Genomic DNA, 66687 nt, shown 5'->3' with positions numbered 1-66687 from the left:
CAAGCGGATGTCATCCATATAATCAAATCAACATGGCCTAATATCGAGACGATTATTCTTACCGAAACAGGTCCGAAAATGTTTTGTTATAGACCCATCCAGGTGCTTCCGTCGGTACAGACTGCACAGCTGTCTGGTCGGCAAGGAACTTCTCCTCAGCAACCGACTCCTCCGGTATGTGTCGAGCATAAGAATGGAACTTCTGTAAAGGACTTGAGAATCGAAAGAATCCTAAGTTGTGTTAGGATTATGTTATGTTATGTTATGTTATATGTTATATTTTATATGTTGTATGTTATATGTTATACGTTATATGGTATATGTTATGTTATATGGTATATGTTATATGTTGTATGTTATATGTTATACGGTATATGTTATGTTATATGGTATATGTTATATGGTATATGTTATGTTATGTTATGTTATATGGTATATGTTATGTTATGTTATGTTTTGTTATGATATGTTATGTTATATGGTATATGTTATGTTATGTTATATGGTATATGTTATATTATGTTATATGGTATATGTTATGTTATGTTATGTTATGTTATGTTATGTTATGTTATGTTATGTTATGTTATGTTATGTTATATTATATGTTATGTTATGTTATATGGTATATGTTATGTTAGGTTATGTTATGTTATGTTATATGGTATATGTCATGTTATGTTATGCTATGCTATGCTATGCTATGTCATGTCATGTCATGTCATGTCATGTCATGCTATGCTATGCTATGCTATGCTATGCTATGCTTTGCTATGCTATGCTATGCTATGCTATGCTATGCTATGCTATGCTATGCTATGCTATGCTATGTTATGTTACGTTACGTTACGTTACGTTACGTTACGTTACGTTACGTTATGTTATGTTATGTTATGTTATGTTATGTTATGTTATGTTATGTTATGTTATGTTATGTTATGTTATGTTATGTGTTTCTCGCACACACCTTGTTTCCATAGATTTCGGATTTTCCACTGATGAATTCGTCGGTCCTCCTGATGTAGATATATTACTGCTTAGTCCGGCATCATTGTAGTCACTGTCTGCTTCTTCGACCTCAATGGAGGACCTAGGAAAGCGACACTTAATTCTATTTCTAGACACAGATTTCTTATGTTTCTATCCGTCATCTGTGAAGCTGGGTTCAGGATAAAAGGTTTCGTCAGAGTAAACACATAATAGAAACTAGAAACCAACTTTGATTAATTCTATCGTAGACTTAAGATGTCGTGACTTTTACCCCCTCATTTTAAAAGTAAAACAAATTCAGCGCCCTATACGCCTGGTTTTAAATTTACGAACTTTAATCTACTTGTAAAAAAAATAGATTAATGTTTTTTGATCACCCCCCTCCCCCCTAAAAAAACAAGCGATCAAACACAGTTCCAGGACTAAGATTGTGATGTTAAGTCCTGCCAGGCTTCGGCAGGCGGCTGAACAGAGTAGAAATCGGCCAAATAGATAGATAACATGCCAGGGGAGTTGGTCCGCTAGAGAGTACAGTTTGCCGCGCTAGGGTACAGTACTCTGTAGCGGACCAACTCCATCGGCATGTTATCTCTCTATTTGGCCGATTTCTACTCTTTCCAGCCACCTTCCGAAGCCTGGTAGAGGCTATGTGATGTTGCCCACCTGTTAGTATGCATATAAAGGCGAGATTCTGGTGGTTTCCACGGCAAGTGATCACCAGGGATCACGTGTTCAGATGTGTAATACAGCACAATAAGAACTGATGATACAGTAACCAACAGCAGGGCGAAATATCGATGATGATGATTAGTCATTTTGTTTCGTCACCAGGGAAGACACTAGTACATGTGAAGAACACTGCAGAAAAACAGAAAAATTAAAGTTCTTAATGTTGGAATCACTCAGAATTTAGCCACCAATATGACTTATATGGTCGGAAAGAGAAAACCATTATGTATTATTAAGAAAAGTATAAAGAAAATCCTAACACTGAGATTATCATAATAGCCCGTCGCTCGAGGCATAACGACAGCACCCCCAGATTCCCAGAACGCATACAACGCATATCTAGGTCAAACCGAAGCACCGCGCTCAGGGCGGAAGGACACCCGGAAGGAAGCCTCGGGCCCGAAATCAATTTTCACCCAAAACACGCCACTTCTTACACTTTCCACCCAGGTTAGTAGTGAATACCATTCTGCAGCAGATTATGAGAAATGTAAACTCAAACATGAACCATCGGAACCCCTTCATCACTTTTTTCCGGGCACTACCCCCCTGTCGTGGAAGTTGGTGTGTGCATAGCCAACGACCTTGGTATTGCAGTGTGTCATGACTACCAAACAGTGTTCGTACCCTTACATACAAGTACTGCATACAGTCAGTGACACAAATATGCTTACAAGTTTAAGCTTGGCTACTTCCTATACGTCTTTTGTAAGGGATTAATGCTCACAAGAAACAGCAAAATGATGACAATAATTCAATGAACAAGAAAGGGTTACATTAAGGCAATATTTCATTCGAAGAAAGAGAGTAGTGATCGAAACATACGTGAGTGGTCTCCTATATAGCTACGGTCTCACGTACAACAGAGAGTTGTCCTTTTCAGACGTTGTTTTCAACTGTGCAGCTCCAAGTTACATAACTGACTATCTTTGACCTAGAACAATGCGTCGTCCTCGTTCCAACTGACTATCAAAAGCTGTTCGCCAAATCTATGTCGCCCTTACGTTTACTGTTACATTCCAGACTGACGTGAATGTGTTCTATAGAAAACGTGCATATACGTCTTTTCTGTTAAAACCGACAAAATCATATTCTACAATCTTACCTCTCAGGTAACGTCAGACTCGTCAGAGATACATGAAATTGTCAACAAGACTTACATAACTACTTGTCCTCGGGGCGTTACACCTCGCGACCTTCAGTACCTGCCGGTGCCCGCGTCAAAAGTTGTTGGACGAGGTGTGATTACCTTCGCCAAGAAGGTTATGTTTTCAGTAGCGTTTGTCCGTCTTTTGTCTGTCTGTGAACAGCATAACTCAAGAAGCTTAGTATGCATTGTCATGAAACGTGGTAGGTAGGTAGGTCTTGATAAGACCTAGAAATGATTAGATTTTGGGCCCCCTGGCGGCTTTTGTTGGTACTGCAGCAGAACTTCCGGTTTTAATATCTCGCGATTTGGACATGCCAGGGTCACGAATTTTGGTTGGTAGATAGTTCTTGGGGTGAGGAAGAAGTGACATAAGCTTGGGCCCCCTAGCGCCTTGTTTTGGAAATGCAGGAGCATTTGTTCAAAAATTTTCGAAGGATGATAACTCAAGAACCGGTGGACGGATTGTCATGATTTTTGGTATGTAGGTATCTGAAGTGATGCTTGACACAACCAAATGACAATTATGCTAATCAGGAGCTAATTTGCATACTTAATGGGCAAATTCTATAAATCTGTTTTGTTCATAATAGGACTATGAAACACTTGTGACATGTAATTAAGAACGAAAAAAGCATCTGAGGATATAGATTATGTAAATGAAGACCTACTTTGCATAATTAATGAAATTTTTTTATACTTTTATAGTTGTAACTTCTTAAGTGAAGGCGAACATCAATAAACATAATTTATTCATGACCTCATTTGCATAATTTATGAGAAAGTGCTATAATAGCTTTTTTGTTAAGATAAGGTTGTCATTGATGGAGAATATGACCAACTGATATAATCCATGGTAATGAGGCTCTTATTGTCAAAATCAATGATTAAAATTGTACAATTCTTCAACCGCAAGGTACCAGTATGCGTGATGACATCGACCTTTACGCCTCCAGGTCCCTTCACTGCTAGCCGCTGCCAAGTTCAAGGCGCCATGATGGCAGCAGTTAGGTTTTGATAAGGCCACAGCAAGTAACTTTTATGGATGACATCCTCCGCAGACTCCAAATCTAATGCGAGTGGGTGAAAGAATACAAGGTTCCTACATTTTGACTCAATCATTGTACAAATGGTTTTGATTCAGTAGGAACATTGCATATACACAGCCACCATCACATATCACTGCATCAAAGTAAGAAACAAAACATTAAATCAGAGTATTTTCTTGTCTCCTCTCTTCATAGTTATCTGCCATCTACCTTCCGGCATGGCAACAGACATCATATCATTATCCAATAAATTATTGTTGCACCCAGAATTACATTGGAAGCCTTTCAGAGGCGATAAATATCATTGTCAAGGGCTACGTGACTACATGGCATTCGTATCGAAAATAAAAAAATGCATATTGTGATTGTATGTGATAAGAGTTGATTTCGTATGTCTACTATCAAGGTAATGTCAGGACCTATACATGCAGGTTATTCGATTTTGATATGTACTACTTAATGGTTTCAATGTGATTATTATGAGTCTTACGCTTACATAAAAGAGAGAAGTTGAATTTTTTAAGTGATACTTGTTTTTTTGTATTTGTCAACTGTATCTGTTCATCATGTTTGTTATGACCGGTGCTTAGCCCAGTGTAGCAAAATGTGTAATAAAGGTTGTCATCCATGTAATGGAAAGGGTGGTGATTTTCCAGTTTTGTTTTTAGATTAGAATGTTTGTTTTCAATGATGTTGATTCTCAACATTTTAGGGTAATGTTTAGCACTTGCCATTTCGGAACGGGTGTGGTAATCAAACAGATATTAATGCCAGAGGATTACCCCCTGTTGTAGTGATTGCACAACTGTGTGGCCTAAGGACTATCGAACCGGAGATTGGCGCCGCCGTATGCACCACCTGGTGCGGGGAGGAAGTAAACTAGCTTATTTAAACTTTCATATCCATATTGAGCACGGTCACTGTATTATATACCACGACATTTTGTCACCCTTGAAGTCGAACTAGCAACCAGTGTACTGCTCGTCCTCGTGTCGTTCACGTCCCTCGCCATCTTTCAATTCTACCAAATGATGTTGTCCAAATCCCTCCCAGTGCTGAGACCACCTCGGGTGAACACACTATAACTTTAGGGTGGAGGAATGTGCATCTAGCATTTTATTTATTTTCCGTCATTTTTATACAGGGTGGCCCATTAATGCTGAGGTCACAATTCCCACACGGGGCCCGACCGGGCAGCGTTTGGGAGCGAAAAGTATGATATACTAGTAAAAGACAACAAAACACAGAAAAGTTTTTAATGATAATCATGCACATGGGCACTATTTCTGAATATCCTTGACATGAATTGTTAATTTTTCGTTCATACAAACATCCCGGCCGGGCCCCGGTTTGGAAATGTGACCTAAGCATAAGTGATTACACTTCTCTTCAATGGGGCCCTGTTTTACACAACAAACAGCAGTCACATACAAACAGTAAAATTGGGATACAGTAAATAATGATAATGCATATGGCAATAGTAATAAAGAAAAACAGTAACTAACCAATAACATTAATAAATAATGATAATAAAAAATACAAACTGTCAAGTCCAGTCTTTGCCCAGTCCAAATTGTTTATATGGAGGGGTCAGAGGTCAGGCCCATTTTTACATCTCATTTGAAAAGTGGACATGGACGGGCAGGTCTTTATACCATGTGACAACCTGTTCCAGAGGATAGGGCCTCTATAGGAGAACTTGCGCTTGCCACATTCAAGGCGCACTAACGGAAGTTTCAAGCAGGTTGTTTCAAGTTCATGCCCAAGTTCAAAGGTCAAACCACACGCTTCGTGATCACATACCGACTCGAGCATAATGGCGGGTAAATATATATCTAACCTTGGTTCTTTCACATCAGGCAAACTATTAGGCAAATAAGTGCACACTAGCTACAGTGTAGTGCTTTAGGACATACATTTGTATTTGTACATAGTGATGTTACATTGTACGTGTTTTAGGATTTAGTGTTTTACGCATTGTAAACCACATGTGTGTGGTTACGTGTGCATTACGTCCTTTGGGCATGAATGTGCAACAAACATTATACAGTATTGTGAATTTGTGAACTACATAAGGAATCACGCCATATTACACATCAACTGAAACAGTCCGCTGATTCGTTGATCACACCGCCACAGGAATGGCTCAGGTCGGGACGCTGGTGAGATATTCCCTGCCTCGGTACTTGGCAGGCTTTCGAGTCTTTGTGGACTCGTTTGAGGTGAGCAGGGAAAGGTACTATATTTCCTTCGGAGCCATGGTCCCGGACTCTGTCCTGTGTGAGCCGAGGGGCGACCTGCGTGTGTTGGGGATATACCCCCGTCACATTGCGCGTAAATCGATCGGCCGACTAGTTGGCGAGCTCTAAACGACATTTACGGCCGTAGTACGCCCGATGTTCCGTCGAGCATCGCGCGAATTTTCGGGATCGCCGGCGATTTTTTTGGAGTCGGCCGAAGCTCGCTGACACGCGAAACGTGTTCTTAACATCAGCGACTAGTCGCCGGCGATTTTTGAGGTCGCAGAGCTCGTTTCCAGCTCGCGCGTACCTCGCCCATAGCTCGTCCCTGTGCGGCCGAGAGTCGACCGATATTCGGACGTACATCCCACGAGTCTCGGCCGTATTTCGTCTTTGAAAATCGGGCGACGGTCGCTGAATACGGTCGACCCTCGCGCGAGCTTCGCGAAATGTTCGGACGACCCTCTTTCGTACCTCGCCCGACTTGCGCAAAGTTTTTAAACTCGTGCGTGCTTCGAGCGAGCTTCGTGCCAGTGTCGGACGAAGGTTCTACGAGCCTCGGCCGAGCTCCTGTGAAGTTATTATTTATTCAGCACCTGTGACATTTATTTGAGATTGCATTGACAGTATACTGTGTAAAGTTTGCAGAAGCAACGTCCCATTGATTGTTAACGTTATATTTACGAGAAAGGATAAAAATAGACAAAATCGTCCTTTTTGTCCTTTTGTTTAATAAACAAAATCACTTTAAAAAGATGATGAGGTTTTAACTATATAAGGCCAAATGCCCAGATTTTGACCTCAGCTTATTGAACGCACATGAAATTCTTTACTCTTGTCCCTTTAGGAGGTGCGTGCCCTTATTTCAGATGGCTGTATAATAAATTGACGTTTACACTTGTTCATTCTGGAATGGAGTTGACTTTTTTCTTAGGGTGCCCACAAGAACGTCATGTGATAGATATTACTTCCTAGTTGAAGTTTTATATTGCATGAGTCTTTTTACCTCTGTCTACTTTGTTGACATTGAATGGCTTGTTTACCGGAAGATTCATACTATTTTAGACAGAAGTATACAGGCAAAGTTTTAGAACAATATATGTTATTAGCTTTGTTCAGGTGCGCGTGTATAACAAGATTTTGAATCGTGCGAGCATCGATAGATCGTCGACCGTAACTCGGGCGACGTACGCCCGTGTGTCGAGCGAGCTTCGGCCGACTCCTGTCTGGTTAAAAAGGTGGTCGTTGTGTTAACCAGACGGTAGTGTAAATTTGTGGCTCTTGTGGTAGTATTTGAGTTGAATCTTTCACAGAATTCCTGTTTATATTTCTATTTTATTCTGCCAGTCCGCTCCATTACTTTGCTAAAAAAATAATACGACAGGTCAAACATAAAAATTGGCCAAACTTTTCATTTTTAGGTGGATACACTGGCCTTGCTTCATCTGCTTGCCATGTTATAGGGACTTCATTATCATAGATGTTTTCCCAAGCGATCGCCCGAGCCTCGCACAATGTGACGGCGACGATTTTCAAGCAAAAAATACGCGCGATCGTCGGTCGATCTCAAAATCGGCCGATCTTTCGGCGATTGACAAATACGGCCGAAGCTCGTCGACAATGTGACGGGGGTATATTGGATCAGGTGAGACCGCCATGTTGTGGTTGTGACCATCCAGTCTTTCTTTGATACACATGCATCTACATATAAAGTCAATCTTTACACTGATAATGCTTTTTTCTCTCCAGGAGACATTGACAGCGCCATTCTAAAGAAGCTCCTACATACAGCGCCACAACAGTGTGTACAACAGGGTCGTGGAACCGTCGGGAGACATGATCGGGCGATACAAGGTATGAAAAATATGTGGTCCATGGACAGGACTTTTTATACTCCAAATTTAATTCTGTTTTCCAGTTTTTTTGTGCACGCTTACGGAAACAAAATATTGTTTCAACAAACCGTTATAAATAGCTGAAAGAATTCTAACGCAACTAACTTGATTAGTTACACAGACACGGATACCTGAGTACAAAACCCGCGCTGCTGTGCTGCTAAGTCAAAAGTACATAAAGGTGCCCCTCGTCTTGTGCACCACAGTTCACGAAAAACGTACTTTCGAAGAGCAAACATTTTGTGATTTCATGTACGTAACTGCGAGATATTAAGAAAACCTCGCGTCATTATAAACCATGTAGACCCTGGTGTGTGAAGACAGGAGCCTCGGTGTTGTGAAGTGTGACTTCCGCCAGCAGACGACAGAAGAGTACTTTCAGACAAAAGGTGACACAAAGTTTCATCTGGTCCATTGGATCCACGTTCTGTATACTGTGGAAGACATACACGCCACCTTGCGGAACTTGTGGGAACAAGTCGCAGACGGCGGGTACATGATGGTCGCCTTGGACCCAGGTGAGCTAGAAAAAACCTTTTTAAGGACAAGAACTACCAGATGTATGCATCGATGAAGGTTAGAGATCCAGGTAATACGATACGCCAAAAAGTCACTGACGAAAGCTAGTGGATACTAGGTGAAACGTCTGACCGTTTCCAAAACCGTATCCAGTTGCTTGAGTAACTGCTTTTTGGCGTACCAGAGGTATACTTCTGTAATTCTTTATTACCTCCATGAAATGGAAGGTATTGTTTTTGGCGCGTCTGTGTGCGTGTGTGTGTGTGTGTGTGTGTGTGTGTGTGTATGTGTGTTTGTGTTTCCGCATTTTTGTACCTTTATAAGTCCATAACGCCTTCATGGATTGTGGTGATATTTGGTATGCTGGTAGGTCTTAGAAGGGCGAAGGTCAAGGTCAAATATGGGCCTCCTGGTGGATGGCCTTGGTACTGCAGCAGCACTTCCGGTTTAAGGTTGAGTCAGGGCATGGCTGAGAGGAATCTCCTTTATACTTGCCAGGCAGGGTAACAGATGTGGCTATGCCCAGCGAGGCAGCGCGCTCCCTCAGGGGAATAGGTGACCTATTTCAGGGCAAATGTGGCAGTGCCACTGTATGGCTGTGTGTTTGAAAACAAACAACCTGTGTTATTACCTCCATGAAAATGGAGGTATTGTTTTTGTTGCGTCTGTCTGTCTGTCTGTCTGTCTGTGTGATGACCTTGGTACTGCAGCAGAACTTCCGGTTTTTGTATCTTTTGTCCTGAATATGCTATGGTCTTGATTTTTTGGTGGCAGATAGATTGTCCTGTCTAGTAAATGGTGTGGGTTTGGTCCCCCTAGCAGCTTGTTCTGGAACTACAGGGGACTTTCGGGCGAAATCTTTAAAAGCCAATAAGTCCAGATAGAAACAATGTATTTTCATCATTTTTGGTAGGTAGGTAGCTGAGAGAGAGATGTACATAATTAACTGCAAATTATGCAAATGAGGACTTAATTTGCATAATTAATGAGGAAATTCTATAATTACAGTGTTTTGCATTATAGTACTTTCATACATGTAATGTACTAGTATGTAATCTATGGCAGATGGAACATCACCAGATACCAATTATGCAAATGATGACCTAATTTGCATAATTAATGCGAAAATTCTATGACTCCTTAGTGGTAAATGATGGGAATTTCATACTTGGTACATGTGTAAGTTAATCAAAAGTGAACATCACGATGCATTTATTATGTTAATGTGGAGGTAATTTGCATAATTAAAGAAGAAATTAACATTTACATGTCAAGCCCATATTTCATGGAGGTATGAGATCTCGGAACTCTTGTTTTATTTTGTTTCGCCTTTTTGCCGCGGGAATTTCTACTGCGTTGCATTTGCGACGCATTAAAAAGCATTTCAAAGTAACTAAATGTATAGATTAATCTAAACTTGGCTTTTATGTAATTTTGATCAGCAGTCATCATCATCATCAATCGATCAACAATATGGCCAATAACGACTTAGAAACAACCAAGAGTCGTGGTTACTGAGCTAAAATAATAAATTGGGATCACTAAAACGGGAGTCTAAAATGTGTTATTCACATATTTACAGATAAAAGTGAGCTTGGAAAGCTGTATCACAAGTTGTGGGATAAGATTGGTCAGGGTGACCGTTTGAAGACGGCCTTTCGTACATCCAGTGACGTCAAACAGTGGCTTGACGCAATGGCCATCAGTTACGTCACTGCGGAGGATGAAATCAAGATTAACATCACGGAGTGTTTTAAGGAGGACTCGGAGGCGGGCAAGTCGCTTCTCGAGTTCTTGACGCACACGCCTTTCATATACAAGGAGCCAGTAATTCGGTCGACTGTCTTAGAGCACATCAGCTGCGAGTCGTTGGTGGTTGACGAAAAGATCGTGTTCAAATTAGTCGACGAAATAATTATTGCCTTCAAAATGGATTCAGGAAAAGGTGATCACAGCAGTGTGTCATTTTAAACACCCAGTAGCTAGTTGAGAAACAAACATTTATTTTTGGTGTGTATTTGAGTTGACCAACTCACAATGTTGAAAGAATATCATCATCATCAGAATATATGTCTGACAAAATATGCCACTGTACTACAATGTAACATTTGCAGATACTATATATGAGGAAAGAGATTGAAGGCAGGGACTGAGAAAAATGTGTCTTACTACTTATCTTTCTATGGATTTGGTCTCAACTGTTTGTTTACACGTTTTTCAATATCTTTGCAGATACATGTTCTTTTCTTTTTCAAATCTTAACATCAAAGTCGCCAAGAGAGAGAAAACTATGCAAAGGTAAACACTTGATTTCAAGTATTATGCTAGGATATATTTGTATCTAAGAATAATTTGACACTGATTCCCGACACTTATCTAATCATATCATATAATCTTCTTCATTTCATTTTTGTTTTAAGGAATAGCTCACAGTTGTCGACTTCAATATCTTTTTATTATACATTCCTTACATATTATACATGTTATACATAGATTTTATATTGCAAAAAGAGGTTATGTAAAGTGCGATTTTGGACATGACAGGATCATCTTAAGAAATAAGGCTACCCTAGCTTTTCCTCATACATTATGAAAATAAAGTCATGACTCGAATACATTATGTTAGTTGGTGTGTACCTTCACTGAATTTCCAATTACAGCAAGTATTTAATTTTCAGCAGTTACCACTTTAAAATTGTAAAATTTTGCATTAATTTTGCAAATTAGACCTTTATTTACATCAACATCTGCCAATGTCGTTCTCAATTACATATGTTAGAAGTGTTTCATATAGCCCTAATGTCAAATAAAACAGTTTTATAGAATTTCCTTATTATTTACGTAAATTAGATGCTGATTTGAATAGTTATAATTTAGTTATTCCAAGCATCACTTCAGCTTTTTAGATATCAAAAATCATGACAATCCGTCAACGAGATTTTTTAATTATCCTCTCTTAAATATTTTAATTCAAACCCAGAGCAGTTCCAGAACAAGCTGCTAAGGGCCCAAACTCACTTGACTTCTTTTGGACAAAAAAAGCTACCTACCACCCCAAATTCATGACCCTAGCATGTCCAGGTCGCGAGATATTTAAATCGGATCTTGCGCTGCAGTACCAAGGGAAGCCACTAGGGGGCCCAAAATCTAACCATTTCCAGTTTTCATCACACCCTACCAACGCACCAAGTATGAAACTAATCAATCCAGGCGTTCTTGATTTACTAGTATCTTGTTGACTAACAGACAGACGTACAAACAGACGAAACTGAAAATATCGGCCCAGGAGTGAGTCCTTCTGCTATATGACAACGAGCCGCCTTGCTCGGTGTTGACGGCGACATAACGCCCGGCCAGTCGTGCACTCTGCATGCGCAGCAGATGTAGGATACTCTCCAAGCAGAGGTTGTGGGGGAACGATCGTTAAATTTTTATATATGGCCTTTTTTTTGTCCTGACCCCCAATAACCCGTCGGTGGCCGCGAAGCTTCTTTGTCTAATGGATACTGCCTGGCCAATCTGATACTGTCTTTTTGCCACCGAGAGGGATCTGCTTGGAGATTAGATGGAGGACAGTTCAGCACTAAGGACAGCACGGGCCTGCGCACATCTTTTATAAAAATTCAGAGTGAACCCAGAGTTTCTATCGTAAAACCGACGATGCGACGCTTTAGGCCGCAATCATCATCATCATCCGCTGTGTTCTGCGTCTACAGTCGTGTGAAAATTTTAGGCCGCAAACTACACTAGAAACGCCGGTATTTAAATTAAACCAAGGGCTGACTCTTCATTTTTTTTTTGTCCCATCTCAGAATGTCCTGTAGTAGTAGCCTACTAATTAAAAGTAGATTGAAAATAATCTTGCTTCGATTGAGATGAACATAATGTGAACGAAATGTACTCGAATAGAGCGAAGAGACACAGGATTGTGTACCATCAAGATGCGTCCCCAATTTTCGAAAAATGGCGTTTCAGGGGGACAGGGGACGGTCAAGATTTCCAAATTTTACCCAGGAACATGCCCCTGATCCCCCTTGTGTATTGAGCTGAGATAAATGGCCCTATGGGGCAAGTGGAAGAAGTTTGTGAATATGATGTACTCGAATGGCGACTACTGAACTGGAAGCTTAGCTAGAAAGTTCCCTGTACCAGCAAAAATCTATCTATGCAGAAAATGTGACATTTTCCAGGGAGCATGCCCCGGACCCCCCGTGCCGTGGTTCGCCGGGTAGACCGTAAAAAGGGTCGATAGGGTGAAAATTATTCCAATTACAATCACCCAACCAACCCCCAACCCCCAAATTCACTGACTTTCCTACCGCTGCCTCTGATTTTAGTTACAGTGACTGTCCAAGAAGCAAGAAACTGATTTGCATTCGCCGCGTTCAGGGGCGTCATTGTTTACCTGCGAAGTCTCGCGATAAGACAACTTCTGTGCGAGAAAAGGCGAGAGTTGGAGTTGCTTTCTACATCTGGACACGAGATTTGGATCCAGGAGGTAAGAATTCTGTTTTAATTCCCTATTCCACTCATATTAGGGTCACAGGAAGATTATTAGTGGAACAATGAAGGTTTTGTGGACCCATAGTTCATATAATTGCGCCACAAACGACCACAAACCGGGATAATTTTCCCTTGTGTCTAACCCGGAAGTAAGAATCAGTAACGTTGTACATGTGTATCTGATTCTGAAAATGGTTGTCAAACTGCTTTGAACAGACCTACATATCGTCACGTTAAAGCTAACGTTGTTTTCTGGTTGTGTACGCTTGTTTGTATGGATATAACTAGTATATGGGCGTATCTACTGAGTGTCTTTTTTTAATACTGTGTATTTGTGCATGGATGTTTGTTGCATGTGTGCCGTGTCTGTGTTTAGGCCCCACCATCTTAATTTTTTGGATGACATCCTCTGAAGACCCCCAAACTAGTGCGCGCGGGCAAAAAAAATAAAAATCCGGCCAAAAATAAAAATACTACTAAACCACAGGAATACAAAACTGGTATTGTGAATTTGCGGCAGTACATGCCGACGTATACGACAGGCCGGCACATGCTGGCTTTTTGCGGAATTTATGAATCGGCACTGTACGTATGTACTGAGTTCTTGACTCGTGGACCTTCGGCAGTCTGGATGCCATCCTCCAGAGTTACCTTGGGCTCCGTATTGTCGCTAACTATCATCATCGGGACTACCAAGGCCTAGAGCCAGGCCAGAGCCTCGGAGGACGTGTATTTTTTTTTTTTTTTTTTTGAGAACAGGCGAAAATTAATGCGCGTGCGGATGTGCGGATGTCATCCATAAATTTAAGTCGGTGTGGCCTTACACTAAAATGTTCATGGCTTTCAACAGCTCAACACATAAAGTGGTATTACTACAGGCAAACTTGCCCAATCAACCACCTCGGTGTCTATAATTATTTATAAGCAGACTACTACTACTAGTACCATCTGGTCATGATTATCGACGTTGGGGGGGGGGTATGTGAGGGGGGATGCTGACCGCTTTTTCAGTCCCAATCCCCCCCCTCCCCCAAACACATATAGAAGCATCGTGGGACTTGCCTGCCACAAGCCAACCATGACATTATCTCTATGAAGCAAGTTTGAACTGTAATATCCAACACAACAAATTGGACTCACCCAATTCATTTTCGACTGTACGGCTCCAGTCTTTGTCAAGGAAGGAGCAATCCACTGCTTCCGTGACGTCACGCAGATAACACACGTGACTCTGTAAGCAGTGGATCATAGGTTGCAGAAAGTCTGTGGCGCCCCCCGCCAAGGGACGGCTGCAACGCTGCAGACGGCCTCCCCAATCCCCCACACAAAGAAGTCCGGCCCCGAGCCTAAGACCGTCCCCCCATCCAGAGAGACCGAATGTCCAGGCGACTCCACATGCACATGCTGCGAGACCCCCGAAGCGGCCGAGGCGCCGAGCCAGGCTGTCCGTGCTCCAATAACCCAGTACCGAGAGACCCTCTAGTCTCTGCAGCCATCCCTTGACGGGGGCGGGGGGCGCCACAGACTTTCTGCAATCTGTGGTCTACTGCTCACAGAGTCACGTGTGTTATCTGCGTGATGTCACGGAAGTGGTGGATTGCTCATTCCTTGACAAAGACTGGAGTTGTACAGTCGAAAATTTGGGTGAGTCCAATTTTATTGTGTTGGATATTAAAGCTCAAACTTGCTTCATAATGATTTCTACCAACACATGTACAGATGAACTTTTAAGATATGACATTTTCTCCTTAATGCCTAAGAAAACCACCATATATGTCTTGACTGACAAAACAGGTTTTCCTTCAGTCCCCTGTGTTTGACTATTGTAACGTTACATGTTACTGTACTACAGGATGGAGGATCATCACAGACAGATCCTGATAGAAAACCGAGTCAGGTTAGCCAAGGACATGAAGCCCAAATTTTTGTACCCCATCCTGGTGGAGAAGAAGGTCTTCAATGATGACATGATAGAGGAGATAGAGGTAAGCCTAGAAGGTGCATTAATTCATGGCACGCCGCCGTATACACCACTGAGGCCTGGGAAAAAAAATGTTGTGTTTCCTGTTTCCCTACCGATCCTAGAAAAACCCGCCGACCCTAGCCCCTTTTTTGGTGAATCTATCCAGGTACATACTAGGCCTGACACAGTGTTCAGGATAAAGGAATTTTTTTTTTGACAACCACAAAAAACTTTCCCGCCTTGCTTACATCTACATTCGTTACATGTAGGGTCGAGAAACAAAATGAAGCTCTGAGGAAGGTGTCCGATGGACACCAATGTGGTGTCGGTTGGCATTGTGGTAGCATTCGACTGATATAAAATGGCAAGTTCAGACATACACCCCGAGTTGCTATAACCACGCTGCGCTCACTTGGTGGCTTAATCCAGTGGTTATAGCAACTGCCAAGGCTTTATCACACCATATTCACACTATTATTATATTGTTTTAAAGAATTAACTGGTATATTTTGTCATAGGTTTTCTACTCTTGATACATTGATCAAACTTTCAGCTTATTGGTTTGGTGCTAAAAACTAAATGTGTTTTATGTTTGACCACTCCTTTTAGTAAGTTTTAGTTGTTGCAATGTCCAAACTGCTGAGATTTGACCAGTGTAATGCCTTATTAAGAGTTTCTATTGTTTCTATCATGTCCAGGCTGCTGGGACCAGGTTTGACCAGTGTAATGCCTTGTTAAGAGACCTCCCAGGAAGAGGAAAACATGCGTTCCAGAGTTTTGTAGAAGCTCTAGATGAAGCGGAACAGACGGACCTTGCAGACCTTCTGCGGAGTGGTCTAAAGGGAACAGGGAGCAGAGAACCAATCACAGTTCCTCAACAACCATCAGGTGAGGAATGCAGACTTGTTACCTGGTGACTGAATATATTTTGTAGAAATTCATGACCTCTGACCTCTCAGACATCTAGTACATAATTGTTTTTTTTGGTTAACTGTATGATGTAATATTAATTGAGGTAATAATTGATGCTTAATGTGTAAATTACTATGTTGATAGATAAGTTTTCTTGACAGCAGTTAAACGTGTAATACTATGTAAATAATAGTTAATGTGTTTTATGTAAAGGACTCCAAGAAGAATAGTGATGTATTGTCACTAATGGGAGCTTCCTAAATAAACAAACAAACAATTTGAAACTGAAAGGTGTCTTTAAACCCCCATGCAAACACTGGTCAACAAAATGAAGAAGAATATATATCCCACTCGGATTAGAATTAGTTAGACTCGGCTTAGAACAGTTGTGGAAAAAAGGGATGTCCCTTGGAGAAATTCTGAATGCCTATACAAACTCAATTTGCATTTTCTGTATTATGTAATATTTGTAAAATGACAAACATGTATCCAGGCCCCTACTCTCCTAATTCAAACTCACAGGACCAAGCTGTGGCACAATTTTAGTATCCAAGATCTGTTTTTCCTTTGCTTGTTGCTTCTACAGTTTTCCCTGACCCAACACTTTCTAAACTGACACTTAGGCCACACCAATTTAATTTCTTGGTTAACGGATTCGCCCGCTTCATTATGGGTTCACCACAAAGTGGTGGTGAACCCATATTGCTTTTTTATGGGTTCACCACACCACGAAGTGGTGGTGAACCCATATTGCTTTTTCTGATGTTTCTTCTCCTCCTTCTCCTTCTCCTCCTTCTCCTGCCATTTTTTAAATGGATTCAGCTTCTTCATTTTAGGGCCCAAGGTCCTGAAATTTGGTATGGAGGTACAGTGGGCAAATACCCCTAGGCGTTTTTTAAATTATTGTGATACAGGCTTTTAGAATGGTTTTATTTGAGTTTTTTGGCTGTGTTATAGCAAATGTATTACTGTGTTAGTGTGCCTTGTTTACCACGTTTGGGCATGAGTCATCACAATGGAATGCAGGGCATCAACCAATAGGCATGCAGCTTTCCTCTATACTTCTTGCTGATTGGCTGTTGGGATTTAACTTGATTAACACCTGCATAGAGCATTTCCACCTGCACAGAGCATTTCTTGCTGATTGGCTGTTGGGATTTAACTTGATTAACACCTGCACAGAGCATTTCCATACTGACAGTATGTCTTTATTCAAGTGTTTTGGTAGGTATTTCAAGCTTTTCTGCTCCAGCATTGGAATGCGGGGCATGTAACGTTTTTTTTTTTTTAGTAAAATCAACAGTTTGCATTATGCAAATTAAAAATCCTAACCAATAAAGTAGGGAATAGCTATCCAACTGTTGTTTTAGTTGTATGTTACTTCATATTATAGTTATATCAATGTAAATCATTGTTTTCCCTTGTGTTTCTCATTCTTTCCCTGCCATGTCGTAAAATGTGGTGAACCCATCGCTATATTTGCTCCAAAGCAAATATTGGCCTTTCTAGTCTGATGTTTCTTCTTCTTCTCCTCCTTCTCCTGCCATTTTTTAAATGGATTCAGTTTCTTCATTTTAGGGCCTAAGGTCCTGAAATTTGGTATGGAGGTACAGTGGGCAAATACCCCTAGGCGTTTTTTAAATTTTTGTGATACAGGCTTTTAGAATGGTTTTATTTGAGTTTTTTGGCTGTGTTATAGCAAATGTATTACTGTGTTAGTGTGCCGTGTTTACCACGTCTGGGCATGAGTCATCACAATGGAATGCAGGGCATCAACCAATAGGCATGCAGCTTTCCTCTATACTTCTTGCTGATTGGCTGTTGGGATTTAACTTGATTAACACCTGCACAGAGCATTTCCACCTGCACAGAGCATTTCTTGCTGATTGGCTGTTGGGATTTAACTTGATTAACACCTGCACAGAGCATTTCCATACTGACAGTATGTCTTTATTCAAGCGTTTTGGTAGGTATTTCAAGCTTTTCTGCTCCAGCATTGGAATGCGGGGCATGAACGTTTTTTTATTTATTTTGAAAATCAACAGTTTGCATTATGCAATTAAAAATCCTAACCAATAAAGTAGGGAATAGCTATCCAACTGTTGTTTTAGTTGTATGTTACTTCATATTATAGTTATATCAATGTAAATCATTGTTATATTTCAGTCCATACCATGGTATGGATGAAATATATTGTGTTCTCTCATGTTTCTTCTTCTCCTCCTGCCAAACAGTCAGAGGGATTCAACTCCGCCATCATTCAGCCAAATGACTTGAAATTTGGCATGGAGGTAGAGTGGGCCAATACCCCCAGGCGTTTTTTTCAATTTTTTGATACATGCCTTTGAAAAATTTTTAAGAAGGTTTTTTGGGGCATTTTTCGCCAAAAAATGGATTTTTGGATCCTGAGCCCTGGTTTTACAACCAAATGATCTGAAATTCGGTATAAGGGTACCTTGAACATGTGTCTACAGAATAGCAGTCATGTATTTGGCATACACCACTTCCAAATGACTCATTTGGGGGTCTTTAATGGCTATTTTCAGCAAAAAAAGGGCCAAAAGTGCTGTACCCGTTCCATGTTCTATCTAAAGAATGGCCGGTTCCATCCATGGAACACGTGTTCCATTGCGGGTTACCTGAGGTCACATTGCACCTAAGTGGTGCGTAATGACCCACACATTCAATTTTATGTGCCTAAGACCTTCAAAATGTATCAAATCTCATCATTGTTAGTTTTTGCGTACCTGTAATAAGATTAGTAAAGCTTTCGAGATTCAAAGTACTTGTTGTTGCATCTTTGTTCTCATATTATATAGCTACTATTTAATTCATTTATTTGAGAACCTTTGCCAGTTTTGCACTGGGGTTAGTTTGGAATAGTCCACTTTTCCATGGGAGGGAGATGGACTGAAATATGCTGTATTTGCTCCCAAGCAAATGTCGGCCTTTCTAGTTTTCCCTTGTGTTTCTCATTCTTTCCCTGCCATGTCGTAAAATGTGGTGAACCCATCGCTGTATTTGCTCCAAAGCAAATATTGGCCTTTCTAGTTTTTTTTCTGATTTGCAAATAAAAAAAAAAATTCAGAATCAACTGCAAACTGCTCATATTTAGCCCTGAACAGTTGAAAACAGTCCTTTTCTTCCTGCTAGTTGTTACAGTTATTCCATCTTTCAATGCAATGGTATCATTAAAAGTTCAAAATTCATTGTTTAAATTTTGAACCAGCCTGGTGTGTTGACTTCATGGCTCCTATCGTACCATTTTGGGCCATAATAGGATGCCTAGGCCTGTTTTAATTTTTATTTCTTTCTTTCGCCAGCCCGTTCCATTATTTTTCTAGAAAAATCCGTTAACCAAGAAATTAAATTGGTGTGGCCTTAGCAAAAATTCATGACTTCTTTTCCAAGTTTTCTTTTTTCACCAACATGTTTCCAACAAGTCAGCTTTCTCCATCAGGATGTAGTGACCTGTTACTGAATAATAATTCATATGACAATCTGATGTAGCAATGATGTCTGTTGTTTTCTTTGTCAGACAAACTAGATGCATATCCCTCAAGAGGACCACAGCCAAGTGACCCAACAAGGGTAAGCAACACATCCAACCATCACAAAATGTGCTCATTAACTATACTCGGTTGGGTTAAGGCGGCCTAGGATTATGGGAAAGTAGTATTCTATACATATGCCTGTAACTTTTGATAGCTTGGTCACACCGCGATGAAACTTCACACAATTTTAGTTGTACATAAAACGCATTGAATAAAAGGTACTTCTGTCAGTTTTCTACACTTGGATTTGGGGTTAGAAATACACATTTTGGCTAAAAAAATAACCGTTTATTTCATGAATTTACGCGCAGGCGGTAATAACACCATCCATCGTTATATTTTACAAGATGAAAGCCAACCTCATACAGGTTATTTCTGTCCGAGGCTACTTTGTTTAAAATGGGTATTTGTTTTAGTTTTGGGTCAAAATCACAAGAAACAGCCATTTTTGGCATTTTTGGTTTGAAAAATCGCCCCAGTAAGAAAACATCCAAATATATGCAAAATAGCCTCGGACAAATTTAATTAGAAAGTGATAATACGTAATGGATTACTTTAAAGATCAATTATGTTGTTTTCAGTTGTGCGTAAAGCCGTTTAAGTCATACTCCGTGAATAAAATGCGTAACAATGCGGGTTTACAGGGTAAACATACAAATGACCGCCGGTAACCCAGAATTCGAACACTCGTTCTACGCGAACATGGTGGAACATGATTCGGGTTCGAAACATGTCTGTGGCCATCGTGCAGGCACACGCCCGAACTCGAACATGAATATCAGCCTAGGCCGCCTTAACTCAACCGAGTAACCCCTTTAATGCTTGTTTAAAGGTTCTGTTTTGGCACTCTTTATTAAGTTACTTTAAGTGAATGTTATGTATGCTTTTCAAATGAATATTACATTTAAGCTACCTTTATATTTGTCTGTATAGCTATATAAATAGTGAGTGGCACTCATTTAAGCAGCTTTTAAGCCATTTAAAGTAAGAATGATGAAAGTGAAGGCTTAGCTTAAATTGTAATGTTTAAGGTACATATAAGCACTGTAAAGTGTCCTTCTGTGTGTGTACTATGAAACTTTTGGTCCACAAAGAGATTTTAGTAAATGTGAATTCAGAATGTGATTGTTGGCTTCTAAGCTAATATACAGGCTTTACATCACTTGATGTCCTGCAAATACTAACCCCACAACTTATAAGAATCCTGGAGATTCTCTTTTTCTGGCCATCTCTGTAACTTTCTATTGTAGTTAAGAGAGGGTTCAAAGCCAAAAACACTTCTGAGGAAATCTGTCAGATATTGTTGACATTTCCTGCCATTTCTTAGCACATTCACATCATCATCTCATACTTTAAGCATTTGAAATAGCCCCCAAAACAAGCTACTAGTATGTAAATAGAGTCCCTTTATTTTTTGCTAGCACCAATGCATTATTAGGTATAACCAGCCTATGATACAAAACAAGCAACAGTGCATTTTCCTCACTGATATTAGTATGCTACAATGTATAGGATAGGATTGGTTCAACTTAGTACCAGAAAATTGACTTTGAAAATCCTGTTGTACTGCCTTTAACGTATTATATTTATATTTTACTACTAAGGAAAATACTTGATCTAATTACAGGTGTACACAATGACTGCTCAACCTCGAGGCATAGCTCTAATCATCAACAACAAGACCTTCAGCGGCAGACTGAACACTAGAACAGGCACAGATGTGGACTGTAGCAACCTCACAAGACTCTTCACTTTCCTCAACTTTGATGTGAAAGTGGAACCCAACAAATCAGTAGCGGTAAGTTTGCGTAACAACATGGGAACATCTCAGTGAGATTGGTGTAATGTTTTTCATCATTTATCTGGTCGTGAGAGTTTCACAGATGCTCGTGCCTCTTTTCCGCCAGCCCTCCCTATCCTCCATGGCCCTTGGCAGGTCTTCCGGTCTGCAGCCCGCATCCTCACATAGTTGGTGTATGTAGGTTGTGCAGGGTCTGCCTACACTGGCATTCCCATGTTTGGGTGCCAAGAGAAGGACGTCACTAACAATCTCTTCCTTACTCCTCCAAGACTGTCCAGGAAAACAGAGTCTCCTCTCACGGATGACTTGAGATATGACTTTAGTAATGTTTTTAACAACTAATCATTGAATGGAAAAGAGGACCAAGGACATAAACAATCGTATATTGTAGCATATTCATTGTTCAAAGCATTGTGTATGTTAAAATGCTTGGTTGGTTAGTGAATTGTTGTTTGGGTCAGATTTTTTTTTTATTATTTATTTCATGGTTCACCACAAAACAATGCTATTATGACACCACTCAAAATGTTTTGTGTTACTGTACAGCCAGTGAGGTTTGTTGACTTTAGACTTGAAAAGTTTAAGGTTCATATGGGAAACAATCACATGGTAGCTTATTCCATAGTGATGTTCTAGGAAAGAAGCTTTCAGCATGGAAATTCCTCCTATACAGTAAGAGGTAGTGAATGGAGGAAGAAAGGATGCCTTCCATGTAGATGGAAAGTTGTAATAAACAAATAAGTAAAATTTGTCTCCACATTTAAGCCAATTGTTGTCAGATTGAAAACCTTTTTCAGCATACCCGCACTTACTGGTGCTCTGGTGAACAAGACAAAATTTACTGTTACAAATCAGAGTTTGTAAGTTTTTGACTTTCACAGATACACAATATTAACATACAAGTATTTAAACTTATTTCAGGAAATCCGTCACCTGTTACAGCATTATTCTCAAGTGGACCACGGCAGCTATGACTGTTTCATCCTGACCATCCTCAGTCATGGAGTAGAAGGGCAGATCTACGGCACAGATGGACAACTCCTGCCAGTCAAGGAAATAACTGCCTTCTTCAACAACCGTTACTGCAAGACTTTAGTCGGCAAACCAAAGCTGTTCTTCCTGCAAGCTTGCAGAGGAGGTATGGCCATCTGATATGTATTTCTGTCAAATCCATGAAGATTTCATTGAAGAGGTTCATCAGTTACATAGAATTAACAGCTAGTAGAAATTCTTCGATCAGTGACTGTATTTTTGTAAGGTTGATTACGTACCTCCAAATTTTTGGTGTCGACTGTACACCTTGATCACAGAATGACCTAGTCTCGCAAAAACATGAGACTAGGTCGAGACTTGTGTACATCATAGACCAGGAATCCCGGAAGGCACATACTAGAAAGATTAAGGAAGTGGTACACATCCAGTTGGAACGTGCCGGGATGAATCGAAATGAAGGTTGGGAGCTGCCCAAGTCCTACCTACCCCTACTCCACAAGGAGGCGGGGGAGGTCAGAAGATCCACACAAGTCTCGACCTAGTCTCGTGTTCTCGCGAGACTAGGTCATTCCGTGATCAAGGTGTACAGTCCACACCGAAAATCTGGAGGTACATGTACGTGATCTACCTCACAAAAATACAGCTACTGATCAAAGAATTTCTACTAACTATGAAGATTTCAACATTCAGTAGTAGAGGGATAAATCTCTTTGAGTACTATAGCAGACAATTGAGATCTCATCATAAACGACAAGACCAAAAGAGAGCTGGGAGAGCTCTGTCCCCATTAGAAGAGACTCCAAAGAGAACTGCTGTAGATTCCTTCTTGACACCTAAGGTAGAACAATAGATATGGGGATTAGTGTCTAACCCTAACAATAACATAAAAACAACAACATAGCAGCCATGTTTTCACAGGTGATTTTGAAAGAGACTTTTTAAACAATGGAAAATTATGTAAGAAATTTACAGTTTCAAAAAAGAGACTTGTAAGAGTATATGCAAGAGATCTGAATTTAGGAGAACAATGCCTAATCCAAAGAGATCTGCTGTTTTCTCAGTTGTCCGCTAGAGTACTCAAAGAGTTTTATCCCTCTACTAGTGATTATCACCCTCTTTTTGTTCTGTTCGTGGTGAGAATTTGTGATTCTGAATGATAAGTTAAGTACTAGTGTGCCCTGTTAAAGGACATTTTGTCATGTGGAATGAGGTCGTACTAATATAGCCACCATCTATAGATAATAGTACGGACTGGGAACTCTACATGATACTGTACGTTGTATGTCATTTTCCCTATCACACATTCAGAACCTTCCCCCAAACACTAGCTTGAAACAAGGTTGGCTGAAGCCCCTTTCACACATTTTAAAAATCTTTTCTCCGAACACCAACCAATCTAGGTTGGCAGAAGCCCCTATCACACATTCAGAACCTTCCCCCGAACACTAGCTTGAACCAAGGTTGGCTGAAGCCCCTTTCACATTTTAAGAACCTTCCCCCGAACACCAGCCAACCAAGGTTGGTATCCCGTCACACATTCAGAACCTTAATAGAAATACAAATCAAATCGACTTTGAGTTAAAAATGAGCCAAATTTGATCCCTAAACATGCCCCAAACACTGCTGATCATGACCTACTCTTGAACACCAGCCAACCATGTCCAACCTCCTGTTCACACTCTAATCTTCAAACATTTTGAAACATCAACTGGTGCAGCTAACAGTAGCCAAGCTTGCGGAACACCAGCCAAACACTACCGATCTTACTTCTGACTTACCCTAAACATAGCTAAACATGGCCTCATGAACATTGCTGGACTTCCCCACCCATGTTTAGCTATGTGTGACATGGACTTCAGGAACACACAGATGAGAACCTTCCCTGTTAAAATAAACAGACTATGGAAAAAGAAAGAATGGCATAATCTATAGACTATACAGCCACATGAGTCATGACATGATTTTATATTAGAAATGATTGACAATGGACAAGGCAAAGGGGCAACTATTGTCACACATAAGACAAAGTGCATAGGGAATTTTCATTTGCATCTGTCTGTGTTTGTGTATCTGACATTGTATGTATGGATCAGATTTTTTTTTGTTGAAAAATTCTGAGTGAGTGCAGTGAGTGAGTAAGTCAGTCAGTGAATGAGTGAGAGTGAGTGAGTGAGAGTGATTAAGTGAAAGTGAGGGTGGGTGAGTGATGAGTGAGTGAGTGAGTGAGTGAGTGAGTGAGGGGTGAGTGAGTGAGTGGGTGAGTGAGTGAGTGGGTAAGTTAGTGAGAGAGTGAGTGAGGGGTGAGTGAGTGAGACTGATTGAGTGAGTGAGTGAATAAGTGAGTGAGTGAGTGAGTGAGTGAGTGAGTGAGTGAGTGAGTGAGTGAGTGAGTGAGTGTGTGAGTGAGTGAGTGAGTGAGTGAGTGAGTGAGCAAGTGAGTGAGTAAGTGAGTGGGTGAGTGAGTGATCCCAGGTTAAAAACGTCACATTTTTGTTTTATCAGACAAAATAGACCGTGGTACAGATCAGACGGATGCAGACTCTGCGGAACCCCCATTCACACCCACAGAAGAAGAGTTGTTAGGACAGATGTTGGAAGAGTCCATTGGCCTGGAGGAGACAGACGCTATGAGGGACACCCTGCCTACAGAGTCAGACATGCTGCTGGCTTATGCCACTGTCCCAGGTACATATAGGATTGATAATAATGTGCTAACAAGTTATTTTCAGTTTCTTTATCAACTTTATCAACATCTTGATCATGATCAACAAAGAAATGTTAAGTGTGTCTGAGTGTGTTTAGATATCTGTATCTGTATAGCCAGTATAACCGCCCTTCGGCATAACACACCAGCTTCTGTGTATCTGTATAGCCGGTATAACTGCCCTTCCGCATAACACACCAGCTTCTGTATCTGTATAGCCGGTATAACCACCCTTCCGCATAACACACTAGCTTCTGTATCTGTATATATATATATAGCCGGTATAACCGCCCTTCGGCATAACACACCAGCTTCTGTATCTGTATAGCCGGTATAACTGCCCTTCCGCATAACACACCAGGTTCTGTATCTGTATAGCCGGTATAACCGCCCTTCGGCGTAACATACCAGCTTTGCAGGCAGGTGCATGGCGCTGCGGCAGCTACATCACACCAAACGACTAATGTTACACCTAATCCTGGAAACATCTAACTCTAAACATTGTTTAAAGCTATCAAAGGATAATGCCACTACTGTACTAGGTGACAGTGAGTTCTACTCTGCGATACATCTAGGAAAGAACATTTTTGAACACCTCAATCCATGGTTGATGAACTCTGGTACTTGAAGGCATGACTATTTCTTGTTCTTTTCTGGGCTGGTACTTAGTAGTTTCACTCGGCAATTAATGCACAAAATTGCAAATTTTCACGTACGATAATCCCATAGAAAAAAATTTCTGGCAGAAATGACTGATGCTGGCAGAAAGATCCAAACCTTGACTATACCTGAGTAAATTATGTAGAAAATTCTAGTGCTGGAATTTTCAAACCGTCCACAGCACGAGGGGTGGCAAATCCACTCCTAGAAAGGCACAGAGCAAAATCTAGATCAAACAGATGGATTGCACTTAGCGCAGAGGATTACCCTGAAGTAAGGTTCGGTGCAAAAAGAAATTTTCACTCCAAAATCATCATTTCTTACACTCTTCAGCCTTGTTAATGTTTAATGATATTTCGTGGCAGTTTATGAGAAATATCACCTCAAACTTGGAGCCTCAAAACTATTTCGTCACTTTTTTTACCACGGACTACCATGGACACCGGTCGCGAAAAAACTGGGGTGTGCACCGTTTATGAAAGAGAATCTTATTATAATTTCCTCTGCCTGTACAGGTTTCGTGTCTTGGAGAAACAGCCAGGATGGCAGCTGGTTTGTACAAGCCTTGACTGAAGTCCTGCACCAGTACGCACCAGTGGAGGACCTGTTGTCTATGTTAACCATGGTCAGTGCGTGGTACAAATAATTTTTCTCAGTGGTATGCAATATTGCATGACATTGTGTCAAAATTTTGTTCTGCAATTGCACTGCAGTTACTTTCTGCAAATAAACAATCGTTTCTGCTTGTAGAAGTTTTTCTATAGCTGCTGCAATGTTACAGTCAAAATTTGATGTAAACGTATTTGGGATGTTTGTTCAGGTGAATGACAAGGTGGCCACCAGGTTCCAGTCAGCTGGGAAGAACAAACAGATGCCAGCACCTGTCACTATGCTGAGGAGGAAACTGTTCTTCAACCCAGGACAGTAACAGCAGTGCTATGTGACAGGATGGTAACAGCAGTGCTGTGTGACAGGACAGTAACAGCAGTCCTGTGTGACAGGACAGTAAAAGCAGTGCTGTGTGACAGGGCAGTAACAGCAGTGCTGACGGGACAGTAACAGCAGTGCTGTGTGATGGGACAGTAACAGCATTGCTGTGTGACAGGACAGTAAAAGCAGTACTGTGTAATAGGACAGTAACAGCAGCACTACACAGCCTCCAGTGTGCTGTCATCATGCACAGGGACAGATTGTATCGGCATAATTGCACTGGAAATTTTAAATGAAATTGAAAATTAAGGAGAATAGTCTATCATGAAAGTTCATCTCTGTTGCTAGTTACATGTTTGAAGTTAAAACTTTTGATCTAACAGTTTGTAATTTTCTAACCTAGAGCTTTCAACCAGCACCTCTGGTCTTCCTCTGTAGACTGACCCAGTGAGGCGTGTTACGTAGCTTCTTTTAAGTGTGACTAGTGGAAAGCTGTTGGATCAAAAGTTTTAAATAAAAAAAGGAACAGTTAAAAAGCACAACTGTTGCATGTATGGACAATTTTTCAACAGGTCGTTAAGTCTCCAAGCAGAAATTTAGGTGACTTTATGAGGCTTTCTTTTTTGCTGGTATCTTTTCTTTGCCAGTACATACAATGTATAGATGTCGTATTGGATACTGCCCTGCCAATTTGATACTGTCTTGCAAATTTGATACTGTATTGAAGCCACCCAATGATCTGCTTGGAGATTAGGTTATAAATTGCTGAACAACAATTTTATTTGTACAGATAATGTCCATATCCATGGAAATATGGTGTAGTTGTGAAAATTGCCACTTTAATGTAATGCAGGGCTGGAAATACTCAGGGTGCGCCAAAAATCATATCCAGTTGCTTGAGTAGCTATTTTTAGTTAAAAACAAAGCAGTTAAATGGTCAGAAGTTTTAAACAGTTTCAGAATGGTTCCAAACAATTCTCCAGTGTCAATGCCAAAAGGTACATGATGCTACTTAAAATACCTGACCATTTCCAAAGTCATATCAAGTTGTTTGAGTTACTCAATTTTTTTTTTACTTGTCGTATTACCTGGATGTCTAAATTTTAACGACGCATATTCACCTTAGTGCAGGTAAAATTGGAGCTGTGCAGGTATTTCTGATGTCTACCTGCACCTAACCTGCACTGGTCCATGTACTGGGTATATGCAGGTTAGTGCAGGTAAAATTGGAGCTGTGCAGGTATTTCTGATGTCTACCTGCACCCAACCTGTACTGGTCCATATACTGGGTATATGCAGGTTAGTGCAGGTAAAATTGTATCTGTATCTATAGGTATTTCTGATGTCCACCTGCAACTGTGTACAGGGTTTATAATGGACATTGAAACTTTGAAACTTTATTTGAGTCCACCGCTAGTCTTCCTGGCATTCATTCATACATACAATTATACATATATACATACGTAGTTGACAAAGTCACAAAACAACATCTTGCATGTATAGTGTGTTTTAATAGATTTTTATTTGCAGGATTGACTGTTACCACCTATGAGGAATAAATCCAAGAGATATAAAGGCAATGGTTTCTTAAATATTTTAGTATCATCCATATTATATTGCCGGGCATATATACTTCTCTGGAGTCTGAGTGGTGTTACTTGCACTAGTTCAGGTATGCAGAAGTATTTCAAGGCCTCTAACGTCATGGTCGACATTTAGTTTAATTTCCACTTTATTGTTGTTACAATACTGTAATACTTAAACGTTACTGTTGTTTAAAATACAAGACATGCAAACTTGACTTTTTCGGCCAAAAGAAAACTTGTCGTAGCTAATAGTTTACTATACATGCTGTAAAAGACTACTTGGTGATATAGTTTTTTTTTTTCTTGTATTTCCCGAAATTGATGCCAGCAAAACTTAAATGAACAGACAAGACGAGACAAGATGTATTTCAACTTTTTCAGCTTTTCCACAAACTCTATTTAATATATAGCTCAGTGGAACATAGATTGTAAGTCAATTGACAATATGAGTAAATTGTTGAGGATGCGAACAATCTTCATTCAGTTTACATGACATTTTGTACTTGATTCTAGTTTAAACTCTTTTTTACAATGCAAAGGAACAAAATTACAATGTTCCTATACTTCCTCTAACATTTGAAACAAACGTTTTGTAGTCATGCAAAATTCAGCTTACCTTAGAATTTTTATTTCATTTTCTTGCATAAATGTTTTTAACCTATTGAAAGAGACATATGGGCTATCACCTGGTCAATATAGTTAAGGTAACCCAAGATATATTTGTATATTATTTTGTGGCGTTCTTTTGTATCGGCCTGTATGGAGGGAAGGGTATTGGATGGATGGATATCCGATGGATGGATGGATGGATGGATGGATGGATGAATGGATGGATATCCGATAGATGGGTGGGTGGATAGATGGATGAATGAATGAATGAATGAATGGATGGTTGGATGGATGGATGGATGGATGGATGAATGGATGGATATCCGATAGATGGGTGGATGGATGGATGGATGGATGAATGAATGAATGGATGGTTGGATGGATGGATGGATGGATGGATGAATGGATGGATATCCGATGAATGGATGGATATCCGATGGATGGATGGATATCCGATGGATTGATGGGTGGGTGGATGGATGGATGGTTGGATGGATGGATGGTTGGATTGATGAATGAATGGATATCCGATGGATGGGTGAGTGAATGGATGGGTGGATTGATGGGTGGATGGATGGATGGGTGGGTGGATGGATGGATATCCGATGGATGGATGGGTGGGCGGGTGGATGGATGGATGGTTGGATGGATGGATGGGTGGGTGGATGGATGGATGGATGGGTGGGTGGATGGATGGATGGATGGATGGTTGGATGGATGGATGGATGGGTGGATGGATGGATGGATGGATGGATGGGTTTTGTGTATGGTTTGGTGGATAGGTGGGTGGATGGATGGATGGATGGTTGGTTTGTTGGATTAGTGAATGAATAGATGGATGGATGGATGGATGGACAGATAGAATTTGAAGGCATTTAATCACCAAAACAACAGGATTTTACGCCATAAAACCGTTACAATTAGCTATAGTCATCACTTCTTTAAAATATGAACAGAACAAGAAAGGTAACATTGGCAAAACAAATACGTAACTTTCACATTCGCATATGTTTTGCTATGTATTTCACTCAACGTTCTTTTCGACATAGAGGATAATGTTTTAGGTACTTTGCTTACATCAGCTGTCACATCTTGTCACCTTTGAGACAAATCAGGTCACATAAGTCCGTGTTACACATTCACGGATTTGGCCATGGTTATAAGTAGGGTCTGTAGAATTTTAAATGTTTTTATTTATTCCAACTTGTAATCAGAATACGTGATGATGGCACAGTCAAGCTTTTCAACTTATATTAATGCCGCCACCAACACAGGGGACAATACAATACTCATTTGCACATGAGCGAAGTGAGGAAAGTCGTGTAAAGGGCCTTTCCCAAGGGCACAAGATTGGTGGCATGTCAGGACTTGAACCCGGGACCTCTTGGTTCTGAGTCGAGTACTCTGCCGCTACGCCACACGACCCCACAAATGTTTAAATCGGGAGGTTGGACCATGGTTGGCTGGCATTCGTGGGGAGGTCGTGAATGTGTGACAGGGGCTTTAAACACTCCAATACATGATGATCGGAACAGATGCCGTGGTGATGATAAGATACACGACAAGACATAGCCTGTCCAGGACGTTAGCCAGCAGGGTGTAGTCGGACACTTCCGCCTCCGTCTTCACGCTGGTCAGACCTTCGGCCATCATCCTTACCGTCTTGGTCAGTTCGTCCACACTGGAGACCAGGCGAACAGATCCCGCAGCTTCGGCGGACACAGTAGCTGTAGGAGGCTTGGATGGCTTGCCGATGATCTTGGGGTCTTGGCGCTCTTCTTCAGCGGTGCTTTCTCCATCGCCCGCCGCGGTGTCGTCGTCCTGAATGCCGCTGTTGGTGTTCTCGTGGACAGCGCGCTTGGCCAGGCTTTCCTCGTCAGTACCGGAAGCCGTGCTGGTTTGCTTCTGTGTGAGATCTCCTAGGAGAAGCATCCTTTACAAATGATATAATATACAGAATAAAGTTGAGCCCGCTGAGTGTGCAAGAGTCGGCAAAGCAACTTTACCACTATGGCATTCGTACACTGCTCTGCAAGCAGAGGTTTAGGCGTTAGCTTAATTTTGGACGTACTTTTTGGAGTTTTTAACTGGCTTTGTTCATAGTACTGGTATCTTTTTTTTTTCTTTTTTTACTTCGGTGGCAAATAGTAACTGCCTGGCAAATAGATACCATTTGGCCAATTTGATACTGTCTTTGCAGCCACCAAAGCATCTGATTAAAGATGACTTGTACATCTGCCATCTGCAGTTCGTAAGAAACCTGCAGTATTAAACAAAGCTACAGTCAAAGGATTGCTTTATAAGAAGTGATTATCAATATCTGGGGTTTCCGTTACAAAGAATACTCAGTACGTAGCCATGCAGGGGAGAAAAATAACACTCATTGCCAGAGAGAGGCGCCCCTCTTTGTTTTATAATAAGGTCACACTGATTTAAGTTTATTAATGACATCTTCTCGCGCATTGATGTTCGTAAAAAAGCACCACCAGGAGGTTCTGGCTTGGGTGCCTCCGTAGTCCATACATACATGTATGGTAGCTAGCGACAATATGGTGCCGGTGGTAACTACGGAGGATGGCACCTCAGACCTCAGTACAGCGCCGAATCATAAATACGGCAAAGACCAGCATGTTCCGGCCTATTGTAAAGTCGCTACGTACTATTGCAAATTCGCAGCTTTGTATTCCTGTGGTTTAACCTGACCTGTGGTTTAGCAGCATTTTCGTTTTTGCTGGAGTTTTTTCATTCGCCCGCGCGCAGTACTTCGGGGGTCTTCAGAGGATATCATGCATACTTTAGTCAGTGTGGTCTAGGCGATTATGAAAATCCCCCCACGAACACAACTTCTCAGTCTCTCCCTAGAAAAGAATATTCAGTACCAAGCCATATAGCGGAGAAAGATAACCCTCGTTGCCGGAGACAGGCGCCCCTCTTTGTCGTGAATGCTGATGATGCCCATCGTGGCGAAGAGGAAAAGTCCCATCACGCCCATGCACACGATGATCAGCGTGGCTGAAAAATTGAAGACGAGAAATCTTAAATTACTAAACTTAAACTCTCTTCTATAATTGCTGGTTAATACCATAGCCAATACAGTTTTGTGTGTCAAAAGACTTTCTCTGCAGGAAAAAGATTCAAACTATGTTTAATTTGACCATTTGTGCCTGATTTGAAAGTACATTTGGTATCCATCCCAGAAAGGGAGCTAACTTTTGTTGACGAGGCTGAAGAAAAGTTCTAAACGGGAACTATGCGGCTCCAGATGTCTTACTGAGGGACGGCTGCGTGTGCGAGATGTCGGTTAGCTTGAGGAATGAATCCCCTATACTTAACTTTTGCTGATGAATCGTTTCAAGTTAGGGCATGTTGATTTGATTATATGGATGACATCCGCGCGCGCATGAATTTTCGGCCGTTTCCAAAAAAAAAAGTTTTCAAGCATACTGTAAATCGTGTAAAACAGTTGCTAAATGAGCAAAAATATACTAGTACCATAACTTGCAAGGAAAACATTTAGAAACGACACCAATGTCGTAGAATGCCAAAATCAAAGGAAAAAAAGACAACAATGTAAAGAAATGAATTCGAAGAGTAGATTATTTGCCATAACATATTCTGTGCTATTTGTTCAACCTTCATGACCACGTAGATTTCATAGTGAAAGCAATTTTTTTTTGCAAAACTTTTTTTTTATTCGCACGCGCGCATCAGTTTTGGGGTTCCCAGAGGATGTCATCCATATCATCAAATCAACATGGCCTTACATGCATATCAAACCTTTCACACATTTAAGCTATATCTTTGTTTAATAATTCTGGTACGACGCTATATTTACAAGGTTTACATAATTCTAATAATGCAGATAAAACTTCAATCAGGTTAACCAATAAATCTAACGGGAAAGTCTTTAAATTCTCTTTAAATATTTGATTCTAACATATCTGATGCTGACAGTAACTACAAATATGCCATACGGTAAGTATGTAAATGCTTGGAAAGTAATTGTCGTGCAGTTAATTCATTAAACATCTACAGCTCCACTGTTCCCGTCCATTCTACCCACAAGTATCCAACTAGATTTTCCAATTCTTGCAGTTTCAAACTGCCTAAACCAAAAACAAACAGCAAAAAGCGAACATCTCTCTACCGCGCCATTAATCTATGAAACACCCTGCCACCCAGTATAAAAAAAAACACTGACCAGTCTGCGTCAATTCAAAAAGGCCATCCACCAGTTGTACATGAGTTAAGTTGTATATATCAAGTCATGATCGTTTTGTTTACCCTGTATATAATTTGTAATGATTATGTATGTTCATTCTATTTTAATTTTGATGTCAGTATGCTTGTATGTTTTATTGTTTTGAACCCTGGAAGATTAGTCACTGACTAAAGGATATCGAAATAAACGAAACGAAGTTGATTCGGTGTGCGTTTCGTTCTACCCTAGTGTATGTAATAACAACTGCGAATAGAAATCTGCATATCAAAATCACAAATTGTGCATCTCAAACTTTTGTGCTTGGCTCCATCAAGAATGTACCAAGTATAAATTATCAAATCTAAACCTCCTAGTCAATACACATTACTTAATGTGCTATGGCGCTATATTTGCACGGTTGATAACTGTAAGCTGAATTGTAATGATGCAGATAGAATTTAATTCAAGCTAACTATTTTAACGGGAAAGTCTTCAGATTCACTTTAAATATCTGAAGCTCACATTTTAACGGGAAAGTCTTCAAATACCCTTTAAATATCTGATGCTGATAGTAAATACATACAAATATGGCATACAGTAAGCCTGTACATGCTTGGTAAGTAATTGTCTCTCAGTTAATTTTCCTTCGTGCCACCGTAGTGTATACGTATGTCACGACACCTGTTGGGTTTTGGAAGGGTTTCGGTTACATATTATGAAATATCTCGGAGGCGAAACTGTGTTTAGCACGCATGTGATACATGTGATTGACGAAGAGCTCTGCTGTGGTGAAGCAAGACAACGAAACTTTAACTCCAACACCGGAAACCGGTAAACCACTTAACTTTAGCACAATTCTGAAACAATAATAAAACAAAAATTGTCCACAGACTATAGATGTTTTCATGGTCATTGCTCTGCAGAACTCACCCAACTAGTTCCACCACTCAGATCTTTTAAGTGTTCCACTAGCTTCTCCACTAGCTCACACAACTTCACCGTCCAAATTCCTTTTTCGAAATCTTTTTACAGTGACAGTTTCTTTCTCCGTACGGCTAAGCTTTGGAATTCCCTCCCTGACAAATAAATCAAACATTCACCGACATCTCTTGACATAGCCATGTTTCTCTCATATTTATAGTTCAATGCCGTATAGGCCTCGCATTGAACCACTCCATTAAAAATAAGACTAGTATACTCACCGAAAAACGGCAGCGATCCCTTGACGGGAAGCACATCTGTAACAAACACGAGAGACACGACCATGGACAGCTGGATGGTCACTCCGAACGAGATCCGGTCTCCCTTGTCTATGGGCATGATGAAGGTGATGGTCATCAGTACGATCAGGATGAGACAGGGTCCGACAGTCGTGGCGATGTGGAACGTCGGGATGCGCGACAGATGGAGGGAGAGGCAGGCTTCCCTCGTGTCCTCCGCGAAAACCTGGTCACTCCGGTACCATTCTCCCTCCGGCGCCACGGGGATAACAGAGTCACACGGGTGGCTTTGTTCATCCGATGTCGAGCTTTTCTCGTGGCATTCTGTAGTTGTTAATAAAATAATATACACTCCGTATTATTACAGTCTCTATATAGACGGTAAACTAAAACGCGTTGCGTCTATGACAGTACGTGCGAGAGATTGGTGAGACTGAAAGATCTGCTCAATCCATGCTGGTCATTGCAGAAAGATTTGAAAGGTTCCGGTTTCATTCAGACAATTGCAATAGTGGTACGTGCTTGGTTGTAAAGAAATGCATCATCAACAGTTCTCCTAAATGTCTAGAGGAGCTCGAGGATAGCGATTGCTGCCTCAGCATTTGGTAGGCTCAGAAAAACAGTTTAGAATCGAAGGAATATTATTCCCAATTCCTACATATGCATGTGAAACATGGACCCTGAAAAAATCAGACGAACTTCTGTTATCCTTTGAAATGAAATGCTTAAGAGTGATACTCTGCATCACCCTGCGGGACCGCATCCTAAATGCAGAAATCCGGTCATGACTTGGGGCAGAACAAACCATCACTGACAGGATACGCACCAGAAGGCTCAGATAGTTTGGGCATGTGATGCGAAGACCAGCAAATACCTTAGTTTACAAGGCATACCACCAGGAGTTCAAAAACCCCAGACCCCGGGGAAGACCACCCAAGAGGTAAAAAGACCAGATTCAGAGTGACACAGGACTTACCCTAGGAAAAGCAGAGACTATTACCCTTGATAGAGCTGGCTGGAAGTACCTGACGGAGGGGAGCAAGGGGCCAGTATACCTGGCCTGTGCATATAGGCAGGTAGGCAAATATCTTGAAACCTTACGAATGGTTTGCTCGACTGCCGAAGTTGCGGAGAAACAGACACGACAATCCATGGTGTCGGCAGGAAACAGGAAGGGATCAGCATCACACACGCTGGTGGTCAGAGTTTCCACTCTCCAGTGCACCAGGCCGCTGCTGCTCACTACGACCGGCACGTTCTTAGGCAGGCCTTGGTAGAGTGGATTAGCACTGGAAGGAAACAAAATAAACGATTTTGGTATTCTGCCAAACATCGTCTCTGCATGTTTTGCATGTTGTGCTATATTGTCCTTTTATATCCCCTATGGGCTTAAGTGTAGTTTACGGCCGCAAACGTCGTTTTTTCATCCCGACAACATTACTGTGCGTTGACGATATAATACAGCTCCCGATGTCGTCTGCTTGCTCTCGGCCGTCTTATAATTGCTTCGGGGCTGTAGACTGCATTGGACTTTAAAATGCGTCGGACCTTACAACTGCGTCGGGGGTTACAAACGCGTCGGGCCTGATAACTGCGTCGGACCTTATAACTGCGTCGGGGCTTATAAACGCGTCGGGCTTTTAAACGCGTCGGGGCTTACAAACGCGTCGGAGGTCTTTCAATGCGTCGGAGGTTTTTCAATGCGTCGGAGCTTAGACTGCGACGAGGATTAAGTCCTTATCTAAACCTGCGACGGGGATTAAGTCCTTATCTAAACCTGCGACGGGGATTAAGTCCTTATCTAAACCTGTGTTTAATTGTGACAGTAGATAGTATTAGGATATCGTTGCCTTGGCTTCAACTCGTGAAGCTTCTTCTCTAAATGTTTAACATTTTTAGGAGAACCTTAAAAGCGCTTGCATGTATATATATATCCGGGTTGTTGAAATATGTATCCACATTTTTTTTATAAAAAAAAACACTTATACAACTACAAATATAAAAGTACAGACTAAGTGGCAGTAAAACCTATAGCTTCAGTGCACATTGAACTGGTAGCAATTCGCTTCAATACACAGTGAGATGGTAGCAATTCACTTCAATTCAGTATCAGTACAAAAGTGAGCCAGTAACACATTGATTAAACAGTGGGCCAGAAAACCTGGCTTCAGTACATAGTAAACCTGGCTTCAGTACATAGTAAACCTGGCTTCAGTACATAGTAAACCTGGCTTCAGTACATAGTAAACCTGGCTTCAGTACACGTTGAACATGCAGCACATAGCTTCGCTGTGCATGTACGTATCCACTTACTTTCTCTTGAGAGTAAATGCTGGAGTCCAAATATTGCTGCCGAGAACGCTCAGCGTCTCGACGCCACCGAAATACCTCGGGGTCCATTTCAGCCGGCTGTCGTACCATGTCTGGGAAAGATAAAGTACGAACGTTTTGTGCAAAGGGCCTCTAGCAGGGAAACTGTCCACTAATTACAATCCTAGTGAACGCAAGTAGTAAACGCTTTTACCAGAAAGGTACTGGCCGAACTGAATCACGGTTTTGTTCATTCCATAACAACGCTCGAAATGAGTTGACTACTAAAACTTAGTATCCCAATTTCTCTAAAATTACAGACCAAGAAAAAACTATTCTTCTCAAAACCCACAAATTTTGGAAAAGGTGGGGCATTACGTCTTCCGTGGTTTACAGAAGAAAAGTCAAACCCTTTAGACATAGTTTTAGTCATGTTCTAGACAGCTACCTCATCAGACTTTAGTTATTTTATACTCTATTTCATTGTTATTTAATGTGTTGTAATTATGCAATTAGCCTCCGGGCACGAATTTGCACTAAACTTTTCATCAGCACCCCCCCCCACTGGTTCCATGAAAGCTTGCCACAGCGACAGAGAATTATAAACTTCACTTGTACTGATTTTCAGATTCATAACGTTAATCATAACAAGTCTTGTTATTTGTTTATTTGTTTATTTACCATTTGCACGTATATCTAAAAAATTACACAATCAAATTATAACAATCAAAGAATATGCGGGGTACGCCAGAAACCTGAGTGGCTTTTTAAAAGGCCTACCCCAAACAAAGGTAACTTATGACAAAACGTATTTGAATTAAACATCAAAATTAAACAATGAAATAATTGATTAATTAAGCAAAATCAAGACGCAGAAATAATAACAGAAGTGGGTAAACTAACTAAAAAGAAATTAAACAAAAGTCTTATACATATAATTCAGGTAACTGTTACAAAGTACACTGATTAGATAATTAACATAAAAATTAACGATTAAAACAAGAGATTGAAAATAACAAGGAAAACAAGCAAGCAATGTAATTAAATCTTCTGGCTTGGAGATTGTGTAACACTTGGCTACTAACGGAAAGGTTAAAAAGTGCAAAATACTTCTTGTATGTCTTTCGAAACTTACAAAATCGATGATCAGAAAAGCAACGAGCTGCTCCTTCTTTTCATCCTGAAAGAGAAAAAAAAGAAAAAAAATTATTATGCATTATTATGTAGCCTCTACATTTTTTATACTGAATTTCCTAAGTAACGAAAAAGGATCTCTCAAAATGTTGCATTGCAGAGACAGAACTTACCAAGTCGACGATTTGTTCCAGCTTGCCCGTGAAGTTGATGACGACATTTTCAGGTGCCAGGCTGGCACTGTAGACCGCCAGCAGCTCGTTTTGCAGATTTTGTTTATAATGTACTAAAATGGGATGATAGATTTGTAAGTTATTTCGTTGTTAAGATCAAAATATTTCCTTTGAACATGAACTATTAACACGTATGTTCCGACTGTTTCTAACAACGTGAGCAAAATAGTCATATATTCAAAATAGCATAGAAAAACATAACAACCATTTTTGTTTATCATGAAAGTTCATCTGTGTTGGCAGTAATCATAGTAAAACATTGAACTTTATCCCAACACAAGTTTACTCGCATATAATAATATATAATAATTTTGCTAGTACTGATGATAGATAAAAAAATGATTATAAAAACTTTTATAACTAGAAAGGCCAATATTTGCTTTGGAGCAAATACAGCGATGGGTTCACCACATTTTACGACATGGCAGGGAAAGAATGAGAAACACAAGGGAAAACAATGATTTACATTGATATAACTATAATATGAAGTAACATACAACTAAAACAACAGTTGGATAGCTATTCCCTACTTTATTGGTTAGGATTTTTAATTGCATAATGCAAACTGTTGATTTAAAAAAAAAAAAAACGTTCATGCCCCGCATTCCAATGCTGGAGCAGAAAAGCTTGAAATACCTACCAAAACACTTGAATAAAGACATACTGTCAGTATGGAAATGCTCTGTGCAGGTGTTATTAACAATCACATAAACTATGAAGCCATACATTGAATAAGCTATACATATAATATGATTATCATAACCTTTATTTTTAAAATCATGCCAGTGAGCTAATTGCATGTACAGAGTGAAAGAAAGTAAAGTAAAGCAGTAGAATTTCTGTACTAGCTATGATAGTACTTCATATGATTCGTCCTCATCGTCATCATTCAATGTGGTCTATCTCTTGCTACTAGTGACTGGTAATACCTCTGTAGATTCTTCACACTGGCAGAGTACCGTACTCCTTCTCTCTTGTCAGCTCAATACTTTTGTGACAACATCAAAGTGATTTTAGTTTGTATGTTGGAAAAATACAAAAGACTAACATTCTAAGTTATTGACATTCTTGAGTAAGAACAATCAGTTTTTGAATGTTAAAAGCAAAACAACGAAAATAAAAAAAAATGTTGAAATTGTTAAAATGCAGAATTGTTAAAATTGTTAAAACTGATAAAATTGTTAAAAATGATAAAATTGTTAAAAATGTTAAATTGCTAAAAATATTAATGTCCGATGCACTGGGGTTCGAACTTGCAATGCCTGGGATTGCCGCCTTGCGCGTTTCCAACCGAGCTAACTCGGTGCGATACACATCACTCACTGCATTGTATGTCATAAAAAGTAAACAGCATGGCGGTATCGATCGCTTCAAGGCACCAAGACTTTCAACTATTAACTACGGGGTTTCCTTCTTTATCAGGTTTGCTTTTGAACCACCTTGATGTTACTTAACTATCAACCCTACAATTTTGGTGATACTTCGGAGATCGATAACAGAACCTAGATAATACTAGTTGGTAAAGATTGCGGAAAATTGTTGATACCGTGGCGCGCGCACCGACGATACACATTACGTACCGCGTAACTTTTTTGTTTACACGCCGGGCGCAGGTCATTGACCTCCAACTTGCGTTGTTCCAACAGAGAAGAGCAAAATGTCTGGCTCCCGCAGAACGTACCGCACTCTCCCGCTGGACGTACCGCACTCTCCCGCAGAACGTACCGCACTCTCCCGCTGGACGTACCGCACTCTCCCGCAGAACGTACCGCACTCTCCCGCTGGTCGTACCGCACTCTCCCGCAGAACGTACCGCACTCTCCCGGAGGACGTCCCGCACTCTCCCGAGGGAAGTCCCGCACAGCGTCCTGCACTCTCCCGCAGAACGTCCCTCGAAAATCGATGCGTATTTCGTGGCCTGTGCTGTACCTACCAAAACACTTGAGTTCATACTGTCAAAATGGAATGGCTTTGAACAGGTGTTAATTGAGTTAATCCAATCAAATCCAACAGCCAATCAGCAAGAAGAATAGATTGGTCTGCGTCAGGTTCATGCTTGCATGCCCATATATGGACATACCGCCGAATTCCTTTCTTATTACGTCACGCGCGCGCGCCCCCACAGTACTTTCCTATGGGGACCGCTAAAAAAGCAAATAAAACGATTGTAAAAGCTTGTATCACAAAAATTTAAAAAACGCCTAGGGGTATTTGCCCACTGTACCTCCATACCAAATTTCAGGACCTTAGGCCCTAAAATGAAGAAGCTGAATCCATTTAAAAAATGGCAGGAGGAGGAGAAGAAGAAGAAGAAGAAACATCAGAAAAAGCAATATGGTTTCACCACACCACTTCGTGGTGTGGTGAACCCATAAAAATTGTGTCTAATTTTAGTGTTCTTAATCTAACCTTACCAACTAATCAAGTTTTTATTAGTTTTTTTTTCCTTTTTTGAATGTTTTAAAACTTTTGATAGTTACTTTTGTTTATTTAGAACACCTTTTAGATGTTTTAGAACCTTGTCAGTTACCTTTAATTTGTTTATTTAGAACTCTCCTTAGAACACTGACTGTTTTTGTTTATTTAGAACTTATTTCTCTTTCGTAAATTCCTCTGTAAACATTCACTTGTACTGATGAAAGGTATTGGACGATACCTGAAACGTCTACAATTATAAATCCAATCCAGTTTGGAAAGAGTAAACTACTCTCTTATTATATTACCACCCTGGATGAGTAACCTTCACCAACTACTCCAGTATAGTTTGCAAGATGGGGAAAATAAATATAATCCAAAATCTGCGTGGTATTCAAAGGTATTGGAAGTTCTCACCTGAACAAACGGGTTTCTCATATTCCCAAATTCCTTCTTCGCTCCCTTCCAGGCACCTGACTTCCCTGGGAGAGCCGTACTCCAGCGTGTAGCCAGTGTTGCAGGTGTACGTGACTCTTTCGTCGACGAAGTAGAACCTTTTACTTGGTGTTCTCTGGCCGTAGTTGGGAGGACCTCTGTCCCAGCAGCCTACAAAATCTAGGATAGTGATAAAAGACTTGTAAACGCAACGGCAAAATCAGCATATTCATTGAATTCAAAAACAGGCAAAAGAACATGTAGGTGTGGACGAGATTTTTAACCACAGTTTCTTTTATAATTGACTTTGATGATAAAGAATGTTTCAAGTTTTAAAGTTTATTTATTGAACCAGGGTATACGTATCTTTGATCTGCGGATCTGTTTTTTTTAATATCTCTAGGCAGACATATTTAAAGATGCAGTCAATACATGTAAACAACAACACAATAATACGCAAACCATGTTACAAGTACATGCACTTGTAACATGGTATGTGTATTATTACATGTACAGACCCATAGACCAAATCAAAGGGATCACAGTATATGGACTTTTAGTTCAGTAAGTTTCCAGTTCCAGTCTTACAGTCTCCAGTCCTCTACAAACTTTTTTAAATGCTGACACTGATGTAAGTCGGCGTTCCACGTACAGTACTCGCTCTTTGAAATGTAACAAATGCAAACATATTTGCATGCTGAAGAAACAATGTCATTGTAAACTAGAGCTCGGAGATCTCATGCCTTCGTCAGAGGGACATTCTCAAGATAACTGCAGTGACGTACAGACCCACCACGAAGCCCAAACTTGCACTTGACTTTGGCCTCAACAACGGTAATCTGCCTGCCAAAAATCATGGACGTCGAACCATGCCTTTAACCCTAAACAGTACACCTGGGGTCCGCGCGGACCCCAGCACTATATATTATGTAGTATCTTTTTTGTTTCTAAAGATTTTTTTTCTGAAATTTTAGGTAATTGTCACCCACAAAGTTGTCTCTCAATACAGTGCAGAAAACTCCGTTTCTACCATTTATGAAAAAATTTATATTTGATTTTATTTTGGGGTCCGCGCGGACCCCAGCCGGCTTTCGATCATAATGGATACATTGGCGTTCTTATACATTACCTTATTTCCGTTTTTATATGTTTTTATGCACTCATCTTATGTCTACCAAGTTTTCAGAGAATGGTGTAGTAATAGAATTAAATTTTGATAACTTTGGGGTAATTATGACGTCATATGACGTCAGAGCTAATAATATAGTCCGCCATATTGGATTTTGACCAATGACGTCATCAAATTAGCATATTCTATGCATATTAAATGATTTAACTTATACTTAATTATGTAAGATGTTATTAATGTTGGAAAAGAAGTGTAATTTAATATAAAACTCTAAAATTTTTATGTTTAAACCAAAATTACTTCTATTTTGAAAAATAGAAACCGTTGCCATGGCAACACAAAAAAACATCAACTTACTAGTATCAAACTAATATGAACTTTTTTCCAGAGACATTTTAGGAAAGGTCTCCAAATTTGATACTTCTAGCGCAAGCCGTTTAGCCGCTATCTGAGATCAAAGTTGGGCCTCAAAAGCCCCTTCAGTCTGAAATGGGTTTAAAAATCGGGTATTTCTTCTTGTCTTCTTTTCTTCACCAAAAAATAGAAAAAGTTCAAAATGTATGATATTTGTTTGTAATGTGGACACAGAGGTTCCCACATCAGTTTGCAAAACAATTGAGCTGGTAGCATGTTGATAATTTCTAAAAATTAGCAAAAAAACTGCTCTGGGGTCCGCGCGGACCCCAGGTGTACAGATTAATCAGTTCGGGAGGGTGTACTGTTGAGGGTTAAGAGTTATTCCGCTAAATCCACAGTCACCCTCAATACGGCGAGACATTTCCATAGTTTTTCTGACGAAGACAACAAAACAACGTACTGCACGGAATGACGTCACATTCCTCCTGGCTACCGTCTTCAGTCAGACAGAAAGGCCGGTTGAGACCGGTGGGGTTGCGGCAGTAGTTGTTGTCCAGGTTAGCCCAGGAGTACCCGGCCGTGTAGAAACCAGCTTGACCGGCTGACCACTCAATACAAGCTGCACCGGACGCAGTCGTACTCCATGTCCCACGGTAGTTCATGCCAGTTCCATGGTAGCAAACTGGGGATAAGAATTTTAATAATATGCTTTGCTCTGTAGGAAAGGAAGATTAAAAAACCATGCTTTACATTTTTAAGAATGAACAAAGCACATCATTGCTGAATAAATGCGCCATACATAGGAAGAAAACATCCATATTTCGTCGCGACAAGTGACATAAAAAGTTATTAATAAGCACAATGTTTCTGTATCTGCATAGCTGGTATAACCACCTTTCGGCGTAACACACCAGCTTCGCAGGCACGCAGCGCGGCGGCAGCTGGCTATATTACACCGATCGACTTATTACACCTAACCCTTGAACTTCGAACTCTAGACAATGTTTAAAGCTATCTAATGACAATGCCCCTACTGTACTTAGTGACAGCGAGTTCCACTCTGCGATACTTCTAGAAAAGAAATAATTTTTTAACACCTCAATCCTTAGTTGATAACTCTGGTACTTGAAGGCATGGCTATTTCTTGTTCTTGTTTGTAATATACAATGTATGTACTAGGCAACTCAAACATCCGAAAGTAAGAAAACATCAATCTTTCACGATAAAAAATAAACAAACCACTGATCCGCACCTTCTGTTCGCGTCACGGCGAGTTCTGTGTTCCAACAGCTGTCTTGTGATGACGGAAACACGTCACACGGCGGCAGCAGACCTTTCACCAGGTCATCAGCCATACTCAGCACTTCCTCACACCACGAACGGCATGGGAGCATTACTTTGCCCCTAGGCCACAAAAGTTTAATTTCTTAGTTAATGGAATTTTCTAGAAAAATAATGGAGCGGGTGGGAAAAATAAAAACAGGCCTAGGCATTCTGATTTTTTTTTTTGCAAATCAGAAAAAATGAAGAGGGCGAATCCGTTAACCAAGAAATTAAATTGGTGTGGCCATAGGAAAAGACTTTCATAACAAAACACTATAAAAAATGTACGAAAATGCAAACAAAAATGTGTGGAGACCATCATCCTAAGAGGGAGATGAAAACGGAGAGGACATGTACATGACAAGAACAGCACAATTATACTGGACTCCTGTAGGTAGAAGAGAAAACAAAGACGCCCTTAAGATCCACTGACGAAAAACATTTTCAAAATATCTGAGGAGCTTTAACCATACTTAAAGACAGCATTAAGAGAACAGACCAGGGCAGACGGAACTGGAAAACTTCTTTGTACAGACATTTTTTTTTATCTATCTAGTCTCTTAGCTTACCACAACATTGAAGAAAATAGAAACATGATTATACTCTTGAATGCATTAATGTCTGATGACCTATATATATTTCATGCTGAAAAATAAAAAAAAAGAATTGGCAATTATTTTTATTTTTCAGAAAGAATTTGGTAACCATAGTTACTGAGTAAGAGATCATTGCCATAGTTCTCATCTATTATTGTAGCTGCTATACTTCTTGATTTGATTTACTGGTTTGTGTTACTTAGCTTCTTTATTAGTTAATTTTGCTATAATTGTGTTTTAACTGTATAATGGGAACTTATTTACGATTTGTTGATATTTGCCTTGATTTTCATGTAAGTATTTCGATTAATCAATTAACCCGGTTAACCCGTATTATGATTGTTTTGTTATGTTTAAGAAGAAGGACTTGTACAAGCCTTTGAGGCTTCATCTTCTCCTGCACAGTGTTTTTCATTTAATTTACTTCACGTTGTATCTTGTTTATTGTACGAAATAAATAAATAAATAAAATACTTCAATAGACAAACACATTGGCTACTCACAGGCACGGAGTCGATATGCTGGAGGACGGACCCAAAGCACACTGGGACATGCTCTCCTCAGGTAAATTGCATCGTGGGAAAATGACAGAAGATACAAATTTTCGAAACTCCGGGTGGTGTTTCCCTGAGATGTTGTAGGAACTGTTGAGAAGTTCCATGACCGGGGAGTTCTGGATCTCGTCGAAAGTCGTCTGGTTCAGCGGATTCGGTAAGATCGTGAGTCGACCGTCCAGCGGAAAAACCTCCGGGATTTGTAGGCACTCTGAAAATTTTCAGCAAATTGCTTATTATTATATGTTAACCTCCAGCTTAACTAGGAATAAAATGGTCTTACCGTGGTTCCTATAATGTACTATAAATCATACCGGCGCAAAATCTCAATTGGTAGAGTGCTAGCTTTGTAACATGGGGGTAGTGAGTTCAAACCCCAGCCGGGTCATACCAAAGACTTAAAAAATGTACACACTTCTATCTCTGCTTAGCAGTCAGCACATATGAGAAAGAGTGTGGGAAGGTCAAACACACAGCACTACCAGCGGACCAGCCCCCTGCTGTAGTGCATTGCACAACTGTGTGTCGCCCAAGGGCTACGAAATGGAGATGGGCACCACCCTACGCTCGGCATGAGGGTACGGGAGACTCTGTCTTTCCTATAATGTCTTTCTTATCTGCATGTCCTCTCTCTGTCACCTATACATACGTTATAATATCAATTTAGTAAAAGTTTACGTCAGGATATGATTTTGTAAAAACATTCTGTATTCATGATAGATTCTTTCATGTAACTTTTTGTAGCAACTGCAACATGTTCTTTTCGACCTGGGGTTAGGAAAATGTTTTCTAGGCCTTTAGGTTTGTACCCAGCAAATGAGGTGTGGATTTCGTTGTCTGAAATTAATCATGAATTTTTCTGATCAACGTGGTTGTCTTATAATGTACCTCATCCGTGTATGGTATTCATAAGCTTGAATGGTCCTATCATGGAACGCATATTTACAGAATTTCCTCATAATTATGCAAATTAGATCCATATTTGCATAATTGTAATATCATCATGTCAAGCATCACTTAACCCTACCTAGACCGGGGGGGTGGTGGCTAAAAGTGCCCGCGGCAACTTTGATGTCACCTAGCGTCTGAATGGCTAGCCGTAGAACGGCCAAACTTGGTGACTTTCCCTAGAATATTGTTGGCAACAATTCTCTATCATTGGAATAAGATAATAATTTTTTGTGTTGCCATGGCAACGGGTTTCTGACAGGCATTTTTTTGCTAAATTTAGTACTTTTTGTTTCAACAATAGAAAGTTATGGGTTTTATGTCAAGTTACTCATGGTTTCTAATATTAATAACATCCCAAATAATTTTATGCAAATTTTATCATTAAATATGCATAATTTATGCTAATTTGATGACGTCATTGGCCAATATCCAAGATGGCTTGCAGAGCGGTTTATATAGCACTCACCACATGTTTCCTCGTCACTGCCGTCCGGACAGTCCGGCACCCCGTCACAGCGCCTCCAGGGCGGCAGGCAGCTGTGCAGTATGTCCTTACAGCTGAACTCACCACGCAGGCACACTGGGAAGGTTTATTTGTTTACTTGTTTATTTGAGTTTACCACCAGATATACAAGTGGAATAGTGGGGCAGATAACTGAAATAATCTTTCACTTTGTGATACAAGCACCAAACTTGGTACAAATACTCATGAGACATTACTCTTTTGAAAAAGTACGCGGGCCACTTGATTTGACTTTTGGCGCCCCCTAGCGGCGCTTTTTGGTACTGCAGCTGACCTTCCGGGCTTTGTATCTCCTGTTCTAAACATACTACAGTCTTATGTGGTAAAAAGCTGTTATAGTAAGGAAGAAGTGACGTAAATTTGGTGTCTCTAGCTGCTTGCGTTGGAACTGCAGAGGCGTTTTTTGCCGGTGCACAATTTGCTTCAAGGGCGCTTTTTTTGCTTCGGAAGGTCGGCTGCAGTACCAAAGAGCGCCCTTGGAGCAAATTTTTGCACCGGCAAAAAATGCCCCTGCAGTTCTAACACAAGCAGCTAGAGACACCAAATTTACGTCACTTCTTTCTAACTTTAACAGCTTTTTACCAAATAAAAATCATGACTGTAGCATGTTTAAAACAGGAGATGCAAAGCCCGGAAGGCCGGCTGCAGTACCAAAAAGCGCCGCTAGTGGGCGCCAAAAGTTAAATCAAGTGGCCCGCGTACTTTTTCAAAAGAGTAATGTCTCATGAGTATTTGTACCAAGTTTGGTGCTTGTATCACAAAGTGAAAGATTCCTCCAAAATTTGATGTTATCTGCTCCACTAGAAGGGAGGACAAAACAGGTGCGTTGACACGTTTACAAATTGTCCTCCCAAACACAATATGCACAATAGAAATACAGATTACATTATTGAATACAAAACAAATTGCAATAATGAACATCAGTAACATGAAATACTATACATTTAACATCAAATACAATACATCAAACATCAAATACTGTACAATTCAATATCAAGATATACATTATTTACAAAAAATATCAATGATTAAAAATGGTGTCATGCATTACAAGAGCATTAACTTGATTGACACAGGAAAGGTACATTTGTAAGGTCTATACATGTAACTAAACATACGGACATGTAGTCACAAAGGAATCAACCTACGTACAAGACTATGAATAAATATTGGCATGTCACATATATTACTTGTCCTAAGGTCTAAACCTTCTTTGAGAGTATGACGGTTAAAAGATATATACTTTCAAACTTTTTTGACTATTTCTACACTAGTGGGTCCTAGGTAGGTATAGATATGTGTAAAGTGATCAGCCCCTCGAGCTCTGTCCTACAAAATGTACCCAACACCGAAGGGTGCAGGTGTCTGCCAAAGCACCAGTTACCATGGCGACAGCCGTCTAGTCAAGTTCAGTGACCTCATGTGTTAGGCTAAGAAGAGGAAGAACCAGAGCAAAAACAATGTTTCCTTTCTGTGAAGCTAAACGTGAAAGAAAACACTTGAACCTTACCGCAGGTTGGCACATTGCAATATTCCCATCGCTTGGCAGAATCCGTGGTGAAGCACCAAACTCCGGATCCGCCGTCCGGATTCCGGCAGTAGTTCTCCTGTAGTCCGGATGACGGGTACTGCTCCGCTGTGACGTGGTGATGATGGGGGATAAAACTGTCCCAACGTTGACACGTCCTGCCACTTTCGGTCACAGAAACTTTCCCTCGGTAGGATGTTCCAATTCCTGCAATACAGTCTTCGCTGCCTTGGCTTGCAGCTAGAAGGGTCATGAACGTATGCATGTCAGACATATACCATAACTACATATTCAATTACAAGTTTGTGTCTTCATTTTTTTAAATAAATGCAGGTGTGTGTACATGGTATGTACCTCAAAAGTACCCATCAGTACCAGAATAGAATCTTACCGCAGGTTGGCACATCGCAGAACTCCCATTTTGTGAGGGTATCCGCGGTGTAGCACCACACTCCCGGGGATGCGTCAGGGTTCCGGCAGTAGTTCTGAGGCTCCGCTCCGAGTGTACGTTGTTGATCAGGTTGATGTGGAGGATAGACGTGTGCGTGGGGTGTCTGACTGTCCCAGCGTTGACACGACTTCCCACTTTCGGTCACAGAAACTGTCCCTCGGTAGGTTTCCCCATCTCCCACCTGACAGTATTCGTCGGGGTCTGAGCCTGTAGGTGAAGAAAATGACATATACCTAATATATGCATGCTACACGCAGGTTGTATTCCATAACATGAAGGATATTTAAACAAAAGTTCCACGATCTCATACCTACGCCAAATGATGTGCTTGGTGAATTATACAGTTTTAATTATTGATTTTGTAAATAAGAGCCTCATTTGCATGGATTATATCAGTTGATCATATTCTCAACCCAATGACGGCCTTATCATAACAAAAAGGCTATTCTAGCATTTCCTCATAAATTATGCAAATGAGGTTATGATTTAAATAAATTATGTTTATTGCTTTTCACCCTCACTTAACTCCCAAAATCTAATCATTTCTAGGTCTCATTAGGACCTACCCACCCACCAAGTTTCATTCCAATCCATCCACTGCCACACGCACACACACACACATACAAACGCTACTGAAAACAAAACCTTCTTGGCGAAGGTAAAAAAAACAGTTACTCAAGCAACTGGATCTGATTTTGGGAACGGTCAGACGTTTCAGGTAGCATCCATTTATACCTTTCATCAGTGGCACTATTCTGGACGATACCCATGTTTTGTGATGTAATTTTTATTTTATGTCTAGTGGTGACGTGAATATAAGCATTTTGCTTGAGTGCGTCACCACTATGTATTGTATTTTTGCATGTTGAAATTTAAAAAAAACACCAGAAACTTACCACAGGGTGGCGCATGACAATATTCCCATTTCTCGTCAGGATCCGTGGTGTAGCACCAGACACTGTCGGCTTCGTCCGGATTCCGGCAGTAGTTCTCGGCCAGTGCCGGATACTTGTCGGGTGTCCGGATGTGTTGATGGGGTGTCTGACTGTCCCAGCGTTGACATGTCCTGCCGCTTACGGTCACGTTAACTGTACCTCGGTAGGACGCCCCATCTCCTACCTGACAGTCTTCGGAGCCTGTGACGAATAGACACCAAAACGTTAAGCCCCTGTGACACATTTAGAGCCTTCCTCCGACCACCAACTAACCGACGTTGGCTGAAATTCGGATTTTTTTTAATATTCCAACATGTAGTCACAAGACGTGGTGACGGTACACTCAAGTTTTTTCAACTTATATTAATGCCACCACCAACACAGGGGACAAATACATGACAGGAAAATACTCATTTTCACTTGAGTTAAGTGAGGAAAATCGTGTAAAGTGTCTTTCCCAAGGGCACAAGATCGGTGCCATGGCAGGACTCGAACCCGGGTCCTCTTGGTTCCGAGTCGAGCGCTCTGCCGCTACACCACACGACCCCACACGCAAAGTTCGGATTTAAGGCCACGTCTATCTCTTGATACGAATCGCATCAAATTTGTGTTAAATTTCAGTCAAATTTTACAGTCAAATTTGACTGAACCACGCCCCGACCTACTGCGGACCTACTCCCAATTTTTTTAACATTCTGGAACATTGGCCGAACAGTAGCCAACCTCGCCGAACACCAGCCAACCACTGCCGGTCCTGCTGCCGACACGTACTCCTGACCATGGTTGGGAGGAGTTTGGTAGTGTTCGGGGGGTCGTACATGGTACAAACACGTCAATTGTCAACTCTATTGGCCAACGGTTAAAAGATATATACTTTCAAACTTTTCTCAAAGAACTGTAGAAAAATTCATATTCCTAATGCGACTAGACAAACCACCCATCGAAAAACAGATCTGTACCTTTATTTCTACAATAACCGAAAAGCGAGGAGAAGTTGAATTTATATAACGATAGTTAGTTACTTTTGTATCTGTTCCCGTGTCCATTCATCTTGTTTTGTTGTGACCTGTACTTAGCCAAGTGTCGAAAAATTTGCCAAGTGTGGAAAAATTTGCAATAAAGGTCGTCATTCTATATATGACCATGTATGGGATCCATATACAAAGAAAGAAAAAGACAAACTGGAAAGGGTACAGAATCAAGCTGCAAGATTCTGTATGAACAACTATGAAAGAGGTGCTAGTGTCACGGAAATGAAAAGAAACCTACAGTGGACCTCACTGGAAGACAGAAGAAAGATGTCCAGACTATGCATGATGTACAAAATGACTAATAAACTGCAATGCATTCAAGTACCAGAGTTATCAACCAAGGATTGAGGTGTTCAAGAATTCATTCTTTCCTAGAACTATCGCAGAGTGGAACTCACTGTCACCAAGTACAGTAGGGGCATTGTCAATAGATAGCTTTAAACAATGTATAGAGCTAGAAGTTCAAGGGTTAGATGTAACAAGTCGATCGGTGTAATATAGCCAGCTGCCGCCGCGCCGCGTGCCTGCGAAGCTGGTGTGTTACGCCGAAAGGCGGTTATACCGGCTATACAGATACAGATACAGACATATGTATAACAGGAGCTCCTACCGGAGACAAACAGTAGACAGCAGGTGATCCAGGTAACGACAAGTTCGCCTCCCATCTCTGCGAGGTCGTACCCGGCTGTGCCTGTGGTTTGCCGCTCTCCGCTGTTGGAGTTATGGTCTTGTTGTCTTGCTTCACCACAGCAAATCTCTTTGTCACACACATGTACCCCCGCGCACCACACAGGTTTTGCCTCCGAGTTGCAAAATATTTCATCAACATTATGTAACAGAAACCCTTCTCCAAGGACAAACAGGTTGGCACGAAGGCCACAAGAAAATTAAACGTAAAACAATTACTTACCAAGCATGTACAGGCGTGCCGTGTGGCATATTTGTAGTTACTGTCAGCATCAGATATTTAAAGGATATTTGAAGGCTTTCCCGTTAAAATTATTAGCTTAATTGAAATTCTATCTGCATTATTAGAATACAAATGACAGCTACCGACCTTGCAAGTATAGCGTCGTACTAAAAGTAGTAATCAAAGATGTGGCCTAAATCTGTGTTGACTGATTAGTATTACTATAGGCGGTTTGGTAGAACTCGAAACAATTCAGCAACAAAGGTTAGCTCCCTATCTGATATAAATATCATATGAACTTTCAAATGAGGCACAAATGATGAAATAAAACATAGTTTTCATCTTCTCCCTGCAGAGAAAGCCTTTCGACGCCAAAGTTAGCCACGGTATTATCCAGCAATTACGGAATATAGCGTCATAGCACAAATAGTAAAATTGTAGCCCAAACGTGTGCTGCCTAGGCGGTTTAGATTTGATATAACGTGATGCAGTTTTGATCAAGCCAGCTGCAGACACAAAACGTTTAGATGCAGATTTCTATACACAGCTGTTATGGCATACATCAGGGTGGCACGAAACTGTAAAACAATTTTATTACTTACCAAGCATATACAGGCCTACTGTATGGCATATATGTAGTTACTGTCAGTATCAGATATCTAAAGGGAATTTAAAGACTCTCCCCGTTAAATAAATTTTCTATCTTAATTAAAACTTTATCTGCATTATTATAACTCAGTTGACAGTTACCGACCTTGAAAATATAGCGTCTTACTACAAGTAATAATCTAAGACATAGCCTACAGGTGTGTTGACTGGGTGGCTTGATATCGTTTTAGCAACAAAGCTAGTTCCACGTAAGTAGAGAATATTAAGTAATACATAAATTGGGACAAAATTTCAAATAAAGCACCAAGCACAACTTAGAACGTCGTTAAAGTAGTATATTACGGAGTACGGAAATACATTGGGTGTAGAAAAAAACACGGAAGGGAGACAATTTAACTTTGCCGCCCGGAAGTCTACCCGTCAATCATTCTGCCTTGTGTAAGTACATGTTACAGTTCTCATTAATACTGCTAGGTGGCGCTGTGAGACCATGTGTTGGCTGAACTGGCGATTGTTGGAACTAATTGTAAAAGGAAAGCTTAGACAAGTGATATTCTAATGAATATAGATTCTTAACAGCATTTTATCTATAAAATTGAAAATATTCATGACCCTAGCACGCCAAGATCATGCGATATCAAAACCATAAGTTCCGCTGCAGTACGATAGCAACTCTATATAACATCTAATATAATTTAATTACCTTACAAAACACTCTCCAAAATAATATCCTACTGACGAAGGCATGCGCCCTCCGAACTCTAGTTAATATTTGATCATTGCCCAAAGTTACTTGAGGGAAGACAGGTTAACAGTAGCCTGGTTACCAAACCTATTATAGCTCCCGAGTCCTACATCCTCTCCGCAAATATGGTTACCAAACCTATTATAGCTCCCGAGTCCTACATCCTCTCCGCAAATATGGTTACCAAACCTATTATAGCTCCCGAGTCCTACATCCTCTCCGCAAATATGGAGAGGATGTAGGACTCGGGAGCTATAATAGGTTTGGTAACCAGGCTAGGTTAACAGGCCATCTTGTAGCGATTCTATCAGGTCTCAGAACTCAAGATGATTTTGATTAATTTGGAGATTTGGATGGGACTTGGATTCGCCTTCAGATGTGTAATGTATTGCATACATCCTCGTTTTGGGATCTCAGCCAATAGTGTGACATGGTCGTTTATTTCATGTCGCCCATACTGCCCATCGCAAACGCAAAAACACATTGTAACTAAGGCTTGCTTAGATGTCAACTATTCATAAAAATTAACCATTAATCATAAAAACCAAAAGCTGCGATTAATGATGCTTGAGATGCCTTTATTTATCATGTGGATGAATAGTATATAGTGTAATATTGTTGTAATAATTGATGTAATAATTGATGTTTAAAATCGTTGTTAAGATAAGTTTTCCTGAAGCATAATGTCAATGATAGCAGTTGAAGTAAATGTAAATAATAGTTGTATTTTTAATGTTGTATAGGACTCCAGGAAGAATAGTGGGAGATTCCTAAACAAACAAACAAACAAACAAACAAACATGTGGACATTACATACTTTTTTCTGATGTTCTTGGTTTTTACGGACATTTGCTCTGAGTACTCTGGTTCTTCTATGTTTGTGTTTGTGCCGGTGTCACAGCGATTTCGTCCCCCAGAGATTTCGCCCTCCAGTGGGGGTGAGATCACTAGCGATTTCGCCCCACCTCCGTACATCCTCCCCCCCCCCCCCTCCCTCCGCCCAATTCTAACGATATCATTTCAGGTTCGGTTGAAGCAAGAAAGTAACCTCCTTGGTTGAAATATTCTCTCTTTCTATGCTCAACAGCATAGGCATCTCAACAACACAGGATTTGAGATGATCATTGGTAAAATAGTTTTGAGAGTGTTTTATACATGTAACATAATTTCGCAAATACAACGAAATTCGATGATTAGAATTATTAATAAGTACATGTACAGGAAATATATGCAATCCATGTCAGATGAAATAGACACCAGTTGAAAATGAGGACTTAATTTGCATAATTCATAATCAAATCATTTCAGAGCTCTACGTAATAGGACTTCAATACGTGTAATACAGGTCTAGGCCATAGCCTCCGTAGCAGGCTTATAGAACTGGGGGTTCTGTGGTCTTCGGTTGTTTTCTGATTAGCCCAGTTCAACCAGGACGGCTATGTTGTCTATATGCAATCAGGAAATAGCACATAAAAGCTCCCAAAGACCGTGAAGACCCCCCAAAACCCCCAGTTTTAGGTAATGCTATGGGGGCTAACTAGGCCACATGTTTTACCAATAATATGTTTCAAATATTGAAGCGCTTTTATTTTGGAAACGAATCTTTTAGAATCGGGTACAGTCAAGCCTAGAAAGGAAATCCTTAAATCAGGTAGCTGTTTGTGCCCAGTCATCTTTTCGAAAACAGAACGCTCTTCTTGTCTTCGTGAATGTGGAATTAGCGTTTGTGTGAGTTGCAGAGTTTTTTTTAAATAAAAACGGGCTGTATGAGTAGAGGATTTAGAAGCAAAGTTGGATGCTTTTAGCACGGATTTAAGTATGGAAATACACATGAATCCCTAGCCTTGTTACGCACCGTGCTGAGATTAGGCCACACCAAGTAAATTTTATGAATGACGTCCTTTGGAGACCCTAAATCTAATGCAAGAGGGCGAAATAAAAACAAGAAGGGCCCTAAAAACAAGATGCATAGATTAGAAATATACTGAGAGACGACAAATGTTAGGTCACAAATTGAATGAGGTGACACAGATTAACAAGCAAGAAGTCTTTTATTCATCATCAAAACAGCAATAAATCAGGTGGAACAGCAGTTGTCGTCCTGTCCTGTTTCTTTCATCACATTTTTGCAGGCCTACAGAAACAAAGCATGTGCTCTTTACCCATTTCGCGTTACAGGTTTCACGTCAATCTAACAATTTGCGGCACTGTTATGACTCTTTGGTCATAGTTGCAGTAAGCGGAATTCCTTTTTTTTTTCTAGGAACATGCCAAAATCAATGCGCGCGCGGACGCCATCCATAAAATTTACTTGGTGTGGCCTTACAGTCTTAAACAGACAGACGCACCGCGTCAGTACTCTGTACATTTACTGTTCAACCAGTACAGCTGCCCTTGAGCGGACCATTCTCCAGGGCATTCATGATTGATCTCCAGCTGTACACTTATCCACAGCAGACAAATCCTAACCTTTTGGAGCTGCCATTTTTTTCCCGCGCGCATCTCTCTCAAGAACATTCACAGAGATTCCTGACTAAAAATCGTTACGGTGTTATAATTTCCGTGACAGAAAATTGTTACATTAATTCTTTTCAATATTTGTTTTACCGCTGTTTCTTTCTATGTGCGCATTTTCACTCTCTAGCACAAGAATGCATCTCAGATAAACTAAACAATAAATTGCCATATACTGTGATTAGCCTACTCGATTGTAACACTTTATCAAAGACTGTGCTAGCCCTTACTGTTGGAATAATTAAGATATGGTAGGTTTTATTGGACATTAGGTCTTATCCAACATTTATTTTATTGTTTGTTACTCTCTTTATGTAGTTTGCCATACATTGTACCTTGTGCAATTGTCGTGCAATAAATTTCTTATACACCATTGTTTATATTTCCCCACGCGCATCCCTTCCAAGAACATTTCCAGAGACTCTTGGCAGAAAATTGTTACAGTGTTATGATTTCCATGACAGAAAATTGTTAGAATATTTCCCTTCAATATCTGTTCTGAGATTTGTTGTACCGTGTGTGCATTTTCACTCTCTAGCAGAAGAATACATCTCAGATAAACCGAACAATCAATTGCAAGTGGTTCCGTAGTAATTCTATTGGTCTTTGTTTGTATCTGTATCTTTGATTTTACTGTATCTTGTACTAGCCCCCATTGGAAACCAATTTGGCAAAATTGAACTGGGCTAACCAGCTGTCCTAAAGATTAAATAAATTAATGAAGTGTTTATGTTTGTCCTAGATTGATTTTATGAGAACATTTCTCCCGGATCGAATGTCCTTGAAAACAAATTGATAGCGTGCGGTAAGACATGAAGTAGAACATCTAACTTATCAGCTGTTGGATAACGTTTAGCTGCCTTCGTATGAACATATAACTCTTTTTATGATATATAAGTCTCAAAACACATAAAACAAAATGCTTCCATAAACCATGTTTCATACAAGAACAAAATTCCAGACAAAGACTGTGAATTAACCTGAATGTACATGACGTATATGTGTTAGAGCTTAAACAACAGACCATACTTACAAAATCCTGTTTTATTTAATTTATCTCCATGAAAAATTGAGGTATCGTTTTGGGTATGTGTGTGTGTGTACGTGTGTGCGCGCACGCCTGTGTGTGTGTGTGTGTGTGTGTGTGTGTGTGTGTGTGTGTGTGTGTGTGTGTGTGTGTGTGTGTCTGTGTTTCCGCATGGCCCTTATGTCAGATTGTAATGGATATGGTTGGATGCCTGAGGAAGAAAGTTGTTTATCACGACCAACATCTGGTGGTGCTAGTTGTTTTCACAAATGTTTTAGTTACATAACCTCCTTGACAGCTGATATAATTTCCCTTGCACAATAAACAAAGCCTTATAGACACCATGCTGAATAAGAAGAGGAACACTCATTATTACACAATAACTGAATATTTCATGAAGGTCTGCGGTCTCTTAATTCTTGTTTTAATTTGAATTATCTACTCTATTTTGTCTGTATATAAGATACCAATGAGAAGATAGTTAGATAAAAGCAATTGACATGGAACAGGGCAGACATTTTCCTGACAGCAATGTGGTCTGGCTAAAAGTGATCTTCAGCCGTAATCAACCAATAGCAGGGCTGATGAAGCTTTTAGTGAAACACTGGCAATAACCACCATCTGGTCCGGCAGCACAGATTCACTCACAAACCTTTTAGAGGAATCCTATTCCGTGCAGGCCGGGGAGGTCGGTCTGATATCCTGTCTATCGTGGTCGGGGCAGCCTTTCTTTGCGGTTCTCCGTCCGCTTTCCCCCGACCAGCTCAACTGGCCGCCCGGTAAGAGTGTTATGTCTGTGATAGACTTTTGTCGTGCAAAACTTACCGGGGTACAGAGCTGACTCGGGCGCGGGGAGGAGCTTCTGCAGTCCCGAAGGAAACCCGCCCTAACCGCGATAGCCTAGACACGAGGATGGGCGGAAGGGGAGGGGGGTAAAGATGTTCACTTCCTCCGCATCAGGCGCGGTGATCTGAATAGATGATATTGGCGCGTGTATCGTTGGGAAAACAGACATTGGGCACAAGTAAAGAAGTGCTGTGCGATTTGTCACCAATGTTTACTGGATTGCTCTTCTGTCTTTATTGCAATATATGAAAATCTTAAAGCAGATCTTGGTGGCGGAAGACAGTATCAAATTGGCCGGCCAGTATGCATTTCCCCACCGTTGGTGGTAGTAGAAAGCAATATATAAAGTATATAGAAAGCAAACGATCTTCCACCATCAACCTCTGCTGGGAGAGTAATATATGACTCGTCATAGACCGTTCGTTGCTTAGATGCCTTTTCTAAGTTTCAATAATTGTAGTTCTTCTTAGAGCATGTTCGTTATTTTTTCTGCCCACCCATAAAGCTATATCTTGGCTGTAATGTGTTACTAAAAGCAATAACAGAAATTGCAGGATTCAGATGAAATTGGTAATTAGGATCTATAACCCAGCTAAAGGCAAGCAAAGACCAACGCACACACACACACGCACGAGTTTATCGGTTTTATTTTTTCCATGTGCAGAAACTCGATGTGTTCTAAAACGACATTCTCAGTACCCTGGCACTGACACGTATTTCATGTGCTTTATGTCACAGTGTCATAACAACACAGAAAAATCGTATCCATCACAATGGTAGAAGCTATTAGACATAAGTAAGAATGCAAACCGATGTGGTCCCAGTACCTGACATACTGTGGATGGCCGCATTATGTCACATAGATTTCAGCACTAAGGACAGGGTGAGGTACAGAATGTAGCGCCTGTTTGTTTTGTTATAAATATAGCAGTAGTTGTTGATATAGCCTTCTTTCAGCACGGTCAGTTCTTGTGTATTTTGAAGAAGCTGTTCACTAGCCCTTACAGGCACAGTCTTTATTTATCATAACAGATGGCCTGCTCTGGTTAACTATATAAACCAAAGACAGAGAAAGGGAGAGAGATAGAGAAACAGAGGGGGGGGGGTACAAAAATGAACATAGAATGTCAAAGATGGTCAAAAAATAGGGTAGGGACTGCTCCTGACCAGCCTCGTAACCCCTGCTTCTCCTATTGGGTCAGTTAGTCCTCACTACTTGTGAGAAATTGGGCTGGTCTCAATCATGATGTTTCTGACTCAGGGAGAAGAGTTGCTGTTACAGTTCTACTCGGTAACCCGTAACCCAGGTGAGTGGTAATACCATTCAGGTGGCTGTGCCGTTCACCTTGAAGTGGCCTAACGACCGTGTTACGTGGCGACCACTAAGTAAAAAAAAGATGTAAGTCAGACAGTCAAAAACCTTATCAGATGTATGCATACTACATACTTCTTTTGAATTATTCATGTTAAAGGCAACCCAGTAATGTTCTGAACACTTACCATAATACCGATGACAAGCAGGGCGACTGATGGAATCTGATGGGTAAAATTCCCGGAAAGTGCATAAGAAGGGTTCACGTTTTTACGAAGCATCTTTATGGTTGGAAACATCTGGCTTCAAATAGTGAGAGCTGGCGTTCTCTAGTCGGCTTTCTGACTAAAACTATGGTGATGAAGTCAAACAGATATTTTCAATATAGACTTCGACCGATTCGAACTGTCGTATTCATATCATAGTTGGAATTGAACATGTAATACTGTATGTCATAATATATATGTAGGTACAGCCCAACAGTAAATAGAAGAAGGGGGTGAAACAGTTTCATTTCATGTTATTAATTGAGAAGTTTATTGCAAATTCGTGCCCGGAGGCTAATTGCAAATTACAAACATAAAAGAACATTGAAACATTGAGTATAGAATAACAAAAGTCTACACGATCAAAGGTAGTTGTTTAGAGCTATAGCTATGTCTAAAACGATGTCTGAGGGGTTTGACTTCTCTTTTTTAAACCATGGAGGATGTAATGTCCCACCTTTTCCAAAATTAGTGGATTTCGGGAAGTTAAAAGAAGAATAGTTTTTTCTTTGTCTGTAAGTTTAGTAAAATTGGGATATATTGTAGAAGTTTGAATAGTCAACTCATTTCGAGCGTTGTTATAAAACAACCAGTTTGAAATAAATTGTATTTCGTCTTCCACAGCCTTTGCACTACAATATTTACAAATTCTTTCACATACAGGTGTATACATTCTTTCTATACCGGCCTCTCTCTATTTCCAGAGGAGAGGATGGGCGCTAACTCTTATGTTATCTATATACCAAGTTTTTCAGTGTGTCCTGTAGGTATACTACAGTAGAAAAAAAATACTGTAACAAATAGAAAAAAGGTAATGGTAAAATCATAACATGTCGTGTAATAATAATTAACGTACATCAAGATAATACGACAAAAAGTAAAATAAACAGTTTATAAATATGTTTTGAAGAAATATCCCCATGCATCTCAGCCTAATGTAACTCCCATATTTGTAGTCAGCCATTTCAAACGAAAAGTTAAAAGGGTGACTGAAATGAAGAGTCAGTTTTTGGCGCCCTCAGGATAATATTCTTCTACAGCATCTCGATGAGACGTACACTGAAGAGGAGTCCATTTGCACTCTCTAGTGGTGAGTCACGGAGTAAGGCCACAGCAAGTGATTTTTATGGATAACATCAGAGCGTGCATTAATTTTCGCCTGATTTTGGACAGAACATGCTGCCTTCTGACAGTGGTCAACATGCTGAAAATGGGCAAAGATGTCTGTTGCCATGCCGGAAGGCGGATGGCAGATAACTATAGAGAGAGGAGACAAGAAAAGGCTCTGATATCTTGTTTTGTTTCCGACTTTGATGCAGTGATATGTGATGCTGGCTATGTATATGTGATATTCCCACTGAATCAAAATCATGCATTTGTACCATGATTGAGTCAACATTTTTAAATGTAGGAACCTTGTTTTTTGACCACCTTGTATTCTTTCGCCCGCTCCCATTAGATTTGGAGTCTGCGGAGGATGCCATCCATAAAATGTACTTACTGTGTCCTTAGTGTAAGTCAGAGCGAGATGGAACGTGATCACATGTGGACACATCTCATTCCGCTAACATACAGACATTGTGGAAAGTTACCAACATGTGTATCCAGTGGGGCAATAACTTCATTTGATCAGCATGTCGGCAGAACTTACTATGCCTTCGGGAAACTAATAATGTATTGTGTATAGCACTCCGACAGAACATCTCATTTAAATAATGACGCATTTCTATATTTAGGGATGAAGTCCCGTCTATAATTTTCAAATGTTGTATCAAAAGAAACATCTTCCGTAACCGGGAATTTTTTATGCATTGTTGCGCCATTATATCCAAGAAAACCTGCGGAAAATTCCGGGTTTCTCCCGTATACGTTAAGTTTGTTTGACATAAAAAAGGTGTAATTTGCTATATCAATGTTACTAGTTAACAGTGTTTGTGTGTATATGTATGTGTGTATGTGTGTGTGTGTATGTGTGTGTGTTTGTGTGTGTGTGTGTGTGCGAGAGAGAGAGAGAGAGGTGCTGTGCAATTCTGCCGAAGTGCTATTAACAGGGATTTCATGTTTGATTAAACTGTAGTTATTATGGCTTCAGAACTTTTTAAAAACAACGCACGCCGCAACATAGAGTCTCAAAAGTCCAAGTTAGAATGGGTAAAGGTTATGAACTCTGAAGTGATATTGAAGGTACTTCTAGCAGTAACGTTGATTACTAAACCATTCAAAAGCATTTGATGGATGTGTAAGACTGCCCAGATATTGCAGTTGCAGAAGGCAAGTGATATTCATACTCTACATACAGGAACTGTTGCTTAGCAGTGTGCCAAAGGAAAGGTCGTTAGTGACGTCATATTCGTATTGGCTTTCACTCCACAAGATTGCGGTCCAGTCCTTAACAGATTCCGACCCGTGGGTAATGTAATCATGCGGTGGCGGGCAGTGTGTCTACAGGACTACAACTGAATTACGCTCCGAAATGAGGTCGTGCAGGGTTCGGTGTAGTCTGAGGTCACAGGTTCATTTTCATCATACCAGTCACGGACTCAAAGTTAGGATTTCGCACTCTTTGCAACAACGGAAATAGTCTTAAATAGTCAAAAAGTTTTTTTTGGACACTGGCAAAAAAAAATTACGGCTCTCAGTGGAAAATGTGCTGATGTTGTCACATCGGCGCACCAAATCTGTAATGTGTTTTTGGCACACAGTTAGACAGATTAGACTAAGAGGCTCGGTGGGCGTCACTCCATCGTACAGGTGGGGAAGTCGTGTGAAGTGCCTCTTCCAAGGACACAACGTCGGGCCATGGTGAGTATCGAACCCGGGACCTATTGGTTCCGAGTCCAACGCGCTAACCGTTGCGCTGCCGACGCCACGACACCGGCAAAGATGTGGGGATGTAGGTGGCCGCTGCTTCTCTGATCTACAAAATGCACATGTCCACATGTACATGCCCACCAGACCTGAAAAAAATGCTTCCCCAACCATATTATACAATCAGACGCACAACCCGCAGCAGTCTCTCCACTGGAAAACATGCCCTCACTGTGCCGGTCTCTAGAACTCACGCCACCGGCAGAACTTTCATACATACTGCAGTACACATCTGGAACAATCTCCCAGACAACATGGTCGGCCTAAACACTGACAACAACCTCCAGTTATCCAAAACAAGAGTACACCGGCATCTTTCTTTTACCACCAGGACTTCTCAGTATATATAGCTAGAACCTTGCATTTGCTGTAAACCAATGGAGTGTTATTGTAATGTTACAGACCATGCTATCATTTACAGTAGCACATTACAGAAAAAAGTCTCTGTCTATAAATATATTAGTGAAACTTAGCCTTTAATCTATACCAATTAGATCTAATAGCGAACCTTTCCCTCAACCTCTGAAAATATGGCAAATATGAAAATGATGTTGTCCAGGCAGTACAAGTTGCACAGTTTTAACGTAGCAGTTAAGAAATAAAATACTAATAAAAAAATGTATCAAACTATTTTGACAAAGTTGTCGTAATTACAAGCCGCTTCTGAGACTTATTTTCGAATTCGTGTTGAGTTTATATACCAGATTAACCTAGCTTGATAACGTTTTAAATGCAATTTCATATCGTATGAAATCCATACAAACGTACGTCTATAAACAGTAAAACTTCCCTATACAAAATTTCTCCCTCATTAACTTCTACACAATGTTGATTTTAGGCGTCATTGACTTCTATGGATAATATCGCTCTGGCATCCAAATATTTTTATCAGAATTACGGGGTCGATAATTGTACAATTTCTTGCAAGAAAAACAAAGCACACTTTAAGAACTGGGCTTCTTGTATTGAAGAAAGACGCTACTTATCAATCTGTCTCGTTAATTACTGACGGCCACAGCAAGTAAATTTTATGGATGACATCCTCCGCAGACTCCAAATCTAATGCGAGCGGGCCCAAAAAACAAGATTCCTACATTTTCAATTTGAAATCATAAACCTTGGTAAGCAAAAACTGAAACCTACATTGTGCTAACTCAACTGCCAACTACTAGTATTACAACATCCATTCGTCACTGAAACAACTTTAAAAAATAAAAGCTTTCAATTGTACGAATGGTTTTGATTCAGTGGGAATATATAAAAGCAATGAAATACACCGCTGCATCAAAGTGAAAGTCAAAACAATAAATCAGAGCGTTGTTTTGTCTCCCTTCATATTTATCTGCCATCCACGTTCCAGCATGACATGACATGCCATTTTCACCCATTTTCGGCACGTTGACAACAAAGAGGGCGACAATTTTTTTTCCAAAATCAGGTGAAAATTAATGCGCGCGCTGATGTCATCCATAAAAATTACTTGCTGTGGCCTAAGCTCAGTCCTTCTTTATCTTCCTCGTTTGTCTCTTTCTCACAAGTTATTACATTTAGTTCCTGGGATAATGAAGTCAACATTTCATGCCATCAATGTTAATAAGAGGGATTAATTTCATCATGGCGGATGTGTTTTCGCTGTTATGGCGGCGAGGAGTCAGTCAGAGGTGCTCTAGCAGAAAATTGAAGATGAGACGGTTGATGACCGTGACTTTGTGTGGAAATAATTTACGACAAATCCGCCATGACAAGAGCGAGCGATACGAAATAGCTGCAAAACACAGTATTATAATGTTTGAATGAAATATGTTTATTGTGTGTTATGTTTATTCTCTTGCTAGCTATGTGCAGGTCATGTATATGTATAAGTAAAAATAGCAGTGATATATTATCTAAACTATACAAACCAACGTGAATTATTGTATACAGTTGTTCAACTTTTCGCTTCTTAAAAAAGTTGTATGAAAATATAGAGCTTATGATATATTGTCTAGTTTAATAAGGAATACGAATTTTCTAAATATCTTAAAGTAGTAAAACTGGAAACGTATCTTGCATACAAGAATGGAGGATACCTTTCTGTATAATGCACAGTTATCAGTCAATAGTAGACTAATAAACAGACTTTTAAATCGTATAAATTTGAGTGTGAAGTTTACCATACCTGCGGGGAGATGCAACTGCCTTTCGGAGTGAGTTGGCTGCAGTTCCGCTAAAATCCGCTAGACGCCATTTTAAATTGGGCGTCAAGTGGCAATAAAAACACTTACATTTTATAGATCATACCCGTTGTAACATATCCGTTTTTTTATCTTCTCTAGTGCACCGTACTATAATTTCAACAACGTTGGTGTCAGTCATTTTGTAGTTTGTTAACAATGTAAATTCCCATGGGTGAGATAATGTGTTCTACTACGCTTAACGACCCTATCCCAGCATGCACTAATAAATCAGTGTTTGGCGACATTAGGGTTCGTATTTAACGCTTAAGGCGGAGATTTCCCACACAGAGCTCTGTTTACACGGCTTTTATTCACCCCGAATATTTGACATCCTTCAGGGGGTATTGTATATGGACTGAAACGATTGTCACGATCTAAAACTGGATAATCAATGGTGCAGACGTAGACTTTATCCTGTAACTGCGATCTGAGATACCGGGGATATCTCAACCCGCCGCGGGTCTCAGGCACAGACAAGGTCGCCGTGCCTTCTCCTAGAATCTGAATCCCTTTATTCGGCCTGACAGTGAAACAGCACGCCGCTAGTCCGCAGGATCGAGGGCAGAGCGCGTGTGTGCATGTATCGTCCTGGAGACGTGGGAAGCACAGTAAAGTAGCCTGGGTTCTGCGTGCGACTGGCGCCCGCCGGCCAATTAGAGTGGAGTGGGCTTGTTGGGTGACGTGCACGCGGAGTGATTACACGTCTTTATCACTGAGAACCTTATCACGAACAGCTCCCCTCAGGACAAGACTGCTGCAACAACAGCCAACATGGCAGCACACCTCCCACTGTTACCGTACGGACGGCTGGTGGTCATGGTAGTGTTGTCTGTGTGCGCCCGTGCCAGATCGTGCCTTCAGTCCACAGGTAAGCCACTCATACATGTGTGACTATGTCATTATCGTTTGTATTCAACCTGCGCCAGAACGTTCTAACGGGTGAGGACTGGGGCATGTAGAATACAAGTATAAACTTACATGTGGTAATCACTATTTGTTTTAAATTGCCATGTTAAAGCGCAATATTTTCTTATTTCTGAGCGCCCGTATTTTTCACCAATGCTGTGAACCTGCTGTGTTATATAAGAAAAGCAACACTCCTCTGACATGTTTTCATCTCTATGCCAATCAAATGCATTATTATCTAGAGGGAATAGATAATATTATATATAAACAAAGAGGGAAGATATTTTAGATAGAACTCATCCCTGGCATGTTTACATTGTTGGTGCTTTTCATCAATTGAGTCCAAATTCCCCCGAAGGCGTTTTCACTAGTACGCGATGAAACAAACATCAGGCGGCAACCTGTAGCGTTTTCTCCCGCTTCAGAATGTACCATCTGGCGCTGAGCGCTAGCATCGCCAGCCACTAATTATAATCTACGTACAAGATTGTGTGTGTGTATTTGCCTTGGCCGGGGTTCAACTCAGAAGGCAGATATAGCTGAGGCTGTGTAATGATCAGGCAGGTCGTACTTGTACAGTAATTAACCGCTACACTACCATCTGGGCGCCATCTACAGCCGGCCAGCGTCAACTAGCCAGTAAATCCATCACCTCAAACAAAACTAGAAATTCATGACATCAAATCAGTAAGACAGTGAAATAGTTGTTGAGGGAATCTGACTCAGTGTAAGGGGAGTTGCTGACAGTCATATGCAATGACTGGGACATGCATCCTTCGTCACCATTCGGCAGTACAGCGGAGGTTTTGTTATTCTCCTGAGCGGACGGAAGATGAGTGATAGCCCGCTTTGCGTACAGCGCTAGCCTTGTGGATAGTTATGTGACCTCAGCTTTAAACGCCGAGCAACTATCTTCCACAGCGGGGATGGGAGTATGCGGGTTCACATGCACGTCAATGCTAGCAAGAATTCGGAGATCTCAGACCTCCGTGAAGTATGAAATCTTGTTACGAAAAGTTTGAATTGTTCTCTAACTCATAAATTTCACTCACCGGAATTTTTGACTGAATCATTAATTTGTTGTTATTTGTAGAGGTACATTGTACGCATCCTATCGTCAGTAATTATTCGTATACATATTTACATGTATACGTATAATTACTGACGATAGGATGCGTACAATGTACCTCTACAAATAACAACAAATTAATGGCAATTCTGGCTAAAAGATATCGCAGTACCTTTTTAAGTATGAAGAGTATAAACGTTTGATGCTTGACGTTTGCGACAGAAGTCGTGTTTGAAGGTTCATATCAAAAGTGTTCGTTTTAGTTCTCGAATCCTATCAAAAAGCTGAAAGGAGCAAAACTCTTTCACGTTGTTACTTCACTAGTATTTCACATATACTCATTCTATCTCGTGGCAAGGGTTTATTACACAGATAGCCTAAAATGCTCGGTGTTATGTATACAAAATCAAAACTCCGTCGATGAATGTTAGACATCCAGGTAATACGATACGCCAAAAAGCAGTTACTCAAGCAACTGGATATGATTTTAAAAACGTCAGAAGTTTCAGCTAGTATCCACTAGCTTTCGTCAGTGACTGAGAGACCAGAGGAGAAATGCAGGTTTATGAGCACAAACTATTGATTGACTATGCAAATAAAGTGAAGACATTTTTTAAATCAAAACTATACCAGTTTTCTTTTCTTTCATTTCCATTAGCCAGAAATCATAGGAACAATTGTCATTACAGACCAGTCTTGTCCGTCCTTTTCTGTAGTGCGTTCTGCAGACTGATGGAACTAACATAACGTACCTACAATGTAGTTCCAGTAGCGTCTAATTAATAATGTGTTGGCCTGGGAGACGTAGAGTGGGACGGCGTTATACTACACTTCTGTCCGTGTTAGAGAGAGACACTGGTCTCGCAGGGACTGTTCTAGTGTCAGCTTTGAGGGATACGGCATACTGGAGTAACTTTATCAAGTGATGATGACGATGAGATTGTAGACAAGATTTATGATATTTTATATCTGAAAATGATTTGGAGTCTCACCATAGTCCGGTCCGTCTGGAGTTATTCTTGTGTCCAGGTGAAACTTCATTCACTGCAAAAAAGTTCTATCTTTAATCGTAATTAAATTAGATCTATGTAAAGGTTCCATTTTCCAACTACAGTGAAGAAACAGGACATTTACGCATCCTTTAAGGTGTTTAATTACTTAAGATCTAATTTCATGCAGTGATTATACGTGTCCAATTTATACATGTTCTCACAAGGCCAGTGGACAACAAAAGCCTTGGATGGAAATTTGATTACTTCTGCCAGCCCTTTGTGTCCGACTTCATTACC

General features: G+C 40.5%; 3 protein-coding genes and 1 pseudogene across 3 annotated transcripts in view; 3 read left to right on the top strand and 1 right to left on the bottom strand.

Annotated features, from left to right (window-relative positions):
* The first annotated feature begins 6056 nt into the window (after positions 1–6056).
* LOC109485143 lies at positions 6057–10540 on the top strand (annotated as a pseudogene).
* A 2437-nt stretch (positions 10541–12977) lies between these two features.
* On the top strand, positions 12978–27256 carry LOC109485199 (caspase-3-like). Its single transcript, XM_019788649.1, has 9 exons — positions 12978–13067; positions 14925–15057; positions 15734–15923; positions 19486–19538; positions 21129–21299; positions 22224–22440; positions 24798–24980; positions 26175–26284; positions 26480–27256. The coding sequence occupies exons 2-9, from the start codon at positions 14926–14928 to the stop codon at positions 26585–26587; spliced, it is 1164 nt and encodes a 387-aa protein (XP_019644208.1). The 5' UTR covers positions 12978–13067; position 14925; the 3' UTR covers positions 26588–27256.
* A 3031-nt stretch (positions 27257–30287) lies between these two features.
* On the bottom strand, positions 30288–49899 carry LOC109485142. Its single transcript, XM_019788574.1, has 16 exons — positions 49803–49899; positions 49044–49280; positions 48085–48351; positions 47676–47933; positions 46109–46222; positions 44641–44902; positions 43471–43622; positions 42679–42900; positions 40715–40912; positions 37823–37935; positions 37651–37695; positions 36519–36628; positions 35307–35494; positions 34188–34529; positions 31664–31796; positions 30288–30717 (listed from the first exon to the last, which is right to left on the bottom strand). The coding sequence occupies exons 1-16, from the start codon at positions 49897–49899 to the stop codon at positions 30288–30290; spliced, it is 3168 nt and encodes a 1055-aa protein (XP_019644133.1).
* Positions 49900–63735: 13836 nt separating this feature from the next.
* Positions 63736–66687, top strand: part of LOC109485149 (fibronectin type III domain-containing protein 5-like) — a 27920-nt gene continuing 24968 nt past the window's right edge. The window contains exon 1 of the mRNA XM_019788581.1: positions 63736–64291. Coding sequence (XP_019644140.1) covers positions 64195–64291 — 97 coding nt within the window. The 5' untranslated portion in view covers positions 63736–64194. The remainder of the gene's footprint in view (positions 64292–66687) is intronic.

Source organism: Branchiostoma belcheri, unplaced genomic scaffold, assembly GCF_001625305.1.
Source record: "Branchiostoma belcheri isolate BF01 breed outbred unplaced genomic scaffold, Haploidv18h27 scaffold73, whole genome shotgun sequence".
In the NCBI taxonomy this organism is placed as follows: domain Eukaryota; kingdom Metazoa; phylum Chordata; class Leptocardii; order Amphioxiformes; family Branchiostomatidae; genus Branchiostoma; species Branchiostoma belcheri.
This window is presented reverse-complemented; position numbering and strand designations above follow the sequence as displayed.

Bases quoted from the DNA above. Each gene is read 5' to 3' on its own strand.
- LOC109485199 (XM_019788649.1), top strand. From the start codon at position 14,926: ATGGAGGATCATCACAGACAGATCCTGATAGAAAACCGAGTCAGGTTA. The intron at 22,441-24,797 runs GTATGGCCATCT...TTGTTTTATCAG, and splicing joins CCTGCAAGCTTGCAGAGGAG to ACAAAATAGACCGTGGTACA. The intron at 26,285-26,479 runs GTCAGTGCGTGG...ATGTTTGTTCAG, and splicing joins TGTTGTCTATGTTAACCATG to GTGAATGACAAGGTGGCCAC.
- LOC109485142 (XM_019788574.1), bottom strand. From the start codon at position 49,899: ATGTACGACCCCCCGAACACTACCAAACTCCTCCCAACCATGGTCAGG. The intron at 43,623-44,640 runs GTGAGTAGCCAA...TTTGTGGCCTAG, and splicing joins AGCATATCGACTCCGTGCCT to GGGCAAAGTAATGCTCCCAT. The intron at 40,913-42,678 runs GTACGTTGTTTT...TCACTATCCTAG, and splicing joins ATGTGACGTCATTCCGTGCA to ATTTTGTAGGCTGCTGGGAC.